This window comes from Salminus brasiliensis, chromosome 1 (genome assembly GCF_030463535.1).
Source record: "Salminus brasiliensis chromosome 1, fSalBra1.hap2, whole genome shotgun sequence".
Taxonomy (NCBI): domain Eukaryota; kingdom Metazoa; phylum Chordata; class Actinopteri; order Characiformes; family Bryconidae; genus Salminus; species Salminus brasiliensis.
This window is the reverse complement of record NC_132878.1, coordinates 20,982,998-21,053,016: the sequence shown is the minus strand read 5'-3', so window position 1 is coordinate 21,053,016 and position 70,019 is coordinate 20,982,998. Positions and strand designations below refer to the sequence as shown.

At 40.5% G+C, this 70,019-nt stretch overlaps 8 protein-coding genes across 10 annotated transcripts in view; 6 read left to right on the top strand and 2 right to left on the bottom strand.

The window, feature by feature from the left end:
* The window catches only part of LOC140550769 (mitochondrial import receptor subunit TOM40B), a 7,902-nt gene extending 6,079 nt beyond the window's left edge, over positions 1–1,823 (top strand). Inside the window, exon 10 of the mRNA XM_072674358.1 lies at positions 175–1,823. Coding sequence (XP_072530459.1) covers positions 175–314 — 140 coding nt within the window. The 3' untranslated portion in view covers positions 315–1,823. The remainder of the gene's footprint in view (positions 1–174) is intronic.
* A 9,116-nt stretch (positions 1,824–10,939) lies between these two features.
* Positions 10,940–20,500, bottom strand: bicdl2 (BICD family like cargo adaptor 2). Of its 3 annotated transcripts, none has more exons than XM_072693747.1 (10): positions 20,448–20,500; positions 18,093–18,527; positions 15,711–15,926; positions 14,729–14,845; positions 13,761–13,907; positions 12,889–13,035; positions 12,096–12,170; positions 11,918–12,000; positions 11,670–11,784; positions 10,940–11,252 (listed from the first exon to the last, which is right to left on the bottom strand). In XM_072693747.1, the coding sequence occupies exons 2-10, from the start codon at positions 18,354–18,356 to the stop codon at positions 11,067–11,069; spliced, it is 1,350 nt and encodes a 449-aa protein (XP_072549848.1). In that variant the 5' UTR covers positions 18,357–18,527; positions 20,448–20,500; the 3' UTR covers positions 10,940–11,066. The 3 variants fall into 3 exon arrangements, with proteins under 3 accessions (XP_072549848.1, XP_072549840.1, XP_072549857.1); XM_072693739.1 differs by lacking the exon at positions 20,448–20,500 and adding an exon at positions 20,391–20,443; XM_072693756.1 differs by lacking the exon at positions 20,448–20,500 and adding an exon at positions 20,391–20,443 and having other exon boundaries at positions 15,711–15,917.
* A 3,597-nt stretch (positions 20,501–24,097) lies between these two features.
* On the top strand, positions 24,098–26,083 carry mia (MIA SH3 domain containing). The gene is made up of 4 exons (XM_072693672.1): positions 24,098–24,274; positions 24,625–24,758; positions 25,634–25,744; positions 25,841–26,083. The coding sequence occupies exons 1-4, from the start codon at positions 24,139–24,141 to the stop codon at positions 25,862–25,864; spliced, it is 405 nt and encodes a 134-aa protein (XP_072549773.1). The 5' UTR covers positions 24,098–24,138; the 3' UTR covers positions 25,865–26,083.
* A 1,348-nt stretch (positions 26,084–27,431) lies between these two features.
* On the top strand, positions 27,432–28,431 carry cfap68 (cilia and flagella associated protein 68). Its single transcript, XM_072693659.1, has 3 exons — positions 27,432–27,822; positions 27,948–28,017; positions 28,187–28,431. The coding sequence occupies exons 1-3, from the start codon at positions 27,592–27,594 to the stop codon at positions 28,393–28,395; spliced, it is 510 nt and encodes a 169-aa protein (XP_072549760.1). The 5' UTR covers positions 27,432–27,591; the 3' UTR covers positions 28,396–28,431.
* Positions 28,432–28,542: 111 nt separating this feature from the next.
* Positions 28,543–33,028, bottom strand: cryabb (crystallin, alpha B, b). Its single transcript, XM_072693647.1, has 3 exons — positions 32,757–33,028; positions 32,029–32,151; positions 28,543–31,690 (listed from the first exon to the last, which is right to left on the bottom strand). The coding sequence occupies exons 1-3, from the start codon at positions 32,946–32,948 to the stop codon at positions 31,487–31,489; spliced, it is 519 nt and encodes a 172-aa protein (XP_072549748.1). The 5' UTR covers positions 32,949–33,028; the 3' UTR covers positions 28,543–31,486.
* A 2,891-nt stretch (positions 33,029–35,919) lies between these two features.
* hspb2 (heat shock protein, alpha-crystallin-related, b2) lies at positions 35,920–38,805 on the top strand. Its single transcript, XM_072693635.1, has 2 exons — positions 35,920–36,013; positions 38,390–38,805. Exons 1-2 carry the CDS (start codon positions 35,920–35,922, stop codon positions 38,803–38,805), a joined length of 510 nt encoding a protein of 169 aa, XP_072549736.1.
* A 3,893-nt stretch (positions 38,806–42,698) lies between these two features.
* Positions 42,699–48,024, top strand: LOC140573969 (uncharacterized). The gene is made up of 4 exons (XM_072693623.1): positions 42,699–42,840; positions 46,276–46,325; positions 47,334–47,368; positions 47,608–48,024. The coding sequence occupies exons 1-4, from the start codon at positions 42,809–42,811 to the stop codon at positions 47,944–47,946; spliced, it is 456 nt and encodes a 151-aa protein (XP_072549724.1). The 5' UTR covers positions 42,699–42,808; the 3' UTR covers positions 47,947–48,024.
* Positions 48,025–49,590: 1,566 nt separating this feature from the next.
* Positions 49,591–57,239, top strand: fkbp6 (FKBP prolyl isomerase 6). The gene is made up of 8 exons (XM_072660400.1): positions 49,591–49,665; positions 51,582–51,699; positions 51,804–51,893; positions 53,059–53,261; positions 53,491–53,610; positions 54,918–55,115; positions 56,970–57,079; positions 57,164–57,239. Exons 1-8 carry the CDS (start codon positions 49,591–49,593, stop codon positions 57,237–57,239), a joined length of 990 nt encoding a protein of 329 aa, XP_072516501.1.
* The last annotated feature ends 12,780 nt before the right edge of the window (positions 57,240–70,019 follow it).

Genomic DNA, 70,019 nt, shown 5'->3' with positions numbered 1-70,019 from the left:
GTGAGTGTCAATTATGCTCTCTTGGGCTCCCGAGACACGTGCAATCTTCCAGTGATAGGGCTAACACTTAGACAGTTGCACCACTCAGGAGACTCCCTTTATTGTTTTTAAGCCACAGCTGCTACAAGCATAGATGGTTCCAGTGAAACTTTCTATATGACCTGTTCCTCCTAGGTATGTTGGACAGCCGGTGTATCATTGGAGGAGTCCTTGAAAAGCGCCTGTGTCCACTTCCTGCTACGTTAATCATGGGCGCCTTTGTCAACCACAGAGGAGACAAGCTGCAGGTGGGACTGGGGGTGAATGTGGGCTAAATATCAGCATATGACCACCCAGACGCTCCCTTCCCATGCCATGCCGAACTGGCTTCCGGAACCCCCCCTCTCAGGTCTGTCCAGAGTCATAGATCCATCACAGATTACGGCTGAATGGCCGGAAGCCCCGTTGGCCCTTCTGGACGTCTATACTTTCCGCAGTATGAAGGGAGAAAGTTACAATTCCACTTCCAATGGAGAACAGCTGTGATCCAAACACTTCCATGTGGGTGCTGTCCATGCCAGATTGAATGACAGTTTTGTCAGTAAGACTGCAAAGACATCCAGTAACCCAACAGTGACTCTGCGAGAAACTCTAAGAACAATTATGGACGTTTGGGGGAACCATATATAACATATGCATATATATCTATATATATTTTTTTTCACAAAGCTTTGGTAAGTTCCATGGATAAAAGAAATGATTGGCATGCGTTGTAACTTCCCTAATACTTGGTTATGCATCAGTCCTGTCAGGAAATAATTACACCAGTCATTTACCAAACTTTTCCATGTAGAACACAACACTGACACCTGACAACTGCAGGATGTCCATGTGTGACACTTTGACTGACCATCGAGATCACCGGGCCACAATTCCAGTCCTCAGTCTGAAACAGCGGGTGAAATGTTCAAATACACTTGTAAAAATAGAGGCTCTTCAAATAGTTCTTTAAGCGATGCCATAGATCCAAAAGTGTTTCAAGGCTCAAGGAACCATTTAAATCACCTCTGTTTTTAAGAGTATAGAGGGCATGTAGACTCAAATGTTTTGTCCAGCTAAATGTTTTTTTTGATCTAGTAAATTTCTTCTGGTAATGGGTCAGGTTTCAAACTGTTCAGTTCTAGTTGGGCATGGTTAGGTTGGCTCTCAGACTCACAGGAACAGGTGGGTTCTAGCTTAAATGTGCCTCCAGTCCCTGAATGATTGGACTAAAATGGACAGGACTTTTCTTTAAGAGACTTTTGTCATTCTTACCTGACCGCACTGACTCTGTTATTAAGGCAGGGGGATACATAACCATGCATTGGAGAAGAAATGATGCTTTTCGAGCATAGGTTTGGACTAGATCTGGACCGAATGAAGATGATTCCACATTGATGTCCTGAACAAGAAGCTTCTGCTGAATCATTCAGTTTATCAATGCTTAGGAACATTTGCTCTGTATATGTTCTGGGGGTTGACTTAGGATAGTTTAGGATAAAAATGACTTAGTTAAATGTAACATGGAGAAATGGCAGCTTTATGGAAACCTTTATATCCAATGAATCATGATAGCCATAGAAATTGGATTTTACATGCACTGATCTATTTATTTATTTATTTATTTATTTATTTGTACTTCATATTTACTAAGCACTTTCTGAAGTGTTGCTCAGCCGGCTAGCATATGGGTCACCTTGAATTTTACAGTAACCAGACTGTCCCGAGGTAAGATGCTACTTTGTGATGTACTCGTTAAACTGGAGTTTTATTTTAAATGAATAAAACTGAAATATGTATTTCTATCCTGATGCAATCTTGCTTTCTGTAATGTATACACATGCTTCTGAGTGTGCTTTTTTTCCATACACTTCAGCACTGAAGCAAAGAATACAACAAGCGGACGATAATTAAGCAGTACGGGTTGGGTGCTTACTGTTAAAAATAAAGATGCCAAAAAGATTTGGAGGGAAGAATGGTGAATATAATAATGATGTATCATAAAAACAAAGGATGCACAGGCTTTTGTAGAACTTTACATCCAGAAATCTTCTAGGATTTTCATTTTCTTCTCATTTTTAGAGGGACAAAAACCTTTCTCATACACACACACACACACACATCTCATTTACAAAACAGGTTCCACTGAATGTGTATTTAGGGAACCACTTTGCTGAGAGAGCATTAGTAAATATTTAAAGAGATATTATAGTAGTATAATGCAATCTCATAGCTTCTTGAATACCCGAGTAAAACCAACTAGGTGTGTAATATATATATATATATATATATATATATATATATACGATACATTGTAATCTCTGTGTAGTACATATTTATAGCTATGTAGAATTGATATATTGGATATATTTGGATATATATTTGGTTAGGCTAATGTTCCTAACAAACTAGACTTAAATTTTTACATCATCTCCTTAAATACATCCCAAAATAGTACTTTATATGCTTAAAAAATGTATGCTATATAAACAATCTGGCTACACTGCACAGATAAACCCTTATTCACATCAGTTTGTCTGCATAAAACCAGTGAAGACCTGGATTGCATTTTGAGCACACCAAGGAACGTCTTTGGGCATGTGTTTACAGAGAATCAACTGGTGACCGTCTAAGTTCATTGTTTGTTAGCAGTGTTAGCCTAGCAGCTATTTTAAACTAAAGAAGAGACCTTCATATTCTGGTTTTGGCATTTGGAAGAAGTTATCAATCATGTTAATTAAAAAGAGAGGGGTCAATCTGCTTGCATTCTTTTGAAATGAGGGTATTATTAATGTTGACATATTCTGGGGGGGAGGGGGGAGATCCTAAATGGTTGTTGGATCGTAAAACTTTAAAAAGGTTTCATGCACACATGTATCGTCATGCTCATGCAAAAACCTTGGTTTTGTCATTTTTCTTTTGTTCCTCTGTTGTTCTTTGTACTGTGTTATTTACATGATGAATGAACCAGTAGAAAGTTAGTAGGGTTTTGCATGGCATTTTTAATATGTTGTACTTTAAAGAGCCATTAACCTCCAAATGTTCTGGAGGGCCTTGTTTGGCGATCCGCTCCTCATGGAGGTTCAAACTATTGTTCGGTCTCTATTTGCAGGGTTAAAGCAAAAATGTAGAATATCTGTGGGTTTCTGAGAACCTGTGTGCTTTAGGGAAAGATCTAGATGTTTTCAGTGCTACTAGTGAACATTGTGGTTAGGCCTTTGTAAGCACCGAACACATAATTCAAGACTGATGTGTTGTTGTGCGGGTACCGATGAAAGACGTTTCATCAAGCTATTTATACGCATCTCGCAGGTGTGTGACAATGCAGCCAGGTGAGCTTGCACCCAGACCAACAGGAACTTCCTGTTTCCATGTTCTCAGCAACAGGTGACAGGTGTGAAGAGGAGAACATACGTACACCAATCTTTTGTCTTTGTGACATGACACAACCTGACTCACTCAGATCCTTGGTGCTCCTGTTATTGGCATCTTAATGAAATTTTTATGTGAATATGAAGTATCTTATATTGTTCTAATAGTGTTTGTTTTGTGTATTACAGCTTTGTGTGCAGCTTTGCAGTCCAGCTTCTAGATACGGGGAGAATGTTGCGCACTTCCCTTTCTAAATAGGTCCGTATTTAATCTGTCACGCCTCCTTCGGATACACTTTCAGTCCAATCTGACAGGCTGCTCATTTCTATGTCATTTGCTCCTGTGCTTACTGAGGCTTGGATGAGAAGAGGACCGTGGACAGTCTGGTGAGTGTGGATTATTCAATAACTCAATATCCATCTTTGTCACTCTTATCCAGGCTAGTGTTTGAAATGACTGCAACTGAGTTTTTCTTTAAGTTTTGTTATGGAATCCTCATCAGCTTCACTTTTCACCCCTGAGAACTTGTCTAAACATGCTGCTGAAATGTGGGAAAGTATGTGTGGTGGGTTTATGCTTTACTTTGGGGTTTGTTAGCAAAACTGCATCGCCAGTAAACCTTCCAGTCTGCCTGGCCATCAAAACCATCCGATCCTTTTTGTACTGCTTATAGCTCAGTTGCAGATTTAAATATGAAATAACTATTTTGCATAAGCTGCTTTTTAAATAAAATACTTTATTAATTATTTTTCTGTATCAAACCAATCTGTGTAGTATAGAATATAATCTACATTTTCAGAATATTATCTGTATTATCTGTGCAATATATAAATATATATTTATAATTGTATATAATTATGCAGTATATAATTATATATCATCTAGCACAATTCTATATAGTCTGTGCCACATATAATTGCATATAATTGTGATATATATATATATGACACGACATGTGTAGTGTCATATTTTATCAATGTTCAGTGTCAACGTAGATATAATCTGTGTAGATATGATCAAATCTGTGTAGTATAAAATAGGATATAATTGTGCAGTAACAAATTGGACATGATATTTAATAGAATCTATGCCATTTTTAATTAGATATTATATAATCTGTGTATCTTAATTTTACTTTAATTTTAATTTAATGTTTTATCTGTGCAATTTATAATGACATTAATTATAGATACAATATAGATCTCTGTATAAGGGCATTTTATATAATGTGTGTAATATTTCATTAGCTCTATATAATTAGACAGTAAATTAAGTTTGGAATAAAAATGTATTATATATGAATATATAAATAAGTAATATAAAAGTAACAAATTAAATTCTAATAAATAAGTATTAATCATTTTCTCCAGAGAAGGAAAATATCTTCCACATTTTAGCAGAATTTGTGCAGGTCATTAGATTTACATTAGGATGGTAGTCTCTTACAGCAGACTAGAAATAATTAAAATGTATTTTGTGTGTGTTTATGTATTACAGTAAAGACCAGGCTAACAGAAACAGCAGACCCCTCTGGCAGCCCTCTTAAAAGGGTCTTCAAAGGCTTAATGGAAGTTCCATGAAATGGCGAGTCAGCCAGTCTCAGTTTTGACACTGCTGCTGATTTATGTGATGCCAATAGAAGGTAATGACAGACAAGAAAAAATGACATTTCAACTCCAGCAGCGTCTACCTGACTTACGGGTTTTAAAACCTTCATGCAAATGAAAACAGTACTGACTAAATTCTGGCTTTGAGATCACTGCTACTATTGTTTTTAGCAATACTACATACTTTTTATAGATTAGTATATGATTTTAAATCATTTGAGATGATTTACCAGCTTGACACAGTCTGTGGTAAGTGTGTAGTTGTAGGCCTCTATTACCTGTTATCTTTAATAGCCTCACAGCTTGTCTCTTATCTTACATGGTTTGGTTTCAACTTTTTTGGTCTCGTTAAGAGGGATATTTCTCTTCATATCTCGCCAGTCCGTCCTCTGTTGTGCCAACAAACAGAGACAGGGAACGTCCTAAGGCAATGAGACTGTATAACACAAAAATGCAAACCAGTACACTGTTCTGATCATACTAGTTGACCTACCTGACTCATCAGTGTGTCACTTTGTGCCATTTAGACAGCTCATCATTTAGGAACTTTCTCCAAAATCATAAACACTTCTTCTTTAGATGAAACCACAAACTGACACTTATTGTTATCATTTGAAATAGAAATGAATTTTCCACTCTTGTTTTCTTTAACGGTAACACTGTTTACTGAAGGATAGAGTCCAGAATGCTACATAACATCTAAATATGCCTTTTTAAGACAAATGACAAATGAAAAACACATCATCGCTGTTGCACAAGTACCCTCCCAGCTAAGTGGGTTCCTGGTGGTCATGGGTTCTGAGTGGGTTTGCACATGTGATGTTACTGGGTTGCCAAACTTCCCAAATGGGCCCTATTTGTATAGATTGCTAGCCCCATCAAGGCCCCATGTGCAATATACAACCCAGATAGGGCTCATGCTTAACCCCTCTTGGTTAGCTGGGTTGCATTTTTATTTTGCTGTTTCAGACATAATATAATTTGGTAGTTGTTCTTTATATTGAGTACAAATATTAGGATGAATGGACCAATAAAAATGCTTCAGTAAAGTAAATGAAAGATACAGATTTTTTGTTGGCATTTTGAAGATGCAAGGTTTTTGCACAACAGTATCGATATGCAAATAAGGTGTTAGGCCCTTATTACTCAGTTTAGGTTAAATAACATCAATCTTGACAATGGCAGCCTTTATGGCCTTCATGACAACTAACGTTTGTTGGAATGAGCATTAATAATTTAACTGAATGAATGCTAACATCTTTTATTTCACACTGACAACCTAACGTCTGCTGTGACAGGTGAACTCAATCCCCCACTCAACCTGAGTGTGGGCTTGTTGGACTTCCAGACCTCCATTTACTGGTTTCCTGGGCCAGGGAACCCTATTGGAACTACATACTCTGTTGAGTTCACAGAGGTGCAGCATTAGTAAGTCAAGTCACTTTTTGTTCTACACTGACAATCTGAAATAGGGGAAGATGTCCTCCTCTTAGACCCTGTTCCAGTTCTGCAACCGAACTTGCAGCAGTATGAGATGGCAGTTTGTTTCTGCTTCGTTTAGCAACTTGAAAAGCTAGATTTCCACTTGATCAGTAAACAGAAAATTAGACACTTTCATTAAATACCTGTTAGAACTAGAGTTAGATACTGAACAAGCACCAGTCTGAACAAGCAATCATCCCTCATCCCCCTTTTCCTGACAAATGGAAAAATGATGTGCATAATTAAATGTAAGTGTAATTCATTACTTTGTAATTATATCAGTATTATATTGTATTATAACATTTTATTTAAATAGTACAGGTAAATGAAAGTGGAAAATGATGTGCATAATTAAATGTGTAATTAATTAATAATTAAGTGTAATTCATTACTTTGTAATTATATCAGTTTGAGAAGAAATGATTTAGCATGTTGTGGCGTTGTGGTTTAGGCAAGCCTATGGTGGGCTGTGAGGTGGAGTCAGCCTCAAAGGAGCTCAGGGCTCAAGGGTGTATAATGGTTAACTGTGTGTGTTAAACAGACATAGTAGTTTTGTTATAAGTGGGCCCATGAGCCACAGGCCGTGGCTGTGCGCACTGGTTTGTGGCCACCATGCCCGAGGCACACAGACGGACAAATAAGAGCTGGGGTTTAATATGGGTGGGCTAGTCTGGGCTTTGGCTCTTCTACTATGTAGACTGCACCCATTCTGAGTTAAATCAAATATTAAACATAAGCAGTTTCTCACAGTTCTTTGATTTTGCCACAACATCTTTAGGAATCTCACTGGGTTCTAATTTAGGGTATATGGAATTGACATTAATTTTGACAGTAATGTATTTTCGAAAGTAAAGAAATGTGAGCTACAGGGTTTGAGGGGTTATTAGGGGTTAATTGGTTGGTATCTTCCCCTTGTCTCTTTTTTTCAAACAAAAAAAGTCTTAGATATGTGTGAACCTGCTGACTAAATATTACAATGACTCATTCAAATAAATGTTCATATGAATGAGCACAAGCTTGAAAGATCCCATCTGACATGCTAATGCTAATCTCATTGTTTGTGTAGCTCGAAGCGAGTGTGGAATAAGATTGCAGGTTGCACAAATATCACCACTACGCAGTGCCGTTTGTTTCTTGACCAGCTTATCAAAGACTACTTTGTGAGGGTCATTGCAGAGTGGAAGGAGGAGAGGTCACATTGGACACCCCTGCAGCACGCATTCCAGCCATATAAAGACAGTTAGTATAAATGTTTTCAGCAACCCTACACTATGTAATGTAAAACAAGGCTGCACAAGGCACGTGGCCACTGGGAAATGTCATGCAAATAAACGTATAGTGATTTGAAATATATTATAAATCACCAGTACAATATTTAATGTTATGTTGATTTTGTTAAATATGGCACAAAATTAAACACCCACAGTGTGAGCTTTGGGATTTAAAAAAGTCAGCTGAAGGCATCAGGCAATTATGAAAAAAATGATGTCTAATATAATAATTTAATATATAATTTAATTTAATATTTAATATAATCTAATATTGTAATTTAAATGAAACTCTTAATGTGACGTACTTTATAGCTGATATTGAAAACAAGTATGACACACTAGATTGTGTAGCCCTAATGGTTGATTTTTCTCTATGACTTGCTTTACAGCTCAGCTCAGTTCGCCAGATATGGAGATCTTCTCTGACCATCATTCTATCCAGATTAACCTCAGACACAAAGTCCAATCAGTCTACCAAGACGTCCCTATTCGATTTAATGTTGACCTCTTTCGGGTGGCTTCTAACCATACAGCCGAGGTGAAACAACATTCACTAATTTCATGTAGAATGATTTATATAAAGTATTCTTACCTCAGTTCAGTATGCATTAGAACAGTACTGGCATGGTCCTATGGTTTTAAAGTAAAGATTTGGCAAAGAAAATGCCAGTGGTGGCTCGGTGGTTAGAGCTCGGCAAGCTGCCACTGTTGGGTCCTTCACACGCTTTCTGTCCCTGGCTGCCTACGACTCTGGGCTTGTGTGCTCATGGTCACTGTGTGTGTTCACTGCATGGATGGGTTAAAGGCCTATCACAAAGGGTGGTGATGGTTGCCTTGAATAAAAAAAAGGTCAACTGCTAAGACAGTTATACTGTGACAGAAATCTCAAGTGCAGTATATTTGAGATTACTAAGCTTTTTTATGTAGTTTAAAGCAAGTGTGTGAGGATCAAGGAATGCTAATTGGTGCACTAAAAGCTTTCACATTTGTTAGCCACAGTGCCTCCAGTGCAAAAGTAAGCAGAAAGCAAACTTCAGACTTTTAAACCATTATTGATTTAGAAAATTTCCCATCCTCAAAGCATTTAGGAAAGATCACAAGTATGGGCAACTCCAATTTTTCCCACCTGCCGTCTGGCTACAGCTACTGCATCAACGCTTCTGCCTTCCACACAGAGATGACCCAGCTCCTGCACCTCAATGCAACTGGATGCATTTTCCTGGGTCAAGGCCATGGAGGTACTAACTATATATATGCTTATTTATATAGTTTATTCATGGTCAACCATTTAAAGAAAGTTTGAGACCTTTTAAATAAACCAGCTATAATAAACCTACACTATCTAGGTTTAGTATGGCACATAACAGGAAACTAAAGATGTTGGGGTTGAAAAAAGGGGGTACCAGTGTACAAATTCCTTTTTTTGTTTCAATTCACCAGGAGGCATCATAGCTGTGGGTGTTCTCATACTTTTGATTGCTCCTGTTGGGGTTGTTCTGTCTGCCAAAAGTTCCCTGCTGAGGACCCTCGGGCGCAGCTACATTCCAAAGGCTCTGGTGTGTTGGCTTCATTTTTTTGCTGAATGACAGATCTGGACATACGTTACTACATAATGAGCCTTTCACCATGATTGAAAATGGCTTAGCTCATATTCAAAATACTATTTATGAGATTGTGAGAGGCACTCTCCATCAGTAGTTCCTTACCGTCAAATCGGCATATCGTTGCTATAACGCAAAAAACTTTGTATTGCCAAAAATTTTACAGGACTTACAGAAGTAAAAAAACATTCTTTCAATAGAAGTCAATGTAAAAAGATTTTTTGGTCCATTGACGATGTAAATATCTTCAGATTCACGTTGTCAAAAGGTAAAATATGGAGATACAAAGTTTTTACATGACTGCGACATTATGAAGCTTATGTACTTTATATTAGCCTGTGGACTCTAAATGATCAACATGTGGTCTGATAAATTTGTCACTTAAAAAAAACCTGAATTCCTTTCTTCCTGTCTGACAGCGTATCATCACAAGAGCAAACGAAGCAGCCCCAATGCTGAAACCAGAGAACGTCCTTTTTCATGCAGTTAAGGAGTACATACATACGGAGACGAATGTGAACGCATTGCAGGATTACTTGGAGAGAGTACAATGCTCGAGAATCATGATCGGGAGCGAGCCTGACGAGGAGCTGGAGAACACCTTTTCTCTCGAAGACTTGAACAAGGTGGATGAAATTCCACCTCACCCACCTACTTTGTATAGCTCAGCTGCACTCATAGAAGAGCCTGAGCAGCATCTTATACAGGAGGACTGTCTCACACATGACTGCTGGGGACAAGAAACCCCCCACCTCTCATTTGAAAATATAGAGTCACATAGAGACTGTGATGATGAAGAAAGTGACTCTTGTACCTACTGTATAGAGTCAATAGAATCTTCTGAAGAAGACACAGATTCCCTGCCAGCTGATGACTTTGCTTTAAAAAGCAATTATGAGCCCAGGCCTGACCCACGTTCCTTTTAACTGGATGTCTAGTTAAGGTCAGAGTGTTATTGAACTATTACAGTGACAGACTACAATAAATGCAGGATCAATTTTGTAAGGAAATGTGAACTCTACAATGTGGTGCAATTAACTAGCAATAAAGATGCTTCTAGGCAGCAGATTAAGGCACTAACACTATGGACTGAGGATCGCAACTTCGCATCCCAGGTCATGCAGGATCATTAGCAGCCAGAGCCTGGGAGAGCACAATTGGCCATGCTCTCTCTGGGTGGGTAGATGCTGTTCAGGCATGTAAGCAAGTATGTATGGAAGTGAATAAATAAATAAATAAATAAATAAATAAATAAATAAATGTGCATCAAATGGGTCTTTGGACGAGGCCACAGAAGAAGAACCTTTTTTTAAACCCTTAAAAAAATCATGTTTGTAATAGAGATGTGTGAGTGTGAGGAACCTTTACATTGGTAAAGAATCTTTGACAATGAAACACATGTATAAAACGTTATGCTGGGTGCTAAGAAGTGTGAAACTGATTGGAAACTGCTACCTCACTTTGAAATAACAGTGTATCGTGTCATAAGAAGATTGAAGGACAATTTACATGTCATCACTGCTGATAATGAACCTTTTACTGGTTGGTTGATAAATAAATAAATAAATGTGGAGAACTGTATGCCAAATCTCATGCCAATATATATTATATTTTGTTCAAGTTCATCATATTTACACTCTTGAACCACAGTAATATTTACAAACTGTATGAAAATGAAAATTTTTTTCAAGGTTTTCAAGGTTTTTGCTTGTCACTCAGCTTTCTCCCCCAAAGAGAGTGGAGAAGAAACTCTTCTTCCCCTCCTCTCTTGGTAAACGAAGGGATTTGCTTGTCCGAGTGCCTCTTTGGAGAGGCGATGGCGTTTTGTCTTTCTCCTTCTCTTTTTGCCTCTCTTGTTCTTGGAGCTGCACCTGCTGACATATCACTAGACGCATGTCCTCCTGGAGAAAGGGAAAGAAAATGAAGAGAAGAGGTAGACAATAGCATGGGCATGAGCTTGAATACATGCATACACTGATTAGCCATAACATTAAAAGTTAAAAACACTGATTATCTTCATCTAGAGTGGCAGCAGTCAAGGGGTGGAATATTTATTAGGTGTCAAGTGGACAGCCTGTTCTCGAAGGCAACAAATGGGCAAGTGTAAGGGTCTGGACAAGGGCGAGATAGTGATTGATGGACAACTGGGTCAGACCTTCTCCAAAACAGCAGGCGGGACTCCTGCCACTGTGTTTGCATGTAAAGACAGACAGACCCCCCTTCTCCTGGAAAGTTTTTGCAAGCCAGCAATGGCATATCTTGGTTTTATTATTCCATATGCCAACTGACAGAACCAAAGACACCAAAAGTTCACCAACCTGCCACGACTCTACTTCCTGAGACAGGGCCACCTTGTGTTTAATGGTGTTCAGGAGCTGCTGGTTAAGCGTGTCACGATCTTGCCGGGCCAAAATGAGCTCCTCCTCCAAGGCACTGTTAGCAACACAAGAAAAACTCTGAGAATTGGGCAACACTCCTTCAGGCAACTCATCCCACCCTGTGGTATAATCTCAACCTGTGCGACAGCATATGCAAGACCACACCCACTAGCACTATTCTCTGTTACCTATACGTTGGCTTGCCAGGAGAGCTGTGGAATGGCTTCAGTTCTTCTCTCAGTGTTTCTATTTCAGCTAGGCTGACCTCCAGCTATTAAAGGAAGGAGAGACAGGCTAAAATGATGAATTGACAGGATTCAACTGATCATTGTTTTAATGTAAATGTAATTGTAAATGTGGACCAACCTTTTTGTTCAGCCTCTGAATCTCTTCCTCTTTCTCTTGGAGGATTGCAGAGTGTGCCACAATGGTTTCTTTGGCCTGTTGGACCACAATATAAAACCCTTAAGTAAGACAAATTAGTTTTGCAGCCTTGTATATCTGTTTTTTTTTACTTTTCATGTAGCCTTAGATTGATTTTTTTTTATTTAAAGTTCCATAGCCTTCAACTGAAGGCTAAAAAGGTGGTTATACTTCTTCTAATTTTATAGCATTTTTCAGTGAAATTAAACTACATTTTTTTTATTTAACAGCATATGTTCCATGACTGTAGGGCTTCATATGCTGCATGGTGAATACAACATTATACTGAAAAGTAGAAAACGACTAAAATGGGTTCTCTCAGTCAGGTGTGTGTTTATATAATTCAACGCAGCCTGTTAAAATCACCAGCGAATACCTCTTGTGCTCTTTATTAGAAACCCTGAGCTCATAGAGTCCAGTTAGAGACTGTAGCCCATCTGCCGATGCATAAATGGTGTTAACCATTCAGCAGTTGTCATTCTGCAGTACAAAGCTGGTGTTTCTAACAAGGTGGCTACAGATAGTGGAAGTACAAGGTAGGTGTTTCTAATAAAGTGGCCAGCGAGTGGAAATACAAGGTAAGAAAGCGGACAGTGAGCAGAAATACAAGGTAGGTGGTTATAAGAAAGCAGTCAGTGAGTGGAAGTTCATGCCAGGCGTTTCTAATATAGTACACGAAGAGCGGCCACTCCAGTTATGAACCTAACAGCTAGATACACCATTGTAAAAGCACTACCTGAGACTGCTGGAGTTCATTTTGGAGGGACAGGGGGAAGCACGTGGTCTCCCCAAGACTGGCCTCCTCCCCCAGAGCCTCCACCTTCTGCTGGAGACTCCGATTCATGGTGCGCAGCTGGAACACCACACTGTGCTCCTGCTCCAGCTGTGAAAAGGCCAGGGACAGTGAGGCTGACACCCAGTGCAAATGTATACACAACCAAGTTTTCTTTTACTCCCCTATGGAGCACTGTCTGTGACCTCTTCTTAATCAAAGTAATAAGTGGGATAGGATGTGAATGTGTGGCCTTAATTTATGAAGGTCTGAACAAGAGATGAAGCTGAAGTCAATTCCTGTAAATAGTCTGATTTCTCAGGGTAAGTTAGACCAACAACTTAGTAAGCCATGGGAACAACCTCATTAAATAGTGATCATTAAAGCAGCAGTATTTGAGAAGGGGTATTGTCGGCTTCAGGGCTCCCCCTACAGTCAGGAAGAGTGATTCATGAAATACAGAACCAGCACTGAGTGAGAGAAGCAAGTGGTCTGATGCGGTGTAATAATATTATAGGACTTTCTCACAAGCGTTCTTGTGCCTGCTTCACCAATGTTAAATAGTGCAGTTAGCAGCATGCCAAGCCTGGAGTAGCAGTGATAGAGACCCTATTCTTCCCATTACAGGTCAGTGGAGAATTAAAAAGATTTTGAAGCGGTTATTTTAAGGTAAATATGTTACATAATGTTGCTTTAAGATGTGGCCATGAGTCAGTAAGATGTGAGGACAAGATAGCTGTGCTGTGGTGTGGTTAGGTAAACAATTAAGCCTGATAAATGAAGTAGAGCATGGCAGACAACTTTCTCTTATTTTCTTTCCCTGGGACTTTCTTTACCTCCGTCTCTTTTTCCTTCAGGTTTGTCTGGAGTTCAATGACTCTCTCTCTGAGTCCATCTCTCTCTGTCCTGAGCCTCTCGTTGTCCTCCTGGGCTGACTTCAGCCGCTGGTCCAGGTTAGAAAAGCGCTCCTGTAGTACTCTATTCTGTTCACCACCAAAACACATGCGAGCAGTCAAAAGCTTTGAAAACACTGGAAGAGTTTTCTCTGTTTCACAGTTTGTTGTGCTTCTATACTTACACAAAACACAAAAAGGAACAAAAAACAAATGCTAACACTAAGGGTTGGGGATATTAAAATGATATCACAGCACATAAATACATGAATACACTAACTTGTAATGGAAGTCAAGGTGAATGATTCTATTCCAAGCCATTTTAGAGCATTTCTTAAAAAGGTCTCCCCCTTTTCTACCCAATTTAGCTAACCCCTTTACTTACTAGGACTCTCCCAATCACTTGCAAAGCTCCTGACACGAAGATACCCCCTCCAATACATGAAGACAGCTACCACCTCTTTTTGAACTGCTGCTAATGTAGCATCATTAGGCAGCCATCACACTCAGAGGAAAGCGCTGGATATCCAGGTCTGACACATCAGCCAAAGGATGTCTGTGCTGGCCAGCATCACAGCAGGAGTGATGAGGGGAGAGAGAGAGCACCATCTACCCACCCACAGAGAACATGGCCAATTGTGCGCTCTCTGGCTCTTGCTGCTGATGGCAAAACAGCACAGCCTGGGATTCAAACTCGAGAACCTCGGGCCATAGTGACAGTGTCTGCTGAGCCACTCAGCTATTTTTGAGTGTTTCTATTGGTTCATTCATCCTGACATTTGGACACAACAAAAAACTACTGCCAGATTTAAATTTGTCAAAAAAATAAAAACAGATGTTTGGTAAAGACCCTTTTTTAGTCCAGAACCAGACTCTGTGTTTATGATTTGGAATTTATACAGTATATGCACCTCTGCTTGCAGGCTGTCCAGACGAGCAGAGCTTATAGATCTACTGAAGCTCGTGTCCTCCATCTCCTCTTTCAGAGAGCGCAGCTCAAGACGCAGTGTGTGCTCCAAAGAGACTGCCTGAGAGACAGAGAGAAAGAGAGTAAGAACTATAAGAAGGAAGCATGACTTGCTGCAGATCTTCTTTTCAGACATTTTTCTTTACACCCTCATTCTTCAGAGGTTTTTCCAAACCTGTATTTCTGCGTTCCAGATCTGCACCTACAGTGATGCGACAGCAAGGTGTTATAAAAACATAACAGGCTTTTAGGCATTACAGTGGAATGTTGTTTTTTTAAGATAATAAATCTGTATGCTCAACTCTTTTCTTGTCCACTATTTTGCTTTAATCTATCTATCTACCTACCTACCAGCATACTTCTATCAGGTTCTTAAAGTGTTCCTAAGGCCATAGTTCAGCAACAAACTCCCCTACATACTGTTCTCTGTTAATGTGGACATAAAGACTACTAAAACTTCCATTACCACTGTTTTAGCTTTGTGACCTACTTTTGTCCATTTTATTAAACAACTAAGCAAACAGGCTTTGGCTTATAACAATGGTGGAACCGCTTCTGGTGCTATACAGAGCTATTTATAAAAAAAGGTTTAATACCATCTACAAAAATATAAAGAAACCATCTAAATGGTTCTTTAAGTTGTCATGGATCTATACAGAACCACTGCCTTTGCTAAACAGTCCTTAAAGAACCCGTTTTTATGAGGGTGCATGTCATACGGTTGAAAAACTAAAAACTGGCATCTCAATATTATACATTGTTAACAAAGGGTTAACTATTCAACAAAGTGGTAACTATACAAATCTTAACAACACAGAAATCATTTTAATGGCTTGATCCAGGTATTTTGGGAGCTTGGATGGAACAAACACATGGCTGGTGGGTCTTAGGAAACTGTCTGGAAAACATTCAGGTCATCTGGTCACCTCTGCTAGCTGCTCCACTAGTTTCTGGTTGTGAGCCGACAGCTGGGATAGCTGCTCGCTCTCTTCGCGGCGCCGATCGCGTCCCTGACTGTGCTTCTGTTCCAGCTGCTCACGTAGCGACATGATGTCAGTCTGTAGCTCTGCCTCCCTCTGCCCCGCCTCCAGCTCCCGCACCTCCAGGTGCCGCTGCAATGTGTGTTTCTCCTGCTGTAAAGCCTGGAAGCATTAACACACACACACACACACACACACACACACACACACACACACACACACACACACACACACACACACACACACACAGCATAAACTGCAGAGCAACAAAGAGCTGATTGGGCATCAACTATTATAGATGTCTTATGTCAGGTCTTTTATTATTTTTTATAACTTGTCCCTCCTGTTTCTTTCTAAACTGTTAATTTTCTTTACAGCTGCAGTCGACTGGTCCAAGTACATGAGCCACTTCGAGCCTTTGGTGGTTCAAGATGCCCCAAGCTTTCTGGCAGTCTGAGGGCCCTGACAGTAATCAATCCTTGATTGTGTACTGCCAGAATGGTAAAGTATCCTAGTGGTTTTGGTAAAAGCCCATGTGTCTTTTCTGGAAAGCTGTTTTAAAAACATGAACGCTCTGAGTGCTGGTTAGTGCTGACAATCATTTTTTTTAATTGTTAAAATGTGTGTGTAAATTTACTACTGGTTTTGGAAAGTAAATAAAATGTCTACATTCACATGGGAACCAGGCATTGGGCTGTTTACAATTAACACCACTCACTGTACTGTAATCCTTGTCTGTATGTTTCTTTACACCAAACCACTCAATGGTTCATTAATCATAGTGAATTAGCAGAATTAACATAACACATATGAGTAAATTAAAGGCTACATAATAAGGTTTAGTTAGAAGATATATGTTTTTTTTAGAAGATAAACATGGTTAATTATGGAAATTATGTTTATTTTGAGAAGAAGTTGTTTGAATTTGTCCAAATTCCCCTTTAATATCCTCTCAAAATGAACATTAAAAAACATATTATGTAGTAATTAACGTGTTAACCTTACACAAACAAGCATTTTCCCTGTTACAAATGCTCATCTGAAATAAAATAAATAAATACATTTGTGTGTGTAGTGTATCTGGCCTGCCTGACTAATTTTCTAAAGCCTAAAAATCTCAGGCGCAAAGCTTGACAGATGAAAGAAAGGTGTCTACCAGTACACATTAAGGATGGGCATTAAGGATGGGTGTAACTGCATGCCATTCTCACCACACTGTTTCAGCAGAGAGACTGGACTGAATTTCCTAACTGCATCACTAGGAAGGGATGATGCTTCTGTTTTTATTTTTTATTTTTGCAACCCTATACCAAGGTGTTATTTCCTAGTTTTCTTGTGTATCCGCATGTAAAAAAAAAAAAAAAAAAAAAAAAAAAAAAGGGGGGGGGGGTGTATCTACATCTGCCCATAATTTAATAATATAAACCTATTATTATAATCTTCTTCAAAATATAATAGCAGTTTCAAATTACAGGTGTCAAGAGGTTATCATAATGTTATATTAAATCCATACAGCAGTGGTTGGCAACTAAGGTCGGAGTTAAGCATAATTTGATGATTTGTGCTCTGCTCTGCCACGTTGACTAAACCTGCCAATTAGAAGGCAAATCCAGAAATCCAGTTCCCCACTTATGCCACAAAACATCAAGATACACTTGGAAGACACACTTGTGTCATGGTTTTCACCTTTTTACGTAATACTGTTTTGGACATCACTACAAAAGCATTTGAAATAAGCGTTTACATTTGGAATCCATTGTGTTGGTGTATCTCAAAAGGAATAATATATATATTTTTTTTTTTGTAAAAAATTTAAATAAATAAATATAAAAAGAAATAATATCATAATTTTTTTTGTCCCACAAAAATATTTTTTCAAATTTATTATTTTTTTTTAATACACAATCTGACACCTGAACCTAGCGCAGGCCAAATTAGGTAATTTTGTTACATTTATTAAAACAATAACAACGTAGGTATATACTTTCATTAATAATTACAATGAAAATGTACAATACTGCATTTAAAAATGAATACATCTTTTACAGCCTTTACTTTTTTTTTTTTTGAGAAAGTTGCATCTCAGCCACATATAACCTTTTACTGGATAAACTGACCCAGCACCCAAACACTAGCTTTGACCACTAGATCTAGTTAAGATCCAGTTAAGCCTGCTTCTGGGAAGTCACTCCCTTGAGATACGTGGGCGAGATGTGGGATGGAACCAGGCCGAATCGACGTAGCTAGTAGGGAAAAAAAAACAAGAAGACAATACAATACTGCCATAATAATCTTGTATCCAATCAGCTAATGTTGCTATGTTTCTACCTCCATGTCTTTCCTTATCTGCTCCAGCTGAGCTTCCAGCTCCTCGTTCCTCTCCAGCAGGGCCTGTCCCACTTCTGCAGCTAGGATCAGGTCTTTTTCCAGCATGGTAGAGCTAGTGTCCCCCTTGGGGGAAGCCAGCAGGTCATCTGGCCCAACCCCTCGGCCCATGATGCGATGCCTGGAAGAGGGAGTTGATGAGGAGAAGGGAAAGAAGGAGTCCTCAAGGCTGGGAGAAGGCAAACTCTCTTTCCTGGCTGAGATCATTGATGCACTTTGTTGGTGTCAAGCTGGTTTGGTTCCCCTGAGGCCTTTCTGGCTGATTTAGGTCATTTGGGTTATTAGAGGTTGCATAATCCAGCCCTCAGCTTTCAACAGCCAACGAGTGAGGTCTTCATCTCAGATCCGGGTCACGTTCATATTTTCCCCTGCTAACATCTGAAAGTGAGTGAACGCCAGAGGTAAGAAGATCAGTCAGTCAAAAGCTCATTTCAACAGCACAAACACGAGTATTTGCCTTAAACATTGGGCTTATTAGGTTAATTATCAGGTCAAAATGATGGGGAGTATAAAGTTCTCTATAATGATCTGGTGGACATACACTACATGGACAGAGGTATTGGGACACTTGCTCATTCATAGTGTTTTCTGAAGTCAATTAATATTTTTAATGGAGGATCTGTCTCTACTGTCCAGGGATGGCTTTCTACTAGATGTGGAGCATTGCTGTGACAATCTAATTGCATTCAGTGACAAGAGCTTTGGTAAGGTCAGAATGTTGGATAATCACTACCCCACCTCATCCCCAACTCATCCAAAACGTACTGGAAGTTTTGGAGCACCATCATCATTCCACAGAACACAGTTCCACTGCTCCACAGTTCAATGCTGGGGGGCTTTATAGCCCTCTAACCCATACCTGGCCAAATACATGGTGCCAATAGGGTCAATATCTGCTCCAGAGGTCTTGGATATTAAATACATTGGTCATTCTCATGTCATAGTTATTGGAACACCTGGTTCTTATTGTCACCACCAGCACCACTGTAAAGAAATCAGACAATATGTGTCTCTACAACTGACCATTTCACACCAAACCCTTAACCTAGTAGTTCTTCTTGACCAATTTTGGTTCTGATTTAGTTGCCACCTACCAGTTAGACACCCTCCCATCACACATGATGCTTTTGAAGTTGTGAGCATATGCTATTTCAGGCTAGTTATTATTATTATTATTATTATTATTATTATTATTATTATTATTATTTATTTATTTAGTTAGTTATTTTTTAATTACCGGATGAGATGCGTTTCCTTTTCCTCGTCTGACTCGAACCTTTTCTGTATTTCCTGCTGACAGCAACCCAATACAGATACCAATCGAGATCAATATGTTTACTATAGGTTAAATAACATCGAGGTTTGTGCCTACAAGGAAGGTCAACAATTCCTCTGTAGACCAAATCCCAGGGTTGAATTTTTTTTATGAAAGGACAATTTCATTTCTGACAGTGGTGTCAAGGTACGCTCCAAATGTGTCCTGGTGTTCGGACAACACAGAGACCTCCAATAAAAAGCACCTGCTACTATTAAGACATGCAAGGCTGAAAGTCAACCAGGACATATGCAACATAATTGCAATATACAGGTCATCCAGCTCAGATTACTCAGATGTCCTCTGTCCAGAACAAGCGAACAAACACATGCCAAGAAAGATAATATGCTTCAGCCTCAGAGCATTTCTATTGTTGTCTGTGAGCTTCTTTTGTGAAGGAGACCAAAATAACAAGAGCTCTAGTGTTTTCCCACATTCCAAGAGTCATTTAAGTCTCCTGAGTGGCCAGCTACACCCCTGCATGTCTGCCAGACTGGTTCTGAGGTGCTGGGACATTGCATGGCTGGGCTTGCTCAAGCTACAGCAAGTCTTAATGAACTTTAAGGTAGAGGCTATCAGCGTAGAGGTGATCAGCGCTTCCACCACCCAGAAGCAGTGCTACGGTAAGTTTCCCTGGAATAGTCGAGGCTGGTTTCCTCTTCTCCACTTGAGCAGGGAAGCGTGTGCTGGCCACGGCAGATATCATGAGCAGCACCTGTTGGCTTTAAAGCGCTGCTGGGTTGATCTAGTGGCTTGTAGTCAAACACTGCGACACACAGCCAGCATTTTAGGCAGAACACAAGACCTACAAGGAACCAATTACAACTAGTACCAAACACTAAAGACACACATTCAGTAGCTATATATGACAAGGTACAGCATATTAACATCCGTAACCACCACATTTACACCACGTAGCTGTGTACCTGAATAAACACCCCTCTTCACAGATCTGCTGCCAACTCTCCTGTTGTTTTTCTTACCTGGGAAGTTCCTGCTTGGCTCCCAGTATGAATGGCAGCAGGGAAGCACTGCTGGTTTCCTTGGAGCCAGTGAGCCAATGTTCTGCAGTTAATGGCCGAGCTACGCCCACGGCTGATGACCTCACCAGATGGGAGGGGCCGAAAGACTTCATGCAAATGTGGCTCCATGCAGGTGAAGAAGATAACACAAAAGCCATACAGGTGAGGTGGCTCGAGAAAGCCCACAGTGTACGTCATGAATAGCACCATTATGCATGTTCCTGCCTGAGATCCTGAGATAAACTGGCAAGGACAGTGTTTTGTTTCTACACACACACACACACACACACACACACACACACACACACACATACATTTATGTATACACATTTTTAACATGGTCATTGTGGAGCATTTCCATTGTTTCACTCATCAATTTTGACACAATGTAAAGAACAACTGCCAGTTTCACACTATGTCAAAAATTGAAAAATGGAAAAAAATGTATATACAAGGTATTCTGTGTGATGGGTGATGGGTAAATTAAAAATTATGTTTTGTCTTTTTTATGTTAAATTATAATTATATGCCCCCAACCCACACACACATATTCATATGTATAAATGAATGAAAGTCAATGTTAAAAGATTGTATTTTAAGTCATTGTGGATCATTTTTGTTGGTTCGTTCATCCAGACATTTTGACACAATGTAACAAATTTGACAAAATTGAGATACAAGGTTTTTGGTGACAGCGACAATTATTTTTTTTACTAATTTTAAATTTTGCCAGTTGTTCTTAACATTGCGTCAAAATTTCTGGATGAATGGACCAATAAAAATGCTCCAAAATGACCTTTTACATTAACTTCCATAGAAAGTTAAGCAGGGTTTTTCTTTTGTCATATATTGTCATTTTGGAGATATGTTGTTGCCTGATGATATACATACACAATATATATATTATATATACATGTATGATTCTATACAGAAATTTGGGCAAGAAACGAACTTAAATGTAGTTGTTTTCTGTACATTTTAGACACAGTTCTTATTTATTTTATGAATTTATATGAACATATTAAAGAAAAACTGAATTTTTTATTTACTGACCGTAGCAGGACAAAAGCATCACGTCTCATGTACAAAAGCATCCAGACCCTTCTTTTAATGAGTGAGTCCAGCTACTTTACAGTGCACCCGTTACTGACACAGGCATTTTGCTTATTCAATCGCCATAGAAAAGCATTTCCAGTATAACAGGACACTCAGGAGCAGTCACGGCTGAGTTACCCTGCCCACTGCCATGCGGTACGTAGAGAGGTCCAAAGCCCCACAGCACTGCACAGTGGAGCAGTGGAACTGACGTCTCTTGCGTGCAGGAACTCCAGCCAATACCTTGAGGACAGGTTTAAGTGGCATTTTTGATCTATAACTAATCATCCTCTCACTAATGCTCTCATGGCCGAATGCCATTAAATCCTCACAGTATCCCTCAATCTAGTGTAAGGCCTTTGCAGGAGTTGCTGTTGCTGCAGCAAAGGGAAAACAAACTCCCAATTATTACCTATAGATTTCAAAAGCAACTATAATGGAGCAGGTGTCTACAAACTTTTGGACATTTAGTGTATGTCATAAAGATATTTAAAAAAGACAAGCTGAATGTAAGATATATGGCCTTTAAAGCAAAAAAGAAAAGCACATTAGTCAGCTGCCACCACCAGAAACATGTAGCTAATGGTATCCAATTTCTGACATAGACTCAAATGGCACTTGTCAGACTAGCAAATCCATATTACATGAAGGAAGAAATGACCTATGATACAAACGCCTACTGAGAAGTCAAACATGCGGCCCGCTTGTAATGAAATCTCTCTCTGTAGGATCCTTCCGCTCTGCTTCTGCTCAAAGATTCAACGGCATTCGGTTGGAAGAGGTGTTGGAGATTAATAAGAGGAGCTGTTTAAAACGTGTCCAGCAAAACCACAGCAGCTCCCTCAGAGAGCTCGGTCTGTTTATTTTCTGCTCTGTGAGAAGATGCCTTGTTCAGCTCCTGGCACGGCCTCCAGGCTCTGCAGCTAGGTGTGGACTCGCCATGTAGCCCTCTATGGAAACAGTGGTGCGAGTGTGTGTTCTGGTGTGGGGTCAAAAAGGGTCAAGCTTGTCCACACAAGGGGAAGTCTATGGAACTCACCTTGCTACTTCCTGTTTTCCGCTTGACATATTTTACCCTCTAGAGTTACTGAATAAGGCTGGTTTGTGGGTTTGTGTGGGGGTTGTGGGTAACAAATTCTTACATGGCTCACAAGAAGATGTAGCCAATCTGATTATTTGCAATACAAACAAATCCAGCACAATAATCAATGTAGCCCTGTTGAAGTTTGCTTACCCGTATAATCATGTGACATAATAAACACCAAAAAATACTTCTTTGGAAGTAGTTAACACAATAATGTTTGTTGTATTAGAAATGATGTTAAATGACGGCCTCCTAGCAATACCACCATAGCCCACTGGAGAGCCTCAGCCAACAAGTATAAAAACCCACTGGCCTACGTCATATTTTTTTTTTTGCTTTTTTGAGTGTGACATGCTATGTAAACATTGTTACAGGTTCAAAATGTAGCATTCACTCCCCAGTCCATAAAAAAGCCCTATTTGGATTGACATAGTTTATCAGGGGGATGTCTGTAACAAAGAAACTGGTGGGTTTTTTGTGGGTTGTATTTTCTCTGAAACCCAAAATTTGCATCAAAACTAAATGATATATGTATATGTGAGTGATAGATTTCATATTCTATATTTGCTCTCCTGGTGTGAAGCGGATGGTTTCTTGATTTGGGAAGTGTTTAATATTGATACACAAGCTTGGAGACTAAACACGACAAATAGCATTTCAAGACAACGGCTAGGCTAAGACTATGGTCAGTCTAGCTGGAAATAATTTTTATGTAGGATTTTTCCTCAATGCTGTTATTGAGGATTTCTTGTACACCCAATGCAAAAAATGTGCATTGCTAGAATTGGTATGGCAACAACTAAGATGTCAAATAGGCCTCTGTACCAGCACCTAGGGTGTTTTCCCTAATAACATGCCCATGTAGGGCCTGTATGGACAATCCAACTGGGAACCTGAATGATCTGTCCACAGGTTCCATGTTGGCCCCATGTATTGATCTCCAGTAGGGTCATTGATGGGACCAGAAGGGGTTAAACATGGGCCCCATCTAGGTTGTACACGGCACATGTCTTGGTTATGATGTCACAACCATTAACAACCATTTCCCTGTGATTGCCCATTCAACCTACAGCAGTTTCAGCTGCTTGATCATGCTGAAGTGATGTGGGCTGTTGTTACTGCAGACAGACACTGGTGTTACCTGAGGTGTTGAGTTATTGGGGTGAAAGATCCCCTCCTTATAACTGCTATCAGTCACAGAAAGAACAACAAACATGTTTAATGTAAAGAATTGGCATTTTAGTACATTATGTGTCATAAATTATGACAAATGAAACATACACACACGTACAATATGGATCGGGCCTCACATTATCCTGCTAGGGAACTTTTTGTCCAAAAGAACTGGGCGTTATTCCACACTATGGGAGTGGTGTGTGTGTGTTGGGGGGGGGTGTAGGGCCCCATCTCAAGCCCCTCCTCTGCCTGCAATCTTAACTCCACCAGACCCTTCCTAGGCTGAGCAGCAGAGCCATGGCAATGAAGAGAGGCTACGCTAACTGGCCCATGATTCTGGTGCTGTGTGGCCTGCTGCCGATAGCCACGCAGGCTGGAAGGCAGATGCCCAAACTTTCCGACAAGAAGCTGTGCGCCGATGCAGAATGCAGCCGTGAGTAACTTCTGTGGATACTGTGGATAATGTTGTTGGTTGCAGTGCTGCATTACATTTATTTAGAGCAGGAATGCATGTTTTTAGACCATCCTACTGTATTAAAGGGTCAGGAATCTCACTGGAAGCTTACATCCCACCAGTTAGCATCATGCAAGCTGCATGTCTGCATGTCATCACAGTTGGATTGTTAAGAAATCTCAAATCCACTTGTTTGTGTGGTTTCTGGTGCTGTATGACACACCGTATGCACACCATATAACTCATTAATCTTTAGCCATTTCTCTGTAGGTTTTGTCTGCATGAGCAAGTTCATTAAGTGCCTAATATGAAGCTCATTGTCCCTTTAGATCCCATCCTCATTGCCAGAGCCCTCCAGGATTATTATCCACAAGATTGCCGCTTCATTCCCATCCGCCAGGGCCAACTTGTCTATGTGTATGCCATGCTAAAGGACAGCGGGAACCTCTTTTGGGCGGGCAGTGTGAGTATCATAACAGCAGCTGTAGGAACTCGTCCCTTTCCCATAGACACTTCTTTACAGCAGTGTTTTGGCTGTAAAGTGACCTGACTTGTGAGTTTTAATCAGGTACACCTACCAAGGAAGTGGACTTTGTAGGTTTATAATGACTGACTGTGGGTCAGCCAGGTACACACGCATGCAGTGTAATGCAATAGGTGTTCAGGTATTCATACATATGAATAAAAGAAGTTGCATACAGTAGGTTTAATTTTACAGGACAAAAGTATCACTCTTACAGTGCACAGTAGCATTGTTATCTATTCTTCAGATTTGGGCTACATTCCTAAGGTCCTTGGTTTAGATGAACCACAGCATTTGTCACTAACTACTTCTTCTTAGTGTTCTTATTCTGCTGGACCTCACAGCTTTGATACAGTGCACCTGCTGTAACGCAATGCACAGTCTTGTAGGTGTTACTGTCATTCCACTTAGTCAGTTACACAGTTAGTCAATGTGAGGCAGTCAGCCCCCACTAATGTTACCTATTGTGTTCTGCAGGGTTCAGTACTTGGGCCCCTTTTGAAGACGAATAAAGATCTTGTCTGGTTAAAGGATGTTATTGGGGGTGTATTTACAGAGATACATTGTATGGACAGAAGTACTGGAACACTTGCTCATTCATTGTTTCTTCATTGTTGGCAAATACTCTTATCTTACTTTTTGGAGTAACTGTCTGGAGTAACTGCCCCCCCGATAAACTGTTAACTGAGGGTATAATTATAATTTTGTGAGAACATCTGAGCACTTTGCTCAGACCACTGATGGCAGACCATTCACATGTGTTCCTAATTAGTCTGAGAAAACACTTTGGTGCCTAATGATATCTGTGGGTACAGGTGCAGGGGACATACTACAGCGAGCAGGAGGCCCGTCTAGGTCATTTCCCTAGCAGCATTGTTGAGGAAACCCATGCTCTAATGCCTGCTGAAGTGACGGTCAAAACTGATGTGAGTGTTTGAAGCTTTTTTCAGTTCTTTTACTGTGTTTGTATTACAGGCAGAAACGTATGTGAAAACCTAAATGAATTGGTTTTATTCCTTCAGAAATGGGATTTCTACTGCCCCTGAGACTCTGCCACCAATCAAGAATTTATTCGAAGTGAAGTGACCATGGCTGCATCCTTCTCCTGCACTTTACGAGGTCTGCTGTAGGTTGTCTAGCAAGCAATGCAACCAGATACCAGCTTTATATTTGATGAGAACACATTTATTCACACAAATGAATGGAAAAAGAATGATTATTAAGAATGACACAATTAAGCAAATTAAACAGCTTAGCACAAAAGTAGTGTTTGTACTGTTTAGTCTACAATAAACCTGAGCTGCTATTAAAAGCTTCCTGATTGTTACTTGCCTCATTTAACTGTTGCTGGGCGATATACTGTATTGCTTATATTGTTGTACTGTGATGTTGACATACCATGATATTGCTTTTATTGATATGCTTTGAAATAAGCATTTTATACATAATGGAGAATGATGAAGATTATAAAAATATAGGTCATTTGTAAGACTCCCTTTGATGTCATTTTAAGAGAAGAAAACCGAACAATCAACAGTCCAATCAAAACAAGATACAAACAAAATCTAAATACTATCTTATATATTAGAATATAATGATATATTCATTTTAATTGATACCATCCAGCACTTTAATATTTTTTTTAAAGGTGCTTCGAGTAATATATCCAATAACAAAATAACCAGCTGTTTCTCAGGCTCCTCCATAATCCAACCCATAGTGTTATCCTCTCTGTTAAACGCTATCCTGTGGGGTAAAGCTAAGTGCTGTGTCCCAAATCATTCACTAATTTACCCACTTGTTTACTTACTCCCTAAAGTTTTACTTAGTAAAGAAGAGGTTTAGTAAAGAAGACAACTTAGTACTTAGTGTGTGGAAAAATGAGGTGACTATTTAAAATAAAATTTGGAGATGCTCTGGCATTAACCTAGCAGCTGGCATCAAAAGCTGAACATTAACAAAACTCATTAGCTAGCTAGAAAGTTAGCTGTGTGAACTGACCTAAATGAGACAATTTACATCCTTCAGATGCTATTTGTGTTGGAAACAGCTGGAATTCGGCCTCTGTCTTTAACCCAATCTGTTCAGTAAAAACACACAGTGACAGTGAACACACACACCCGGAGCAGTGGGCAGCCATCACTACTGATGGCTGGGGAGCGAAGGGCCTTGCTCAAGAGCCCAACAGGGGCAGCTTGTTGAGCCTGGGTAATGAACCCACAACCCTGTCATCAACAGCCTGGTGCTCTAACCGCTGAGCCACCACTGCCCCCATGTTTTAGTAACTTTTGACATTGCTGTATGGTCATTTTTCATTTGGAACAGCAGCGTGGTGCGTAATGCATTCTGGGATATTTGGCTGTTCCAAGTCCACACTTGGTCCTGATGCGTCCTCGATAACACGGGCGGAACAAGAGCACATCCGGGTATTCGGACAGTTCTTTTGAATGGAGCAGTACTCGGGCTGCAGCTGATGACGTTTCTCCAGTTCACAGGAACCCAAGTAAGTGCACTACAAAGGGCTCAGGTTCCCTTTAGGGATCAAGCGCTATTTAGAACACCAACAACAGGCCTCGTCTCCATAGCACTGACAACACAGGCGGCGTCCACGGAGATCTGGGGCTCCAGAGTTTTACACGCTCGCTAAGCAAATTATGCAATGTTAACGTTTAAGTCGTATCGGTGGGTTAAAGTGTAGAATTGTGGCTTTAGTGAGTTACACGGACACCAGAGCAAAGCGAATCTGTCTGTGACCCACTGTTTGGACGTGATTATGGACTTTCCGTGGATGCAGAGTAGCCCACCTTTCCATCACACGCTCCGGGCTTCCGGGCAGGGTGAGGTTTGGCAGGATTTCACCGACGAGGCCAAATTTGGCCAGTATGGCTGGCGCTGCTCTACAAACGAGGACGCCTATTCAGTGGCCACTCTTATTGGAAACTGGTCGGAGAAGAGGTTTGACACTCGTCGTGCCAAAAACTTACAGCGCCCTCTGCCGTCGCAGGTCAGAACTGCTAGCTATACAGAAAGGTTTGGTCAAGGGTGCCAAACTTTTGCATATGAATTTATATGGAAAGAGAATATTGTTATGTTGCTTAAAATTAAAACCTCATTTTTATATTCCCACAGTTCTCTCACTACTTTGAGACCACATACTCCTCCACCTACAACAAAGAGGACAGAAGCCCTGTTTACAGCAGTGAGTTACTCTAACATGGTACACTAGTCATGTTCCCAGTCTCTTATATCTGCTTGAGTGTTGATGATGTGTAGCTACACCAGTTGTCTGGAATATTTTAAGGAGACTGTGTGTGTGTGTGTGTGTGTGTGTGTGTGTGTGTGTGTGTGTGTGTGTGTGTGATTTTCAGCTGTAAAGAGAGAGCCCAGAATCTTTCCTGGTCACCAGCCTGAACTGGACCCTCCCCACACCAAGCTTGTGCCAGACTCTTGCTACAGACTGGACTTCAGCAGGCACGGGTCAAACAGCAGCTCTGCCAAGCCGAGCACTCCAGAGCTGCAGCCGAAGAGAGAGGAAGAGCTGGACAGAGGACAGAATTCTGTCCCTGATTTACAGTAGACTGTGAGTCCATGTAAAATAACACTATTACAAATAAAAATGCTACAAAACCATGTTCAAATGATGATACAGATAACTGTAGTGTCATCTTTTTAATCAAGCTTTTATAACATATTTATTTATTAATATATATATAAAGTATCCACACTTCAGTTACACACCTCTTCTAATGAACGCATTCAGCTACTTTAAACACACACACACACACAAGCCTAGTTCCTGTAGAGGAGCACTTCCAATAGAACAGGGCCCTCTGGAGCAGATAAACATGAACCTATTGGCACCGTGCCTAATGCCAGAAGGATGGGCTGGAGGGGTATAAAGCCCCCCAGCTTTGAACTGTGGAGCTATGTGTTCTCTGGAATGATGGTGCTCCATCCAGTACTTTTAGGATGGGTTGAGGAAGAGGTACGTAGTGATCATCCTGACTTCATTAGCGCTCTTGTTACTGAATACAATCAAATCATCACAGCAGTGCCCCGAAATCTAATAGAAAGCTTTCCTGGACAGTAGAGACAGGTACTCCAGCATAAGCAGGACAAACATTGAAAGACTCTTGATTTCAGAAGATGTATATTGAATTGTACGCACTGTGTGTGTCTGTGTGTGTTCATAAACCTCTAGGATTTGAGCTCCTGCACTTGCATGACTGACTCCCAAGAGCTGCTATTCACTTGATATCTTTGTTTAGTCTGCTGTATCACACTGTGAAAATACTGGTAGCACGCCATGCTTTCAGCCAGGGTGAACTTCGCCCAAGCGTGAATGGCACGGCGGTGTTTGTCTTACACTGACATTTTTATTGTTTTTTTTTTTTTTTTCATTCCTGTGGAGAGGTTGTTTTTGCTTGGTCCAATGCTCAGTGTCTCATCCTCGATAGTTTGGGTGATATACAATGCATGACTGGTGAGAATACTTGCTCATTGCTCATCATCACATAGTTCAAATGTTCATTATTTATAAAGATACAGACAGCCAGCTTGGTTTCCTAGCTAGGTACAGATGTGTACATTGTGGATTTTAAAGAGTAATGTATGGTACATTTCCCATAAGTAAATTCATTCCAATACAGTCTGGGAAGAACTTTGTAATGGATTACTTGTTCTGAGTGACTACCCCAACACTGGATATAACCTATCTTGTCTGCTGGTGTCATGTAGTGTCACATTCCTTACTTAAAACAAGGCTATAAGGTTTTATACAACTGACATGAACCTATAGCATTGGATAGGGTGGTGAAATGTCATCGTAACCCCTTATGCTCCATGACTTTTATTACACCCTAAGGATCACTATTCGATAACTACATTCACACTGGCTGAACTGTTCCTTAGTTATAACAGTGGAGGGGAAAAGCCAGGGACCACCGTTGGTTCCCTTTATGCTAACTGATGCTTTACGAATGCTGCACTCCAGTAAAGTGTTTCAGACTTACGCATGTGGTCAGACAGTGAGTCAGCATTCGTTTATTTTTGACTGATCACAGAATTTATTGAGAGTTTGTAACCATCATTACACACACGTGGAGCTGTGGTGTTTACACATTGTTCAGTGCCGTGAATCACAGGGAATGTTGAAGCAGTGAACTGAAAGAGCAGACGATTGAAGCACTGGGCCTTGGCATTTTACACTGATCTGAGATCTGTTTGTTCTTATTCTACACTCTGAAAAATAAAGATGCTTCATAAGGTTCAAAGAACCAAAAAGGTTGAAGAACCACTTTCGGACGTGAGCGTGAAGAATCTTTACACTGGTAAAGAGCCTTTATGCCAAGCGAAGGTTCTTTAAGTCTTTAAAGGGTTCTTCAGCCTGACCCCGTGAGGTCTTACTCACAGGGCCATTTGTATGACTCTTCATTTCTAAGAGTACAGTTCAATGTGAAGCAGATTCCAGAACAGTGTAAAAGAGTAACCCTAACCCAGAACACATGAAACACCCACTTGTGTGTTCCCCCTCACTTGTGCCTCCTAGTGGTCAGAACGCAGTGGTTCACATTGACAAAAGTGACATAGCAGCTTTGTCAATAGTGCTTTTGTGAGACGTTGCTGTGAAAACGGATGGTGATTATAGATGGTAAACAACATAACCTTTTACCTCCTTTTATATGGTAGGTAAAAAGTAGTGTTATTTATCCTTATACTATATTTATGCCTTTTTTATAGTATACGGCCACATACTTGAATGTTAATTGTTCTTATACTTCTGGAAGCATGTTTAAAATACGGGAAAGTAAGTAGACACATTCCTTAGGATGTCTGAACACCTCTCAATCATCTAATCACAATGCTTCCACCACCAAATTCCCATATCCCCATTTTACGATATCACACCAAACTGCATCGTCTCTGATGAACCCAGTCATAACAAGGTGTCTCCAGACGCTAAGTATGTCAACCACACCAAAGTGATTACCAGTCGTGTCTCCAGAAACCCATAGAAACTACCAACAGAAAGAGGTCACTTTCTCCATAACGTGTCTCCTCATCCCTCTCTACCTGCACCTGATCTCTGTGTATCCTCTGGTCCCAAGTCCATCGTGAACAGGAAATATCGAATCACCAAACAAAATACCCCTCAGACCATACACAGGACATTTCTTACTTCTTTGAGATACAGGATTATGGTTTTGGAAATTCCATCACACTATTCTTCCTCATGGGCTGTTGTTTTTGTACTGCTTCATCACAGAAGAAATGCCCAAACATCCAGTCTTCCTACGCTCAAACCCTCACAATGCTTTGTTCGCCACAGACTGGCTGTGAGAGACAAAGGGCTCTTTTATTTGGCACAGTTTGGGTTTGCAGAAGCGATGTGTTTTGCTACCAGCGGCTGAGGGGCACAAACAATACTCCTGTGGTGTAATGATGTCTCATCTCTGAAGACATGGTTTTGATGTACCAACCAAATTAGACTATGTAGTAATCACTAATTAGCACAGTAATTAGCTCAGTAATTGGCCCTTTGATTGGGATTACCCTCTGGAAAGGCCAAGCCTGTAGAACTGTCAGCTCAATGCGAGGCTAAGTGCAGGGGGAGCACAGCGGAGGGGAGACAGGGGGAGGACCGACTTGTGCGACAGGATCTAGCAGCTTTACTTTTTCTGTGGGCCAGTGACGGCGGGCTTTTCCTCCCGAGTGATGGGAATGGAGCGCTCAGGCTCATCGGAGAGCTTGCGAGGGGCCAACACCATGAGGATGCCATCTGAAGAGAGCGAGGAGGTGATACTAGTTGGGTCGACCCCGACAGGGAGACGGTATTTTCGTAGGAACTCTCGTGAGACAAACCCATGGTCATCCTGGAGGACAGGAGGTACATTTGTAAGCGTTAAACAAAGGCCTATTGACAGAAATGTGTCTTAGCAGACAGCGGTGTTTAGCAGATCTGCTTGTATGGATAGGTCAATGTTTGTAATGTAAGTGGTAAACATACCAACCATGGTCTCAGAATACCCCTGCCCCGCACTGATGTTCTTGCTCAAACATACTTGATTCAATTAAACTGGCCTGACTGAGCTAATTAAGCCTATCTTAAGTCGAACTATAGGCATGTTACTGTAGTATATTCTAAAGAAACTTCAGCAAGGCAGGGGTACTCTTATGACCAGAGTTGGAAACTACTTCTGTTGGGATTTACCTGACGGTCCTCGTGTTTAGCATGGACCTCAATGTAATCGCCATTGACCTTAACCGCCAATTCCTCAGGTGCGAAGTGCTTTACATCCAAATTGATGGTAAAATGGTCCTTTTCCATTTTCATCTATAATGACAGCATAAAACATGAAGGTATAATGTAGCTTGTTTTCCAGTAATCGGTTTGAATCGGTTTTGAATATGAACCCACACATGTCAAGTGCTCACTCTAATTTGCATTGTTTTACATAAAGATGAGATCTTCTGCTGAGACAGATAACTGTAATACTTATTCTAAGCTTATGACTCCATCAAGGTGCAGCTTATTCATTTCACATGGCAGAGCTTGTCTTCTTAACATTTAACATTTGTTCTAACATTTGTTATTTAGGAAATGATTCAGACTTTATTTACAACTTGACTTTAGAACATTGTAGAGGTCCTCAAGCTTCAAGTCTTCTTGGTTTATGGCAGGTGATTTGACAGAGAACATTAAAAAGGTCCTTGAATCCTTGAACTCTGTACAGCATTCTGGACAACTGGCAGGGAACACAGCATCCGGAGAAGCAACTTTCCCAAATTCATTTTCCTTATTAGTCACTGTGTCATTTGGAGATGGAGAACATCACTAGAACGTCTCCACAAAGGAATTGCTGAGGTTAACTCTTGCTGTACAATAGTATGTAAGGAAGAAAAGACAAAGGAAATACAAAACGTGTCAGATCCGCTTACCTCAGAGAGCCCACTTTCCACCCAACTGGGCCAGCGAAGGAAGGAGGGTCGTGGGGCGTACAATGCGGGGTAGGAGGTCAACAGCTCACTCTCTGAGATATGCTCCCCGAAGTGCTGGTCGAAGATCCGGCTGGGGATCAAGTGTGGCCAGAAAGAACGGCGGAACCAGGGATGCTTGATGGCGACATCCATTTTGTCTTCTGACCTGAAGCTAGCACTGTCCTCCTGGAGAAAAACCTGGTGTCTGCCCTGCCTGCCCACTTATATACACCACCAACAGTAGTCACTCAGCCAGGCCCAGCCAGCTGTGGATCTTTCTGGAACAATGATGTAAACTGTTTGACTTCCCCCCCCCTTCGTTGTGTCCCTCCCACTCTCCTCTGCTAGCTGTCTCGTCCCTCTCTTCCAGATAACTCTCTTTCTCTCTGTATTTATCTAAACCGGTGGTGTGATTTCATTCAGTCAGATGCCGGACGGATTACAGTGTTGGCTCTGAATACTTGCCAGGACCCCCCTTTGGAAACTTTGCCATGTGGGATCTGGTGAAGAGTGCTGAGAGTGGCCTTTGGTCTTTTGGCTTTTTTGGCACAAATACTGTGGACCAAGCGGACTAGCTAGATGCCAGGACAGATTAGGATGTCCATGTCCCGACGTGGCCATGTAGTTTGAGGTCTGAACCTCCTTTGAGAGCCTTTTGTCTTCGGCAGAGCACCGGGCACAAGGCCAGTTTGTTCGGGGGGCTGATGGTGAATGGTGCTGGGATCATTCTGCAGGATTAAGCACCATACAGAGTCAATGTGCTTGCAAAGAAGCATTTCCCTGGTGCCCAACAGCCTCAGTGGGCTTAGTCAAACTGGCACAAGTGTCCGGCACAGTGCCACTTACGCAGTCGGCATCGCAGCACAGTCATTAGTCATCTCCTACCCACTTTGGCCTACCCACTCTTTTTGTGAGTGACAACAGAAAGACTACATTCAATAACTGTAAAATGATATTGTAACTTTGTTCTGTGACGTGCCATAACCTAACGTTCCCAATACTGGTCCTGGAGAAGCCCTGCCCTATACAGATTGATATGTTTCCAACTGTAGATTACCCAGCGCTACTAATAAAGTCCAATGAAAAGTCCTAGTATACAAAGAGTATGCATAGAACCACCACATATGGGGGACAGATCTGACCATTCGAGGCATAGACTCTACAAGACCTCTGAAGGTATCCTGTGGTTATCTGGTACCAAAACGATAGCAGCAGATCCTTTAAGTTGTGAGGTGGAGCCTCCATGGATCAAACCAATTAACCTTAGGTGCCCATGACCCTGTCGCCTTTTCACTGATTGTCCTTTCTCTGACAACTCTTGGTAGGTATTTACCACTGCATGCCAGAAAAGCCCCACAAGATTTGCCAGATGTTTTGGAGATGTTCCGACCATCAAACCTTCACAGTTTGGCCCTTGTCAAAGTGGCTCAGATTCACATCACCTTCAAGAACTGACTGTTCGTTTGCTGCCTAATATATCCACCCCTTGACAGATGCCACTGTAGATGAGGAAAATCAATGTTTTTCACGTCACCTGTCAGTGGTACTAATGTTATGGCTGATCAATGTACATGGTAATGCATTCCCAATCATATATTAATACATTGTTTCTACTTATTTAAATAAGATATACATCGGAACACCAATTCGTTCACAAATACACTATATGGACAAAAGTATTGGGACATCTGCTGATTCATTGTTTCTTCATGAATCAAGGGTATTAAAGAGTCTATCTATGCTTTTGTTGGAGCAACTGTCTCTACTTTCCAGGGAAGGCTTTCTACTACATATTGAGGATTCTATTGCATTCAGTTAAAAAGAGTGTTAGTGTGGTCAACTCATCCTAGAAGTATTGGATGGAGCACCATCATTCCAAAGTTCCAGTGGGGCAGTGGTGGCTCAGCGGTTAGAGCTGAGCGGTTAGGCTGTCGATAACAAGGTTGTGGGTTGATTCCCACAACATGCTTGGCAAGCTGCCGCTTGAGCAAGGCCCTTTACCCTGGCTGCCCACCGCTCTGGGTGTGTACTTACTGGCCCTAGTCTCACTGGCCCTAGTTCACTAGTGTGTGTGTGTGTGTGTGTGTGTGTGTTCACTACCTCAGATGGGTTAAATGCAGAGGATACATTTCGCTGTACAGTGACAAATATGTGCACCTTTACCAAAGAACACCGTTCCACAGCTTAAAGGTGGAGGGGGGCTTTATACCCCCTCTGTCTACTGCGTAGCATTTCAGGAGTTTGTAGCAATGAAAAGGTGTTTCATGGTCTTCTGTATCTCTGAATTCTTTTTTGCATTTTCAATAGTTGATTAAAAAAAAGACAATCCAAAAGGGGCCATTACGATGCATAATGCTACTTATGCTCAATGACATTACCCATGAGCTTTAACCAACCCCCTGACCTCTTCACCCTTAGTCATCCTCACCTCACTGCATGAGTGTGCTTCTGACTGTTTATCTGCATGGACTTTATCCTTCTCACTTATGTTTTCAGCTTGTATGGCTTGACGCCACATTTACCATTTTTTCTTAATTCAGTTTTGTTTTATTGTTGTTTTTATTCCTGTTTTGCTTTTTTATTGTTAGCTGGTGTCAAACCAGAGGGGATGGCTTCCCCTTTTGAGTCTTAGTTCCTCTCGAGGTCCCTCTTAACCCGGGGGAGTTTTTCCTTGCCACTGTTGCCACTAGCTTGCTCTGTGACAACATTCATTGTACTGTGTCCATGTCTACATCTGCCTGCCCCAATCTTCTCTCAGGTGACAACTCATCTATTAACTGCAATGAGCCACAGAACAGGTGCTAGTCTACTCTTCTTTAGGAGAAATAGGAGCCCTCTGAATAGAGACCCACTACATTGCTGTAATAAAGCCCAGTATTGTATCACTTAGTGTGTATCCCCCCTTTAGGCCATGCAACACCAGCGTGTGTGTGCCACAAGCTATTTCTGGACCCATTTATCACCCAGGTTCAGGGCACAGGAGCACAGTCCCTCTGCCCCTAACCCCGGTCATTCTCTCTCCCTCGCAATCCTGGCTGTTTGTCGTGCTACTGAAATCTGTCAAGCCTGAAAGGACTGCTAACTCTTCTCTAGCACTGGACACCCACCTGGTCCATGCTTTAGCATGGCTGACCGCACCATTTCCCATGCTTACCCCATGAGTATGAACTATGAGATGTGCACTCCTGCTCGGATTTATGACCAGAACTTTGCGGAAGGTAAGAGAATCTTCAATGGAGGAACAGCATGGCTGCAGTCAAGACCACGGGTAGTCCTTTGGACAGCATTTATTAGTATGTGTGTGTATACACATATAGGGTCATCTTTCAAGTGACCCTGGCATATCAGAATAGCTTTTTCACTCATTCACATGCCATGGGCTATATGATGATGTCTTTAAACCAGCGTGCTGGAGAACAAGATCAAATTCAAAAGATTTAATTATACGGGATGAACTGACTTCAACTACAACAGACCTGCAACATTGAAAGCTCTCTTTAAGCTGTTCCTCTAAACAGCAATGTGAAGTTAACATGAGCTGTTTACTTGCCAATGAACCTGCACAAGATGGGCCAACTGAAGTGATGACTGCCTGCTCCACTATCCCCCATGACAGCATTTTATACTAGAGGGAAATATAAGGCCTAGGCTATGATTTATATTTAGAATACCACACATGACTAAGAGTCCAATGGCTACCACACTAAATTAACTGTCAGCCACTGCTGGACTCAGCATGAACTCATGAGCAAATCCCAGTTTCGGTCAATAGTAGTATAAATACATGAAGATAAAGCTGCAGTATATGATTAAAATAGAAACCTGGCGCTTGACCTGATGCTGCTGACACTACTTGTAATTAGACCTGACGTAGCAGTTTCCGGTGTCTTGTAGAGGAGCGGACATTCTATTTTTATGTTACTGTTGGGCATACGCTATGAGGAAGTCAACACATTTTGTAGTTTAGCAAAAATTACCATTACATCCACAATGCACAATGATATCTGAGTCGGAATCCGCACCAGACAGATGCTTAGATTTCACTGATCATCTCCTAGGACCTAATGAGCATCTAATGATAATGTCTCTGGTGGCCAACATAGCTCAAAGCTATGATGTAGAGACATCGCCAGTCAATTAAATTGTCTAAGCCGCAACGTAGACTCACACTGGAGATGAGCTGCTGAAACATCCGAGCTGCGATGCGGAGACACTTGGGCAGTGGGCCTGGGAAAACATCCGAGCTGGAGCGCAGAGTCCTTTAGGCCAACAGCCTGGGAAGCCATTTAGCTTCAACAATGGCATGGCTTGTCTACAGTCATCCCAATGGTAGCCATGTAAGTTGTGAGGCATTAAAGCGTTCAAGCATTAAAGACAGATGCCTAGACTTTCCTCTGTCCTAGTGAAGAAGGCCAAACAGCTGAGTCACTTATTCTTTTCGAGAGCTGAAGAGCTGACCTCTTTTAAAAGCACTTAGCTGAGGACTAATATTGCACTTAGCAATTGTGTATTGCTATATCTGGATATCAGGTATTATTTATATCTATATCAAGGTATTCAGCACTGACTCTTGCGTCTGCTAGTCACTTAAGATACCCACGAGTATCTTTGGATGCCATCAACCCACCCCTGAGAGAGCAAGGCCAAATGTGCTCTCTTTTAGACTCCGGCCACCGATGGCAAGTAGCATGACCCAGAATCATGACCCAGTGATCATCGGATTATAGGGATAGCGTCTTAGTCCACTGGACCAGCATAACCAGACAATTCTTAAATAAGATTACTGTAAAATCAAGACTAAATCATGACTAAAGTTACACACATCAAACTGGATTATGGTGCTAAATGAATGTGGCTCTGCTTACAATGTTTCTACACTATATGGACAAAAGTGTCGGGACACTTTTTCGTTGTTTCTTCCAAAATCAAGGAAGTCAAAAGGGAGTTGATCCTGCTTTTGTTGGTGTAGCTGTCTCTGCTGTCCAGGGAAGGTTTTCTTGTAGATTTCAAGAGCATTGCTGTGAGAATTGTATTACATTCTGCACCAAGAGCATTAGGAGGTGGGTTGATCACCCCACCTCATCCCCAATTTCCCAATTTTTTCCAAAAGTACTGGATGGAGCACCATCATTTCAGAGAACACAGTTCCACTGACTCCACAGCTCAATGCTGGGAGGGCTTTATACCCCTCTAGCCCACGCCTGGCATTGGGCATGGTGCCAATAGGTTTATGTTTGTCCTACTTTATTGGCAGTACCTCTCCACAGGGACTAGACAAGCTTTGTGTGTGTGCATTTGTACAACTATGTGATCAATGGGTGCAATGAATGTATGTCGCGTTAATGCAGTAACATTCAGCTTTCATTCACTGATTTTCAGTGGAATTTCAGTGAATTTCTAGTCAGACTGGTAAAAGAGCCTGTATTCCAGTAAAGACAGAGAATGGCATTAAGCATATATTAGTGAATATTGTATTTTGTTGTTTCCATATTTTAAAATAATACTGTTGTGATAACTAATCTGCATGTTCTCAATACAATAATACAAACGCATGGCTTTCACTTTCACTGTTGACCCCATCCCTTTTCCCGCAGCACTGTCTCCTCAGGACCTGATGGCCCCGGTTTTATACCACGGCTACTACATCCGACCTCGCATCAACAAGCAGCTGGAGAGGGGCTTCTCCCAAGTGGACAGCGATGATGACTGGTACCGCATTCAGCTGGACGTCTGCCAGTTCACCCCAGATGAGCTGAACGTGCGCACAGTGGACAACCTGCTGGAGGTGACCGGGCACCACGCTCAGAGAATGGACCAGCATGGCTTTGTGAGCCGAGAGTTCACGCGTACCTACATCCTTCCCATGGGCGTGGACCCACTACTGCTCCAGGTCTCCCTCTCGCACGATGGGATACTGTGTATTCAGGCGCCAAGGAAGCTTGAAGATCTGGAGCCCAAGATCAATCAGCTCAAGATCAAAGTGGACAAGAAAGGAGGGAAGAGCAGCTAGAGTGGATTGCCATAGATTTAGATGTTTTTCTCTGCTTCAGTAAGTAACTTTAGCTTTAGGGGTGAAAAAAGGTAATACCAAGCCCTTTACCTGATCTCACATCCCCTGCTCACTTCCTCAGGTTGCTTTGCCTTGGGAAAGTTCATGCAGTGGCCACTTTACAATGATAATATGTGTTGTGCTTTACCAATACCACTGAAAAAGATACCTTAAAAGCACAGAGGGCTGGATCTCTCTCACTGTACTTGATTTAATGCTGTCTTTTGTAGATGTTGCTGCATCTATAAAACAAATGGAGAAATCAGAAAGCACATTCAGTACTGTGCCAAAGTCTTAGACAGTCAGGAAAGTTGTTTTAAGCTATTTACCGCAGCAGTGTGTTTTTGCCTTTAAAACACTAATTATATATAATTAAAAAAAAGTTTTTCTATGTGGACAAAAGTATTGGGACACCTGCTCATTCATTGTCGCTTCCAAAATCAAGGGTATTCAAAAAAGAGTGTATTCTGCTTTTTTTTGGAGTAACTGTCTCTACTGTCCAGCGAAGGCTTTCTACTAGATTTTAGAGCATTGCTGTAAGAATTTCATTGCATTCAGTGACAGGTCAGGATGTTGCATGATCACCATCCCACCTCAGCCACAAAGTACTTTAATGGAGCGCCATCATTCCAGAGAACACAGTTCCACTGCTCTCTAGCTCAGTGCTAGGAGGGGGTGTATACCCCTCTAGCCCAGGCCATTGCCATCTGCTCCACAGAGTCCTATTGTATTGGCGATACATCAATATAAGGACGAGACAAGCTATGTGTATGTGTGTATTAGCACATCTGTGTTAGCTATGGGTACAACTTAAAGTAGCTGTGTGCATTTACTGCAAAGGGTGTCCACACAAACATTTGGACATATAATGTATATATATATCCAAGCCAAGCCAAGCCTTAACCTCAACTGAAAACTTAAGCCTAACCTTTACCTTGGTGCTAGACCTATCCCTGATCCTAATCCCAATCTGTGTTGCATTTTACTAGATAGTTTGTTCACAATGTCAACATCTGTAGATAATCTACAGGAGGCTTTAGTGAAAGTAAAACCTTTATTTCAGCTATACATAAAAATGCACTGGCTCAAGACACATGATAGCCTTGGGCTCATAATTGATTTTATCCCATATCGAGTGTAGAGTGTGGTACATGTGCTACTTTGCATTTCTCATCTTAGAAAGCTAGGGCCAGAGCACAGGGTCAGCCATGCTATAGCATCTATGTGCCTTGCTCAAGGAGCCAGCAGTGGCAGCTTAGTGGAATTGGGTATTAAACCCACAATCCTGTGTTCATTAACCCAGCACTCTAGCCACTGAGCAACCACTGGCCCAATACTGCATCACTGTTACCCACGCAAGGTATTTGAATGGTAAGATTAACTGAAAGGTTTAGTTACAAACCATATTAAAAACCACTTACAGCATAATAAGCTTTCAATGCTATACAAAGAGGATTTTTGCCATTATTAGAGAAAGAAAAACATGTCCTTTATATGTCCAAATTATTAGTAATAACCAATAATCAAAACTAATGTGAATGGATATGCTATACAAGTATTGTATCAAATGTATCATGTATTCATGTATAATTCTAATGTTAGTGCTTTACACTGATAAACACTTACTGCTCAGACAGCTTTGGTAAGTAGCTTTACCTCATTTTCTAAGACTTTTGCACAGTACTGTCACATCATCCCAACTCCTGGACGGTTTTTGAACTCTGGTGGACAAGCATCCAGTGTATTTTTGATATCACTAATAAACTCAGACTTTTCACCTATTCCTGAATCTCTCCTTCTATGCATCACACATCACTGTCGTCCTGATGTCCACTGTCCACTGACTGTACTGATTGAGAATAACCTCTGGACTGATATATGCTGTTAATGTGATCTGCTGTCAGGCTACCACGCCCTGCTTTGCTCTGAAAAGAGAGATTTGGTTAACCCCGCAGTATTGATCCCAGCAGAAGTGGCATAAAGAAAGTGAGTAGCTGAATTGGTAGTTGGGTAACTGAAGCACTGTGTGTTCCTGTAAGGAGGTAAGAAAAGATTACACATTATCTACAAGGCAGACTCCAGATGCGTACGCCACATTTAGAATCAGATCTAGACTGTCAGCTCATTTGTATATGAAATATTAATAGAACGTCACACATCTGACCATGAATCAACAGAGCCTCCTACTGGCCAATTGGGCAATTATGTATAAAAAATGGTTGTGAGTCAGGTCTGGTTCACGTAATACTGATGTAAATACCCTTAAACTAAAGCTAAAATTCTGTTCTGCAGTCCAGCCTCACAGTCGTTCATGTAGGTCATGTAGAGCAGACATTCTCAACCCCATCTCTCTTCCCCCCTTTCTTTTGCCAAATGTGGTGTGCCTACTGAGACACCTCAGAAAACTTTGGGAGACTGGGAAACAGCTGGAAACAACAGCCTTCTATTCATTAAAATAGAAGGCTACCCCCCCCCCCTGTACAATTAGATATTGTGTAAATTACAAGATAAAACTTTACAGACAGAAAAATATGTCCTTTATATGTCCAAATTATTAGTAATAACCAAAACTAATGTGAATGGATATGCTATACAAGTATTGTATCAAATATATATATGTATTTATTCTAATATTAGTGCTTTACACTAGTAAACACTTACTGCTCAGACAGCTTTGGTAAGTAGCTTTACCTCAATTTCTAAGACTTTTGCACAGTACTGTCACATCATCCCGACTCCTTGTGTAATTCTTGTGAAGAGAAACTCTGGTGAACAAGCATCCTGACTTTTCACCTGTATAATCAGATATTGTGTAAATTACAAGATAAAACTTTACAGATTTCAATCTGATTTGTTTAGGTGTACCACCTTGGGGCGACATCGATGAGTATGGGGTCTACACAGCCTTCTCTTCATTCAAATGCTCTATTCATTACTTTTATTACATTTTATTAAGCACTTTACGATCAGACATTCTGTAAAATGACAGGACAGAACTTTACAGAATTCAATCATTTTTTTGAGTGTCCCACCTTGAAGTAACTGTTTTGTTGGGGTAACGGTACAGCACAGTACAATCAGATATTGTGTAAATTACAAGATTTTACAACTTTACAGATTTCAATCTGATTTGTTTAGGTGTACCACCTTGGGGTGGCATATATGAGTATGGGTTCTAAACAGCCTTCTATTCATTGAATGCTCTATTTATTACTTTTATTAATTTTTTTAACACAGTGCAATCAGATATTGTGTAAATTACAAGATTTTACAACTTTACAGATTTCAATCTGATTTGTTTAGATGTACCACCTTAAGGTGCTTCACGCGGGCCACAGTTTCAGACCTGAGACAAACCAGAACTCAAGTGTAACTGTTCTGCTATTTATATGACTACATGACTGATTCTTAATCCTGGTCCTTTTCCTGCTCTGTGCAGTTAGTCTCCCTCAGGAAAGGGCTTGTTCATTGGTCAGATTCAGTATTGATCCACCTATCAACATTACAAAACACTGCTGTAGTTTACAGTGTGACAAGCCCCCACACATAGCATGGTCCTAAACAGTATGTGTGGTTATGGCTGGCTGCATTAATGTATTCAAGTCAAAACAAACAAACAAACAAATAAATAAACAAATACCTAATCCCCACCTCGAGATATCAGACAGTTCAAAGGCATTGCACGATTAGTCCTGAAAAGCAAGGAAGTTCATCCAGCCTTCAACTGTACTAAAGCCTACATGGGCTAAACAAGGGCCGAATACAGGTGGTTAAACGTTCACTAGCCCTTCCTCAAGGTCAGCCAAGGGAACCGCCGCGAACCACAGCGTAGGAGGCGACTGAGAGAAGTACAAAGGTGGCACACATGAGCTGCTGCACCTGCGGAGCTCCAGTTACCTCCCAACAAGGAAGCGAAGCGGGCAGCGAATAAACACTAGCTGCGCGTCTCTCACAACATGCAGTCATGGGGAACGGAGTGACCAAAGCCTTGGACAAGTAAGTAGCCTACACACGTCTTCCTGCTTTCTACAGAATAAAGCCAGCTAGTTAAGAATATGAAAAGTAGGGTAGGTCTACAGCCCACGCCTGAATCTGCTCAGGAAGAGCTGCCCTCACCGGTTGGATAGATGGCGAACATTTAGTTAGCTAACTCTGAGATTCTGCTTGCAGGTGGGAAAACTGCTTCCCTCATTTATAACACCAGCTTCGTACGATTTTGCAGCCTTATAAATGTATCTTTTGAGATCTGTGGTGATAATTGTATTTTATGGGTGATCCGCTATTCTGTAGCACTGTATATAAACGCAACGCGCGAGCTTTAAGGAGAACCAGCCAAACCTAGAAAGCTAGGGGGCGCTGGCGAACGCTGGTGACTGGCATGTTTGTGAGGGGAGCTGTTATGGTAGGGAAGTGGAAAGGGAATGAGGCTCTTTGGTTAGTTAAGTCTAGTCTGTTAGTTTACCAGCTGAGCAAGCCAGATCTTTTCTGTTAACATTATTATTATTATTATTATTATTATTATTATTTTAATGTCTGGACCTGAATAGACCTGTATTTTACACATGCAGTCTTTTTAAAAACTGTGTGTGTATCTTAACAGACACTTTAAATAATTAGTAGGCTGTAAAAACTGCCATTAAGACATTTCCAGACTGAGATACCACATTTTAACAACATTTTGTGTGATATCAAATTGACGTCAGGTTGGATTTCTGAACGTGCGAGTTGGTTTAATCAGTCAGATTTAATGTTGTTGTTTTTTTTTTTGTCATTTGGGTCGTCAGTGGTTCTTGACATCAGAATGGCTGACAAGGTTGGTGAAATAGGTTTAGCATCCGGAATGAATGCCTGACATTTCCGAAAGTTCTTAATCCTGTTATATGTACTCACCGAACATTTAATTAGAAAGACCTGCACACCTCCTTATTCATGCTGTTAACTAATCAATCATGTGGCAGCAGTGCAGTTAAAATAAAATCACACAAATTCTGGCCACCAGCTTCAGGTAATGGTGTGAAAAAGGTTCCAGAAAAATCAGCAGGAATTGCGTTACGCAATCATGTCCGCAGGAACCAGGCTCCTAAAGGAATGTTTCAACATCTTGTGGAATCCATGTCAGAATGGGGGAGAGCAAAGGGAGGCCCTTCCCAGAATTAATATAGTGTTTCTAAGAAAGTACTAGGTGAGTGAAGAATTTCTAATAGAAGAAAACATCTGGAAGTAACTTTTGTTGTCTAGTTTGTAATATTTAAAACAACCATCTATTATTATTATTATGATTATGATGGTGATGATGATGATGATGATTATGTCATATTAATGCCCAGAAGAAATATAGATTTAAGAACAAATTCTGTGTAGCCTTTAAAAAAAGGTTAGAATTGAATCCCAGTGGAGAAATACACCTCAATAGAGACATCTAAAGCAGGGCAGCCCAGTACCAGTCTTGGAGTTCAGTGCAGTTTGGTGATTTTCTTACCATAACACACCTACTAAACCTGTTTATTCAGACTGGGAAATCACCAGGATTTCTGGCCACCATCCATCTTGGCAGGGACGTTTATGAGGTTTAATAAATGACCAGATACAGACAGGCTTTGTTCAGACCAGCTCAGATCCATTTCCCCCCTGATTGGATTCAACTTTTTACAGTTTAATTCAAACAGCATTTTGTATTTGTGATGTCAAATTGACTTCAGGTTGGTCAGATTTCTGAACATGCGAGTCAGATTTCATGTTGTTTTTTTTGCCATTTGGGTCGTCAGTGGTTCTTGACATCAGAGTGTCTGACAGAGTTAGTGGTACACATTCACTTATTAATTCTATGCTCATTAGAACACAATAGAACAGCAAGTTCTATTGCTTGCTTTCATGTTGTAGTTGTACAGAGACTTTCCACAGGAAATTCCACTGATTGTTCTGAAGTTTCTGCATAGTGAAATTGTTAAGGGGTAAACAAGAAGCCATGTCCAGGGGGTATTCCTGCCATGCACCCAATGAGGCTCCAGACCTGCGGCAACCCTGACTAGAAGAAATGCATGCATGCATGGATGGATGTAAACAGAGTGATTCAGATAAGTTTGATATGAAATGCTCCGTTCTAAAGAAACCAGAGTGGTGGTGATAGAAACCAGATGTCTGTAGAGTTTTAATGCCTCCCAAAGTAACATTACAGGACACCATTCCATGAAGATGTTTTGATTCCTGAGGCATTTTTTATGGTGGTTCTAAGATATGAATTGGGTCTAAAATGTCATTTGGATTTACCAGTATTGTAGCATTATCAACTTTACATATACAGTAGAACTCTGTACTTTGGATATCAAGGCCCATGATTCCCATCACCATCATGGCAAAGAAATCAGGGTTGGTTTCTCTCCAGCACACCATTTCATATCAGAGAACTGACTGGCTGTGTTTACATTTTAACATTTGAAATATGTTGAAAATGTGACAAATCAGTGGAAATTTCCTGGATGAGCCTGTTAGCCTGGTAACTACCATTATTCAGCCTACACTAATGGCTGTTCTGTTCATGTACACTCCTAAAAACTCCTAAAAACTCCTAAAAAGCTGATTCAAAATGTTATTTTAGTGATGTCATGGAAGAAACCATAAAGAACTACCTTTGTAATAGAGATGTGTGAGTATAAAGAATGAAGAGTATGAATGCTCTTTACTAATTGAAAGGTTCTTCACACTTTCCCATCTCTACTACAAACATGGGGCCTTATTTGCTATTCTTAAGAAGAAATCTCTTTAAACCTCACTTGCACAGTTTTCCCAAAGATTCTGACATTCACCAATGTTTTCTTATTGGTAATTTCAGTTCAATTTATGAGGACAGTGGGATCCATCATAGTAAGATCAAAAAACATAGGGCTTTTCTAAGGATAAATTTTATGAAAATTCTTAGGAAGATATTGGTGAATGAGGCACATAGTTTTTATTGAACCAAACATGGCTCTTCTTTGGCAGATGCCTTCAAATCTTGACTTTGTAATCCCTGGTAGGTGTGACGCTATGTGACTAAATACATTAACTGTTACATTAACTTCCACCGAGAACAAAATCCAGGACTAGAAACTGGATTCAAGGTCCAGAGTTGAAGACCTGGGCTCTGTGGTATCACTAAATTAAACATTTAAAGCACCTTAATTAAAAAAAAAAAACAGCTGGTGTAACCTAAAATTTAAACACTCAAAATCAGATTTAAGAAATGGATTGCTGTGTGAGTCCTAACGGCATACAGGAGAAACATTGTCTATTTTTTAATATAAATATTTTAAAACACACACAATTGTATGTATATATATATATATATATATATATAATTAAAATAATAAAATACAAACAACTGTTTTTCTGTTCTCAACAAGAAATAGCTCTTGTACTTTACAGACTGTTTAGGTCCTCTTTCATTCTTCTTAGGTGGGGTTTAAATCCAAGGAAGCTCAGTCTGAAGCGGACATCAAAGAGAGGTAGGGGAAACAGTGCTCCTGGGGTGCTCCAGATATGTGTATTATTAATACACATGTGTGCAGTGCTGTGAAAACAAACATTCAACACTTAATTTCCTGGTGTAAAAATGATATTGCCCCTTTTGTTTCAATGTCTGGTTATAACCCCTTCACAGCAACCAAACACTTGATGTAGTTGTTAATTCGTACCTCATAATGCTGGGGAGATATTTTAGCCTTTTTAGGTTGGGACTTTGATTAGACCAATTTAAATAGACTTCCGATTTGTTAACCTTTTGTAAGGTAGACTTGAGTAAATTGGATCATTGTCCTGTTGCATGACCCAACTTAAACCTTAACTCATGGACAGATGGTCTGACATTTCCCAGTTGGGTGGGATTGAGGTCAGATCATGTTCTTACCACAAACAAACCACCCCAGAGTTTGTTTGTGACAAACCACTTCCTCTCTGGGGTCTTGTTGCAGTTGTTTTGGTTCCACCCGAATGTGATTACCAAGAGTAAAAAACAGTCCAATTTAACCAGACTAAAAATCACAGGTGTGAAAACGGCCTTAGAAATGGCTTTGTAAACTTTTACACACTGATAGGACTCAACAACATGTGTGCTGCTGAGTTCAAATCAAGGCTGGTCATTAAGTACTGATTACTGATCACAAAACTATCCAGTTTGGTTGCATTATATGAGGAGTGCAAACACTTTTTCACTCTTCTGCAAGTATATAGATAATATATAATTTCAGAATATAAATATGTGGAAAATGTGTACAAATTCAGACAGGAGCATGCACCTTTGCATATCACTGTAATTCCACTTTCTACATTTAATGAATGTTTATGTTTTGGCATTGGTAGATTTATACATGAAAAATATTGGACATTACCCCTTTTGAAAATGTCTTAAAGCACGATGATTGATTTTTCCACTCTGCCTGTATTACAAGAGGTTGAATCATTATGCTATAATGTAATTAACTCTAATTAGCAATGTTTTTACCTTCTTCTGTCAGCTCCACCTGCACCTGCCCCTGCTCCATCCCATCAGGTATATTTGTTTTTCAAAGCTACTGAAGAAACTCTATTGGGATACAAATCCCTTACTTAAAGTGACAGGAACTGGTGTTTTGCTGGTGAGAATGCGATTGGAATTTCTGTGAGTTTCCTCTTGCTTGCATGTCTCTCTGACCTTTGTCAGAAGTGGTCACTGGATCAACAGTTGAACAGTTGTTTTTTGCATCCGTATTGCATCCTGCTTACTGTGTTTGGGATGTTTTTGTGTGTCAGAGTGCAGATGCACATATATACGACCCTGTGGCGGCTGATCCCGAGTATGCTACAGTGAATAAGAAAAGGAAGACAGATACCGATGGCCTGCACTACGCCGATATCCAGGTACTGCAGTCCGGAGATGCAACCGGACCAGAAAGGCAGAGGGCGGCTCCGGTCAATAACTCCACCACAGAGTACGCAACCATAGACTTTCTGAAAAGTGCTTCTAAGACACAGTCACCTTCCAAACCTGCAGACATACTCATTCCACCTGGAGAGCTCCTGAGACCTATGGCCAGGTCAAAGTCTAACCAGAAGAAGAGCACTTCTTCACATCGGGCTGTTATGGTGTAATTGGAACATGTTTTGAAGACTATTTGTAAAACCAGTGTGCATTTTTTAATGTTTTATTAAAAAAAATAAATCAACTATATATCCTTGTCAGATTTTCATTAACCATGATTTCCATGATTTATCATTTATTGAACTCAGGACAGCAATTGACCGTCTATAATAAAAATAAAGGTGCCAAAACAGGGTTCTCTGGAGCTGTGCTATGGAAGATCCCATCAACTTTCAGTGAATGTGGATGTGAAGCATGTTTGAAGAGCCTGATGAACTGTTTCTGTAAGCAGTGAAGAGATTTTCATAGGGATGTATAGACAAGCCAAGAACCACTTACAAACCTTTATTTATGTAGTTGAAGAAGCAGTTGGGAACCAGTTGAAGAACCACTCACCTGACTGTGGTCATATAACTTATAGAACCTCAACTTATAAAACCTTTTATTAATGTATTCCTCCCACCGTGTCTCGCTTAGTGCAATGTTTAAAAGAAATAAAGACGTTCTATATATGTATATAAGCTTCTAATCTATATTCCTATCCTATATCATTGGATTTTTGATGACACACTGCATTTTGTCATACATGATAAGCAGTACCCGATAGGTGTTAAAGAGGAACATCATTTCTGCATGATTCATTTATTGAGATGGAAACAACCCAGACAGCAAATGAGTCATGGCCCAGTTCTGGTTTACCCTAACACTTTGCAGAACACACATTTCACATGGTAGGTTGTGGGATACACGTGACTGCAGGGTTCCAATACTATCACAGGCCTTAAATGTGGCTGCTAGAGCACACTTTCCATCGCCATACCTGGCCTGTAAATGCCTTAACAGGGTCGTATTAGGCTGCCTAGGGAAGTCATTCAGAGTAGCTTGACGTGAAACTGTTGTATTTGATATCATTTAAATATTTAATCAGTCATATTCAAGTGTGTGTACTTAATATAGCTACATTGGAGGTCATATACATAATGCTTAGTTGTGTAAATAAGGAGAAAAGACCATTATTAAAATCTGATTGCTTAGGGGTTACCCACTACCCCGTTAGAAACCCATCAAATGTGTAGAGCCCATCCCAGCACGCATTAACACTGAGATTTTAACATGTTTCCAACATGATAATGATTGAATCAGGCCACAGAGGACGTTTTGAACTTTGACATACTGGGATGGCCTTAGTGCGACTCCTTCAGTAGGGCCACAGTGCCCTCTTTTGGATATCAGCAGTATCTACCTACCTTCAGAAAGCCCTCTCACCACCATTCCCGTTATTATGCCAGTCGCCTGGTCGCAGACTGCAGACTTAATGGGAGTTTAACGTCTGGTGACTTTCCTAGTTCCCACTATTCGGCACTAAGGTAACAGTTTCTACAAAGGTTTAACAAAAATGAGCCCTGCTCGTGTAGTAAAGATAAAACCTCTGCGGCCTCTGCGTTTCTTCTATGTACTGATTGTAACCTTTTGACCTTTGGGCTTGATGACGGAGCCTGATGGTGGGCACTTGCTAACGACCCTCACAGGCGGCTGCTGGTGAAAGCATGGACTGTGCTAGAAGAGAGCTCAGTAGTTAGTTAGCTAGCTACCTAGCACTAGATCAAATATTTAGTTCCCAGTTCATTAACCAAGGTTAATGTGCCTCCAGAATCATGCAGACAAACGGAGTGTCTTCGAGAATCATGCAGTTCATCGACCCAGAGGAGCTCCACCGCAGTGGAATTCAGGTAGACTGTTTGTAGTGCTTTTATAACAGGGGTGGTAAACTGGGTTTCAGCTTATAAGCTAAAGTTAAACTGTTAAACTGGTGTTGGATCACTTAGCTTGCAAGCTACCATTAGCACTAGCTAACTTTTTTTTTAACAGTTTTGTATCTAAATAGGAGCAAGTAAGTGAAGTTTATCCTAACTAGTGCACCTAGTTAGTTCACTTACGTTTTCCCTAGCTCATAGATTTATGATTAATTTTTTTTAATGTTTGCTCATAAATTAAAAAAAATTCCATCCATAAATACATTATTTTTCTTTTAAACAAATAAATAAAAAATAAATGCAAATAATGTTTATTCCATTGTGTTTTACATTTTACAGTTTTATTTTTTTCACTTCAAAGAAAGCAAGGTTCTCTTCTCGCTAACTGATCAGCCATAATGTTAAAACCACTGACAGGTGAAGTGAATAACATTGATGATCTCACTACAATGACACCTGTCAATAGGGGTGGGATGTACATATAAGGCAGCTAATGAACAGTCAGTTCTTATGGTTGGTGTGTTGGAAGCAGGAAACATGGTCTCAAGGGTAAAATTGCTATGACTAGATGACTGGATTGGAGTGTCTCCAGACCGGCAGGTGAATCTTGTGTCTTTTTGTTAGTTTACCTATCAGAAGTGGTTCAAGGAAGGAATGAAGGTCATTTATGTGCATGGAGGGGAAAGGCTAGCTTGTCTGGTCTGATCCCAAAGACGACCTACTGTACAGGTTGGCTGTGAAAGAATAGGGCTATGTAGCTGCTGACCCCTGTCAATTGGCAGAAGTGCCTACAATGTAAGCACTTGATGTAAGCATCTGAACTGGAAGCAATGAAGGTGACATGGTCTAATGACTCAGCTCATTTGTTTTTTTAATTGATTTATATAAATCATGGGGTCAGGCGACTGCTTGTACGTTTTCTACCTGGAAAAGCGGTAAAAGCAGCATGCACTATAGCCAGGGTGATGTTCTGCTGGGAAACCTACTTTGGCATGTATCACCTATCCAAACATTGTTGCAGACCAAGTACATTCCTTTATGAAAATGATATTCCCTAATGGCAATGGCCTCTTTCAGGGGGACAGTGTGTTCTGCCACAGGTTTCCGGATTGGTTTGAGGAAAATGACAAAGAGTTCAAGGTTTTGACTTGGCCCCTAAATTCCCTGGATCTCAATCTGATTGAGCATCTGTGGGATGTGCTGGACAAACAGGTTTGATCCATGGAGGAACTTGTCATCCAGAATCATGCAGACAAATGGAGTGTCTTCATTTGTCAATCATGCAGCTTATTGACTTGGAGATAATATCAGTAGAGTTTAAAGAAACTAGCTAATGCACTGCTCCTTGTTGGTCAAAGAAGTATAATCCATGGACGTTCCACTGTATAACTTAAATGACTTCAAGGATCTGCTGCTAACATCTTGGTGCCAGATAGCACAGGACACCTCCAGTGGTAATTGTAAAGTCCATGCCTCGATGTGTCAGAGCTGTTTTGGTGGCACAAGTGGGACCCACAGTTTTTAGGATGGTGATTTTAATGTTATGACTGATCGGTGAATGGCACTTTTGGTCATGCTCAAATATATTTAATAGTAACGATAGATTTATTTTAATAGGGAAATTATAATTTTTTTGTACATTCACAGCATTTAGCTGACGCTCTTATTCAGAACGCATTACAAGTTTACTCGTATTACAGAGGTGGGCCAATGCACTGTTAGGAGTCTTGCCCAAGGACTCTTATTGGTGTAGCGCAGCACAGTCGCCCAGACTGGGAAGCAAACCCCAGTCTCCTACATGGTGTAGTAGCTCACTGGCTGGTAGTGGTGTTATCTGTTGCGCCACATCAACCCAGATCAATAAACAGTTTTATTTACGACTTTCTACATAGACTCCGTTTCAGCGTCTTGCTCGGCAGATGCAAGACATTTTAGGAGATGGAGGGATTCTCAAAGAAGTGATACGTGCAGGGGATGGTCCACTAGTACCGAGGGATGCTTCTGTCTCTGGTATGTAGGAAAAGGCTGTATTCCATGACTGATTTAATGACCAGCCTATGTTGTGTTGTGACAGCACTGTCTGCCTGGCATTGTCCTAATGTGTTCATTCACAGTTAATTACTCAGCCTTCTTGGAGTACGCTGATCAGCCGTTTGACTCGACGACTCACCTCAAATTTCCTAGAATGATGAAGTTAGGCAAAGGTAAGACAGGATTGCTGTTCTGAATGATGATTTTTGACGAATCAGCAATGATTAGATGGTATTTTCCATTAGGATGACTTGTATTTTAACACCTGGCATTAACACATGTCTTGAGTGATTGGATCAAAAGGGGCCCAGCGCTAAGCACAGGTAAAACAATGTCTTGGAAATGACCACTCTCAGTGGTCAGAGACACAAAAGACCACATTACAATTTGGATTTGTGGACTTTCTTCATCTCCTTCTCTGTTTATATTTTTCTTGAGTCCCTACATAACATTTGTAACAGTCTGTATATCTGCTCCAACAAGGACTCGCAGGACGTGTTTGTCTGACTACAAATGCAGTGAGAGTCTGATGTTGTAATTCATCGAATGCACGCAAAAACCTTCTCCTCATGTTTCACTTTTTGACATGATGTAAACTTCATGATAAATGGACCAATAGAAATGCTCAAAAAAGGCTTGGAATAACCTCATTTACATTGACTTCCATTTAAAGTTAGGAAGGCATTGTCCCTTTTTTTGAAAAGTTGCCGTTTTGAACATGCAAAACTTTTGCCTGTCTGGGAAAAAGTATAGTTCTGCACCTCACTGCAGATTTCTGATCAGATTGCTTGGGAAGTGTGTTAATGTTAGGGGTGAACAGGGTCTTCGAGAAATACACTGACCTGCCATGTCACGTCATGGGACAGGAACTATCTATCATATCTTGTGACTTCCCATTGAAGCTACAGAATGCAGCGCTGACCACTGCATTGACTGTCAATGTGATTCCCGCAAACAACAGCGCTTCCGGTCATGATCATTACTACTCACTGCACTGTCCAGTGTGGGTGGTAATGCCTTCTATGACGCATTCCCGGTACACACCATCCATCCTGTACCGACCATCGGGTCTTGCTCAAACTCAAATTTACATTACGTTGTCAACTTATACAGGTGTAGGTGTTCCCAGGCTGTCCTCTGAGGTAAAACGTCATGATGAATTTACATGCTGCTGCTATTCCATGAGTTTTGGCACGTCCGTGTAGGTGGAGCCTGATCGGTTTGCATAATTTGCAACATAGTGTTAATATTTTGCTTAAGAAAGACCTTTTTTAAAGGCATTCCAGTTAAAGCTCTGCACGGTCTGTTCATATGTTCATATGACCCCGTCTCTTGCAGATATGACTTTATGTGGTCTTGAGCTGGGACTGCTGACCATGAGGAAAGGAGAGTGCTCTCGTTTTCTCTTCAAGCCCAGTTATGCCTTTGGGGACATGGGCTGCCCCCCACTCATCCCGCCAGTCGCCACGGTGCTATATGAGGTGCAGGTCCTCGACTTCCTTGACACAGCCCAGGTGGACAATTTTTTTGCAATGACACTGGTGAGAAACCCCTGGATCAACATTAAGCTGAGTACTAAATATACACAAGTATACTCCACCCTTCGCAGATGTTTTGTCTCACTTAATTTGCTTAATAAGGAAAAACCAACATTACCTGGTGGCTTTTATAATAAGGCAAGGTGTCCCCATACTTCTGACATTTCTGAATGATTGGCTTTTGCTTGTATTTCTTTTGTGTGAAAGTGTTTCTTCTGAAACTGTTTGGCAGGGAGAGCAGAACTCGGCTCCTCTGTCTACGTTGCTGAACGTGACTGACATAGAGAGAAGCTTTGGTAACCGCTGCTTCAACCAGAGCCGCTATGAAGATGCTAGAGACCGATATAAGCAGGTTCATACACTAATTACACTGGCAAGGGGTTTTCAGGTGTCCTCAGCTGTTTTGGATGTGTTTGAGGGGATTTCTCATGTTTTTGGAGGAGAAGCTTAAAAATGACTTGAAAAATGGCAGGACATGGCAAGATGTTGCACTGCTCATTAGGGCTGTCACGGTGAAAGAATGAACCCCGCAGTGATTTAGGGTGGCTCAACATCGTGATATGCGATTTTACCATCAGTCGTTGTATAGGTACTCAATTCCCCGGTCTCCTCTGCTTGCTCATGTTACCACTCCTGCCAGTTGGGACAAAGGCCGATCGCAGGAGTTTTAGAATGCGCTCCAAAAGCTCTTCAGTTCCGCTAGTTAAGCTCTCCTCACACAATGACTCTTTACACCGCATTGCCGACCTTCCCCTGTTTCTCTCCGGTGTGTTTGTTTGCTCCGTTTTTCTTTGTGTACCAACCTTTTTATGTTTACACTCTTTTGCCACATTTTGTCTCTCTTTAATACCTGACCTTTCTCTTTTCTGATTTTGGATTTTGGCCCTTTCTGGTATAAGTCTCTCGCCTGTTTACTGGTTTGATTTTGGATTGCCACATTTTTACTGAACTTTCATAATCTAATGATCGCACGTATCTGTCTTCACAAACAATGTGAATAAGTTTCATTTTTGTTGTGCACTAAGAAAAACATGTTCGCCTTGTGTAGTTTAGTGAGGACCAGAGTGGGCTACCAATATGCCCAACCACACCAAAACCTCTCTGCTAGGGCTCTGATCTGCTCCGAGTGATCTGCTCGGGCTCTCTAGGGTAAGAGGTTGTTGTCCAAGGACATAATTTTTTAATATATTTTTGGTGGCGCTGACTCATTTGCTCACTCTCTTTCACTACCAGCATCTCTTTGAGTTTGTGGTTTTGTCTACTTACTGACATGATAGCTGACGTCTAAACTGGTGAAGCTGCGTTTGGTTTTGTGACCAGAGCACCTTCCGTTGTTTCCCATTCTGGAAAAAATCACAGTGTGGAAACACCGCAGTGTGGTGGTTGCTTGCCATTCCCTGCCGTTTGCTTATTAATAGCAAGATATTGTGATAGTGCGGTTATCGAGACAGCGATACCTGATGGAGTGGGGAGAACTCCAACCACTCAGTGGACATTAGTGAAGGAGTTAATTTGGATCATTATTTGAAAAGCATGTGGCGCAATCATTAATTCTAGAAGAATTAATGATTTCTGGCTGTGTATAAGTGAATATACACTTTTATCTTTGACTTTGAGTTCACTAAATGTGTTGTGTTATGGTGTGTCGTGGTGCTGCAGGCTGTGACGCTCCTGCGGAACCGCGAGCCGATGTGCGAAGAGGAGAGGTGGCGCATCGAGGAGGCCAAGTTGCCCTTTTTACTCAACCTTTCCCTCACCTACCTGCGCCTGGACAGGCCTCAGAAAGCCTTGCAATATGGCGTGAAAGCGCTGAAGATCAACCCAGATAGCACCAAAGCCCTCTTCCGCTGTGGCCAGGTTGGGGAAAACTCACTTGCATTACTTTAGTGCAGCTGTTAATTATTAGGGCTGTGTATGGGCAAAACTTGGTGATATGGTATGCATCACAATACATGGGTTATGATTTACTATATTGCTATTAGGAAATGTTTTTTTTTGTTTGTTTTTTTAAAATAAAACTGTCATAACATAAACACCATCATCTGCAAACAGATGATACGAAGAAATTTCTACTTTATATGCAACCAGAACCGTGGGATCTGAAGACGTAGTACAACACTGCTGTCTAGCAATCAAGGCTCAACGACACAGAATGAACCAATATTTGCCACGAGTCTTTACGTACAAACTATAAATTAAAAATCCACACTGTTTTTTTTGGCCTACACCCCAGTGCTACACCCCAAAGCAGTCTTGCAATTGGCTTTGTGAGCTTTTTAGTTAAAAATTGTCATTGCATGCTAACGGTCTGAGGCTTGATTATCTATAGAGATAAGAGTGGCTGTATAAAAACAACGCTTTTAATTCCTCTAAAACAAAATGCTGAGAATGCTTAAGCCTGTGCTTAAAACATTGTTATGGGATAAGCTTTTGGCCTAAAATACATTGTTGGAATGCATTTAATAGGGTTCAGTTATGGTGGAGAAGTGAATGCAGGACATGTTAAGGCAAATTAATAAAAAAAAAAAGAAAAAGACTACTTTTAGACCACTGTTATATTACCATCAGCCTTACCTATTAAACTCAGAAGATGTGTTTCAGGTTCACTGGTGTTTTGGATAATAAATTAAATGGCTAAATACCACTGTAAAGATGGTTAAAGTATGCAGGACATTCATAAAAAATCTGTGGAATTCCCAAACAATGAACAGTTGACTAATAGGTGCACCTTATTTCCTTTTAAGTTATTTATGAAGAAACTATCTGTACAGTTTAGGCATTCTTTCTCGTACCATGAATTTCATTTTCCAAAGAAGATTTGTCCAGGAGATGGCAGTGTTAAGTAACTTCTGAAAATTTGGGTTCAGTTGTTTGGGAACTGAATTTGAAAAGGGTACCAATACGTATAATCAGTTGCACAGCACTAGCGTTATATTGCAATAAAAGTTCGATTTTTTTTCTCATTTATATATACTTTCAGACGCCGTGTATGACCCTAGACCAAACCCGCCTCTATTCAGCTGACTTAACATGATAATAATTCAGCTGGCATAAAATATGTGCAACATTGGACTGGCAGTGTAGTTTGCATACCAATCAGTCGTAACTTCAGCACCACCTGCCTTGTATTGAGTAGGCCCCCCTTGTGCCTCCACAACAGATCTGACCATTTGTGGCATGGACTCCACAAGGGCTCTGAAGGTGTCCTGTGGTATCCTGTGGTATCTGGCCCCCCTTGTGCCTCCACAACAGATCTGACCATTCGTGGCATGGACTCCACAAGGGCTCTGAAGGTGTCCTGTGGTATCTGGCACAAAGACGTTGGGAGCAGATCCTTTAAGTCCTGTAAGTTGGGAAGTGGGTCCTCCATAGATCGCATCAATGAGCCTTGCCCTGACCCTGCCCATGACCCTGTTGCCAGTTCATCTGTTGTCCTTTCTTAGGCCACTTTTGGTAACTACTCCTCACTGAACACCAGAAACCCCCCCACAAAACCTGCCTAATGTTTTGGAGATGTTCTGACCCAGTCATCTAGCCTAATCTAGCCATTTGTCTGCTTTAACCAATCACCTTCAAGAACTGACTGTTCGCTTGCTGCCTAATATATCCCACCTCTTGACAGATGCCACTGTAGATTAAGACAATGTGTCTCCCTGCACCTGTCAATGGAATATATTGTATGATTGGTTGTTTTTTGTGTATTTTTATTAGGCTTGTTTGGAAATGGATGACTATGAGGGGGCTCAAGATTACCTCACAAGGGCTCAGGCCAAGAAGCCATTTGATACTGACATTAACAACCTGCTAAGAAAGCTGGCCGTGTAAGTTTTCTTTAAGTGCAATTTTGTGGGGACTCACTCACGTAGATGTTGAAGGGGAGATCTAAAGTTTTTGTGTGCTTGCAGTTGTTACAAGGATTACCTGGATAAAGAAAAAGATATGTGCTCCAAGATGTTTTCCGGTTATAATCCAGAAAAGTGAAGGTAAGCTTTATGAAGAAATAAAGTTTCACGCACTAGAGGGCAGTGTGAGAGCAACTGTAGTAAACTGACCAGGCTACAGCATGTAAAGCACATTCTCCAAAACGTCATCTTGTCAGGTACAGACTCTGAGTGCACTGTAGGCTTATTCCTCATGCATTTGATTGCTTGTCAGCCATAATAGCTGTTGGGCAGTGCTTTTGCCTTTTTAAATAGCTATTTACCAACACAAAAAAAGCTCCCTCTCTATGGACTAAATGAACTGCACACTTGCACATTTGCAGAACTTAATGGGGCCTGAGGTGGCCTTGTCTGCACCCTTGACAATGGGCTGCATGTATTGTGTCCGCTTTTTCGAAAACACACATGAAATTTCACTAATGGAGAATTACATCATTACTGTAATGTTCGACTCTACATACAACTTATGTCAGAGCTATATTATAATTCATACATATTTATTTATTTATTAGTTTTTAGCTTTATTAAATGCTTCCAGTAAATCTTCCAGTAAACCTATTTATATGCATTGTCTTTGTGTTCACATAAAGCTTTAACTGTGCTAGGTAACGTTGTAAAAACATGAGGTAGCAATAAAAATACTGTAACTGACATCCAGTGAATTCCTCTCAGTGTGGAGCATTAACTGTGACCAAATTTTTAGCCATCTGAAACACAACGTACACCTGTTTTAATTCTATGTTTTTATAAATCAGGGCATCATAAAAAAACATCTGGTCATTAGCAGGTCCTTAAATTAGGTAAGTAACAACCTCTTGTGAACAACACATGACAAATTACAATGTGTTATTATTTATTTAACAAAAATGAAGCCAAACTGGAAAAGGCATGTGTGAAAAACTGAAGACACTGCATGAATCAATAGCTTCTAGAACCACCTTTTGCAGCAATAACGTAAGAAAATGTTGAAGCTCAGTTCATTCAGGTTTGTGGGCACTCACTTATCAGATGAACATCTCTCTTAAGGCCCCTTTACAGCATTTTAGTTGGGTTGAGGTCTGGACTTTGATGGGGCCTTTGCAACACTTTGGTTCATTTCGTTTTCAGTCATTCTGGTGTAGATTTGTTGATGTGCTTGGGATCATTGTCCTGTTGTGTGGCCTAGTTTCAGGCCAAGCTTTAGCTGTGGGATAGATGGCCTCACATTTAACGATAGAATACTTTGGTATATTGTGGATTTTGTGGTCAACCTTATGACTGTAAAAAATCACAAATTATCACCCCTCCACCACCATGCTTGACAGTTGGTATGGGGTTTTTATGCTGGAATGCTGTTTGGTTTTCTCCAAAAGTGGTTCTGTGCATTATGGTCAGACATCTCAACCTTGGGCATTTTTCCAGAAGACTTTGCGAACTTAAGCCGTGCTGCAGTTATTATTATTATTTTTTTTTAAAAGAAAAGGCTTTCTCCTGGCAACCCTTCCAAACAAACCATACTTGTTCAGTCTTTTTCTAATTGTTCTGTCATGAACATGCACATTTAACATGCTAACTGAGGGCCTGTAAAGTCTGAGACGTGGCTCTTGGGGTTTTTGCAATTACTCTATTATTATTGCACATGAGTATTAGTATTGCACATCTGGCCTTGGAGTGAATTTTCTGGGATGTTGACTCCTGGGAAGATGGGCAGTTGATTAGCAGCACCTGGCTGTGACTTACCATTTTAATTCCTATGATATATGTAAGGGGATGCTTAATTTTTCAGACACTTCTTCTGCATTTTGGCTTAATGGTGTTCATCTGCTAAGACCCAGATGTTTTTTTTTTTATTTTTTATTATGTCTTGAAATGTAAAACCATAATTCCAAACCAAAGGTTGTACCGTTTAATACATTTATACAGTACTGTGAGTATAAACTGTGAGTTTTGTGCATCACAGTTTTATTGTTTGGCAGAAGGCCTGCCCCTCCCCCAAAAAAACTCCCTTTAAGTTTGCCTCTTTGTTGGGCTGCCCCAAAATATCTAAAAATATATTCATATATATAAAATACATACATATATCAAAACTAGATTGGTTCTGCTGTTCTTCTGCTGACTGTCTGTCAATTTGTGCCTATAGTTCAGTGCCCGTGTAGTTTAAGGAGAGTGGATTTCTTTTAATAAGGGGCTGAATTCAAAGTAGTCATTGGGCTTTATTCACCACCTGTATCTAAGTAGAAAATTATTTTTAAACCCACTCATACAATTTTCAGGTAGGTTCTGAGATTCACTAGTAAACAAGATACATGGATTTCAAATTTATTTAGGTAATCTGAATGTTTGCCATTCCTGAGTTACATCGTAAAATCTGCAAAACCAATCGGACAACATAGAAGTAAATGGACAAATTTAAAAACTCCACTTTTTATGTTTCTTCTCCTGTAAATGACTAGGTTTTGGTTTGACAGTGATGCACTTGAGCCAGAACATTATGACCTCTCACAGATGAAGTGCATAGTGTTGATCATCTCATAATCGGATGTTAGACAGTAACTGAACAAGTTGGTTCATGTAGTCGGCGTGAGATAAACAATCTAAGGGCCAAGTCATTATGGACAGATGCCTAGGTCAGAACATCTCCAAAACGGCTCAGCTTAGCCGACCTAGCCAAATAGACAGACCACTCTGTGGCACACGTCACGGTCCCTGTTTCGATGAGTTTTCTTTTAGATCATGTGGATGGCTAGGAATATGTGCAGTGCTTTGCTATGGGATGCGCTGTTGATATGTGACCTTTGATCTGCTGTAAGATCTTTGCACCTGATATCGCAGGACTGGCACCAGTAATTTGGTGCAACTTGGAAAACCAACATTAGGTTGTTGGTGTAAATTATTTATAGCCCCTCTCTACTCATTTTCATTATTGTTTTCTAACAGTTATTAATGTTTTGTGCTGAATTACCTATTCACTGGCAGAGAATATAAATGGTCCATACTGTCGAGAGACTTTTTTTTTCCTGTAGTTTTTGTTGTTGTATTTAAGTTGGGCAGTAGTAGGTTGGGCCTGTGTGACGTCAGATCAGCCGAAGAACCAATCACAGTTAGCAATATGTTTGTCAACTAACTCATTAAAGAGGTGCAGCTGTGTTAATCAGCATAGTTTAGATACTTATAACACCACACATGTGTTAGTTGTGCTGGTTCAACCTTCTTTTAGCTCCGTGCTCAACACACACTCCTGTGATGTATTTTCTTTGTTATTTGCTAAAACAGCTTGGACACATTCTGAAATGGTGCAGAACTTCCAGGAGGCAGAATGTTACAGCAGTGCCATTTTAAGGTGGAATCTCTGTTTAATGCTTCAGGACAGCAAAGTGTTTGTGTTTATTTCATGAAGTGTCACCACATTCTGAGTTGCCTGCATCTCGCAATGTATTATCTCACTTAACTACGGTTAAACTGCATTAATATAACTGCATATATATATATATATATATATATATATATATATATATATATATATATATATATATATATATATATATTGAACATTGGTAGGTTTTTATTCAGCAACCTATCTTTTAATATTAAAATAAATTCAGTATTTAAGTAGACAGGCTTTCAAGCTGCGTATTCACTTTTAAAATGTCATTGAATTGCATTGCACATTTTGTGTGTGTATTTGAGTTAATGGTTGTGTTTACGTTTTGAAATCCCATTATACCAATTGACCATTTTTGCAGCTATGAATGTCCACAATTGTAATCCTTGCAGTATTTGCTCCAGTAATTGCAATTGACCCATATGTTTTTCACAGCATAATCAAACTACGAACAGGCAATGGGTTTTGAAAGGAGAAAACCCTCCAAGGAACGTGGATGTGTAATTGGATTTCATCATGTGAGGGTCCACCAAACAACTGCCCTCATACCAACATCTAACTTCATGCAAACCTATCAGGAATTTGTAACTGTTGAGGTATTGTTTTTTTTTCTACTTTATGGTTTTTGTCCACATAGATGGCAAATGTTCATTATAAAATGTTTCTGTTAAAAAAACATTTATTAGATATAGAAGCGATTGCATTGTTGTTCTCTTGAATCAATTGTTTTTGAGCTTTTTCGAGTTACATTAATATGTATACACTTCATAATATTGTCATGTTAGTTTGAGTTTCTTATATGAATGACCAGAACCATTTTGTGTCAAACTTTCAATACACATTGTACCCTGGCTAACTTTGCATGAATTGCCTCCTTTTTATAGACCCACACTTACAGTTGCTTTCTCGGGTTCGAATTTAGTGTGGCCTCCTCCTGTTTCCATTCTTTCTGGACTGTTTTCCTGGCAAGATTCGCTGCCCATTTAAGCCTGTTAGTCACCATCCAGTGATGCAAATAATCTGTGAACTCAAGAAAAACACGTCGCTCTGGGCATTCACTGTGGCAATGCATTATCACATCATAGAGCCAATTACCGTCACTGTTTCAGGGCCTGTAAACCAGGCTAATGCATTAGTAATTGCTTCAAGCTGACCCTGTGCTTCTATGGTGCTGTTCTAATGTTATGACTAGTTCGGCTTAGAATGGATTGTTTTGAGAGATTGTTAGGCCAGTTTCTAGCTGTAAGGGAGCAACTTGCTTTAACAGTAAGCTTGTTCTGTATGATGTCCAGTGCCCGAAGGTGGAAAATATGTATTTGTGATTTACTATTCATGATTATTATGTTGAAATATTCAAGCATTCAAGCATTATAAATACTTGTACTTTTACTGAATTAGATGATCAAGTAAAAGAGGTCAGTTATTTTCCCTAGGACTCCTGATCATGGCTGGCTGTGTCATCACCAGGAAATTAACCTGTGATTTCCTGATTAAGGGACAGTTGCTGCCCGGGAGCATTAAGTCATAAGTCAGTTTGTCTATGTTCAATAACTTTCACCTTTAGGGTGCTAGGAGGGTAATGGCTTTCAGGAAGGTGCTGGGAGGGTAATGACTTTGGGGAGGGCACTGAGAGAAGGTATAAACTATGGGGAGGGCACTGGGAGGGTGAAGACTTTGGGGAGGACACTGGTATATGCTATGGGGAGGGCACTGGGAGAAGGTATATGCTATGGGGAGGGCACTGGGAGAAGGCATATGCTATGGGGAGGGCACTGGGAGAAGGCATATGCTATGGGGAGGACACTGGGAGAAGGCATATGCTATGGGGAGGACACTGGGAGGGTGATGGCCATGTCTAAATCACTGAATGTGAAATCTACTTTTCTTCTTTTCAAAGGGTTCAAAGTCCCAGTAGTCTGTGTCTGGGTCATTTGATCTATCTGTTTAACACTTAAACACATTTTTGTTCCTTTCCACCAGTGAACGGCCTCTTGACAGTTACAAGTATCAAGCGCGTTGACGTAATTACACGTGTATGCAGCAAAAGATTTTGTTTTTCTTGACCAGTGCATGTGTGATCTAGCTCAGTGTGGGGCAGTGTGGCTCCAGTTAGTCCGGTAAAAGCCAAAAATGTGTCATCAATCCTATTCATATACTTTAACAAATCAAGCTGCAGTTGTATGCAGAATTTTAGGCACCTACGTAAAGAAGGTACTACATCTGCTGCAAACTGCTGTTCTTGTTTTAGTTTTGTGATTTTGGCCCATTTTGCTTGCAAAGCATGTTTAAGATCGACAGATTTGTGAGTTTAAGGCCCACAGATTTCTGTTGATTTCAGGGTCATTCTAAGTGCATCAGCTTGTGTGGTTTTTGAAATATTGAGGTATGTTTTGAATCATTGTTGACTGATGGTAAATGTTTTCTCCAAGAATTTTGTGGCATCCATTCTTCCACGTGTCTATGGAATGCTTCCTGGCTGTCACACAACACTAAAGCATATTAGATGCCCCCCCATTCTTAGCACTTTGCAAAGGTTCAATCATTGAATCCTGTTTTCTTTCTCCAAACATACCTTTGGTACGTTGTGACTCAAAAATAGGTCTCTTCAAATATGCTTTAGGCTTGTTGTATATATTTCAGATGTGAAATATGCAAGACTATGACAGGGATGCTGGTAAGGTTTCCCTCCTGATGACTCTTTCATCTGACACAGAAACAAGCAGTTCTCTCTGAGATTTCAGACCTTTCATTGACTTCCACACTTCCCCTTAACTGAAAGGACATGTTAAACAGTGAGAAACAGTGCAAGCTGTAAGCAAGCTAACTTTTTATAGTCTTTTCCTGGTTTCTAGGAATAATTACACTATATGTCCAAATGTTTGTGGATGTCCCTTCTAATAAATTATTTACACAGATGTGCAAATGCACACACACACACACAGGTTTTCTAGTCTCTATAGAGGTATTGTCAATAGAATGGGGCCCTCATGAACCTATTGGCACCATGCCTAATGCCAGGTATGGGCTAGAGGGGTATAAAGCTCCCCAGCTCAATGGAACTGTGTTAGAATGATGAAGCGCCATCCAGTACTTTTGGGTTGACTTTGGAATGAGGTGAGGTGGTTAACATCCTAAATCCTGACCTCACTAATGATTTGCTGCTGAATGCAATCAAATCCTCTCAGCAATTAATAAACTTTTTATTATATTTGTTATTATATATTTTTAGAAATAAAATGTACAAAATGACAAACAGAAAACAGTATTATACTACCCCTTTTAACCTCCACCCACACTCATCTTATCCCATCCCACCCAACAACACACACACCCTATATATAAGTATAGACACATAAGTCTAATATTAAGGAGAAACATTGGTACCTTTCCATGGATGGTCCATTATAGATGCTCAGTGATGCTCAACTAACATTCAACTAACATTAAACTGAATATGTGGTAAGTGCAACTAAACTCTGACTCTTGATGGGGTCTAACCCTAACAATTTACCTTAAATGTAATTTAACCCTAAAGCCTAAACCTAATCCTTAAATCTTACCCTAACTCTAAAAGGTTGGGGTTAGGTGTTGTGTTGCATTCAATGGACAGTTGTTTACATTTAACTTGGAGTGCAGTTGCATTTAATGGGCCCATATTAGTTAAGGGAAGGATCTACGTGGATCTAAGGCACCCTCCAAGTAAAGTGTTAACGGAACTTCTTAACATCTTCAATTCCATTTAGCCATATCCTCATGGCAGCTTGATTTACTCTATTAACTCATTTAACTCTATTAAGACGTTTCTCAATAGAGAATAGCCAAAAGGGAGTGCAACTGGTGTGTAATAGAAAGTGCCAACCATAATTTGCGTGCCCTCTTTCCAATAGGAAAAATAGAACTGTAAAATTAAATTTAAAAGTAAAATTTGTAGAGATGGGCTTATTGGAACATTTGTATCAGTTAATGAAGAAATAATTATAATATTCCACAAAAATAAATACCCTTAATTCCAGAAAAAAGTAAATGGGCAGGTGTCACAATACTTTTGGCCACATAGTGTAGCTATGCTAGCCAGCTGCTTAGAGGAGCCCATGGTTGTTGAGTGGTTTGAAGAGTCAGATTTGTTACTACATTCTGAAACTGTCCTCAGCTGCCCAATCCTAATGACTAATCTTGCCTTAACAGTCCTACTGTGTGGCTCGCATTCCTGAGGCATTCTGATCATGTTGAATGATTAGTTCTGGTTCACAAACTCATATTAAAGCTCATCTAAAAGATATTGGCTGGTGCTCCCTGGGAAACTAGGCCAACTCACATGAAGTACATGTATTTCCTTAACACTTATGTAGTTTTGCAAATTAAGATCGTGCTTTGTGATAGGAAAAGACAAGCTCTACCAAGCATGCTAAAGTGGCTAACAGTGACCTGGAGAAACACATTGCTGTGTATTAAAAGCTAAATCTCATTTTGGATTTTGACAGCATTGCGGTGTGTTGGAGCTTCACTTTCAGGTTGTTTTTGGAGATCTCTGTGTTTACACTGGGCAGTGAACCACACACCACACTGGGTAGACACCACATGCTTATTTGTCTACATGAGTTCTGCGTGCAAGCTCAAGGCTGATACCATCTCGGAATGGAGACACAAGATAGCATTGAGCACAATGGGCCTAGCTGTCTTTGCCAGCTCTAGCATGTTCCTAAAGAGGAAGAAGGTGTGCATAGGCCTCATTTTGTGTGTGTGTGTGTGTGTGTGTGTGTGTGTGTGTGTGCTCACATGTTTATCTGATGAGAATTCAGAGGAAAGGTTGAGCTGATAAGATGATGCTGCACTTCACTACACACAGGCAAAATTAGAGAGGCCACCTATCAGTAAAGATGGTATCACAACCAGGATTGCATCAGCCAAGTCTGGATGCCACCTCAGACACGTTTCCACTTGAAGCACAAATATAATTATACTGCATTACTGGAGAGGACAAAATTGGGTGTTCTGTGAAGCATTCAGCAAAGTTTAAAACCAAATATAATAAAAACACCAAAATGCTTTTATCAGATCTCTATGAGACCGGTCTGGGTGTGGTTTTAATATTCTTATGAACGCTAATGACTGACAATCCTCCATCACTGGCCAACAAAATTGGTTGATGTTGCCATGGCACACCCGTAAGACAGAGAGGTTTTTAGGGTGTACTGAGTTTTTGATATCTGTAACCAGGTTACCAGCCCATATATAAATACTAGCTGTTCCGCGTGCCCTTACTGTAGTCTATTTCTATAGTTCTATGTTTTCTCTGCTAAAGAAGTAGAGCTGAAAAACAGCATATCATTGCTGTCATGCAAAAACCTTGTATCTACATCTGTTTTTTTTTGTTTTTGTTTTTTTGTTTTTACTTTTTGACATACTGTATATCTGGCAGATGTTTTTTCTTTGTTTTGTCAATTGACTGAACCAATAGAAATTCTCCAAAATGGAATAAAAAGTTTTTTCTTCTGCTTTGAAAGTTTTCCATTTTAGAGATTATTATGCAATCTGTATTGTGCAAACTACATTTCAGGTATGCAAAGGAAGTCTGTAAACTCCATGTCCAGCTGTAACCGTTGCCTAAAGTGGCAGATTCTTGTTTACTTGTTTTAGTGATGATATTCAGTTGTGCTGAAATCCAAGAAATTGCTCAGATTAGCACATGTAGAGGAATGTTCTGGAGCTCAGTAGTGGCTCTCGGGCGGCTGTTGCCTATAGGTCAATCTAACTGGGGGTGCTGACAGATCCCTCAGTCCCTCAGATGCGGTCATCTGGCCTCACTCGGACAAGGCCGCAGTGTGCCACAGAGAGGGATGGTCTTCAGACTTCAATAGCTGAGCCCTCTAGCCCATGACTGCAGTGTGACTGCCAGCCCAAGTCCAGCAAGGTTTAGTGGATGCAAAGAGGAAGGGGGTGATGAAGAAATAAAGGAGGGGAAGAAAAGGGCCTGAAAATGGTAGACCTTAAATCAGTTCGCTGTGGCAGCAACTATGATTCATGCACCAATAACCCTGGCAAATGCAGCTTTCCATTTACTCCCTCATCTCTGGCCTGGCAGATCAATGTCCTATTCATAACCTCAGTCGTCACCAATGGCAGGAGAATGCAGAAGAAGCCTTATTAAAGATACATTCTGTCTCTCTCTCTTTTTCTCAAGCTGTTTATTTAGTTGTATACTATAAGTGTTTCACTTTTATGACATGTTTTATTAAAGCTTCATTATGATATAGCTGATTATATTTAATGGCTAGATGCTCGATGACAACTTAGAGATTCCATGGAATTGATGCACACCTCAGTTTCCATTCCTAAGAAAAATGGTTAGAAATGCTTAGTAATTACTGACTAAAGCTCTGTTTATAGAAGTATTATATAAATTTATTGTATTTTTATATTATTTAGTTGCTTTATATTCATGATCAAGATCCTCTATCCAGGCGTTCTGTATTATTAGATGTGGGCTTTTATTACATACATTTTATTATACATTCATATTCTAGATTTATATTTATTATAGCATTTTATTATATTTATTATGTAGATTCTAGATGATTTCTTATAAAAAAAGAGATTATATAGAGATTCTTTAGAATTATTGCACACCTTAGTTTCCATTCCTTAGAGAACTGATTAGAAACGATAACCGTTCTCTCTCTCTTTCGCTCTCTTTCTGGCTTCTCCTTACCCCTGACTAAATAGACTCACTGCAGTCTAGAGTAACATGCTGCTAAATTTAGAGAAGGCAGTGTGGGATGAAGGAGGACTTTTTTTTTTTTTTTTTTTTCTTTTTTTTTTTTGTTCCTCATATCCTAGAATGAGTAGAATGAGTTCCTTGTAGGTGTTGTCATAGGGTACCTCTGGGCTCCCCACATGGGCCCCACTCGTTTTGGGGTGGCAGGAAGGAACTTGTACTGATGGATTTTTTTGGGTTAAACCCTTTTTGCATAGTAAGTAGTAGATCCCTGTTTTGTCTGCCCCTTAACTGTCGTATAATTACTTATAACTCTTAGAGAAAGAATCCTAATGGTTAGCTTAAAATATTAAAGCATGTTTAATGTACTGTATGGTTGGCATAGGAAGAACCATTTTTTTTAAACCCATGGGGATGTTTGAAAGGGCGGAGAACTTTGTGGGTTCAGTAGAGGTACCTAGTGCAGTACAGTGCTTCTTTGTTGACGGTAGCCAGGAGCTTTTCCTGGCTGCTGTTTATCCTGGCCTAAGGCATGTGCTAGTGCTAGGATGCTACAAGACTAGTTATGAAACCAATAGGGCTTATGGTTCTTGTGGAGGTGTTGATGGAAAGACAAAGACTCCTACTTAAGATGGATGAGCAACCTGAGCCAGTTCATCTTCTGGAGAGTTATAATTTATATTGGAAAGATCAACAAGCTCTTAGTACTCAAACAGTGTTGTGGTGCTTTGCATCAATGACCGTGTGTGTCGTACTGATGTTTTTAGTTTAGATTCAATAGTTCAGCCTATATTGCTGCATACAGTTAAATACGCGTAACATATACAGTCATATCATAATATTACAACCACCCCTGGTTTGGAATAAACTCTGTCCGGTTGGGGGCCGGCTGCTTGTCCTGGTGTGCTGCATGTATAAATAAGTGAGCAAACCAGTCGTTGTACAGAGTGCAAAGCGATCATCATGGGCATCAAGGCCGTAATTTGACTGATGTCTAAATGGGCATGATGATCTCGGAAAGCGCTGACTTTGTGGGATGTTTTAGAGCTGACATAGTGAAGCTATGTTGAGAATGGACTTCTCGCACTTTGAGTGTCTCCCAACGGTACAACAGCGGTGCCTCACGAGCTGTAGATGCCAGAGGGGAACTGATGCACCACTGTGAAGCAGTTTAGCATTACCTCTGTCACCTGCTACAGTGCAATCCACAACACCTTGTTAATGTCATCCATGCTAAGGGTGATTATTCCCATAAATACATTCCCATTCCCATTAAGTACATATAGACTGTACACACACTGATAGAACTATGGATACGGTGATGGGTGTAAGATCATTATTCCTATCTTAACATCTGTTTGGAAGACTCAAACAGGAATCCCTGACTCTAAGTTTACTTCCTTCTTCCTCTCTAACTTTGACTGTGAAGTGTCAGACAGCAGTTAGGCTTGAGCACTTTCTCTCTCTCACTCATTCTAGCCATTGGTAGTCATTTCTCCATTCCCTTCAGTGCCCCGTCTTAAAAGCCTCAAAAATACATAACTAATCACGTCCAGTGATCTGGAACACATCCTTTAGTTTCCAATTATGGGACAATTCTATATGGGATGCTAGGCAACCCTCTTGGAGAGAAGAGATAAAAGCTGCTTAGCTAGTATTAGCGTTTACCCTGGTGTGGGTAGCTGCTTTCTTCCACAGCTTGTTATATTTCTTAAGCTAGAGCATATTGAACCGCCACAATTTTTGCTCCAGGGCACTTTAGCTGTGAATGTCAGTTCTGAGGTTTGAACTAACGGTCCAAAGCCCGCTTCTTTAACCTTTAGGCCACCGCTGCCACATTGATGGCTGGTCCAACAAAAATGCTTTAAAATGACTTTAAATCACTTTAGCTAAGAGGGCAAAAATGCTCTAAACATTCGATGTATGTTTTTTTGGAATATGTTTTTCTTTGAGACAGCAATGACTTATGCAAAAGTTTGGCTGCCCTTGGTCATATGACTAAATTACCTAGTCCAATTAATACAGTATTAAAGTTATTAAAGTTTTTGCATAGATTAAAAGTAGCAAAAGTGGCCTGTTTTGTTTGCCTGATACAGTGAGGTTGGGAAGTGATCATATAAAAATAAATTATGACTACTTCTGGTACGTATGCAACCCATGCAGATTTTCTTAGTGCACTTCAGGGGAAATAAATAAACAAGAAGAATGTAAATACGGGACCTTTTAAAAAGTCTGACGTGTCTTTCACAACACACACATTCACAAGACTGAGAGGTAAAACAGTCCACGCAGCTACCTCTGGCCACTGTGCCAAGAATACAACTACCCAGCAGAGTTTTAACAGGTCAGTGGAGACCATCTCCTGGCACTGGCGTTGGACACGTCTTTCTGACGAACGCTCATTTACCTAAAGCTGAATTCTGCCTCCAGTGGATTTTCATTGTTTTGCGTTCTTTATCCTGAATAAATACTGTTTGTTGGTCTCCAGCAGATGGGACAGATAGAAAGCCAACTGCTAATAATGCATTTATATGTCCCTAGCAGCATTTAGTGTTTGTACATGTACATATATACGTGTGTGTGTGTTTGGTGTTTTTAAGGATGATACCAATGATTGTCTTTCAGTGTGATCGGCTGAGCGTCAATACAGATCGAGGACTGGGCAGGTTGGGGCAGGAAGGATAGGATATACAGTGTGTATATATATATATATATATATATATATATATATATATATATATATA

Coding starts and splice junctions, on each gene's coding strand:
- bicdl2 (XM_072693747.1), bottom strand. CDS start 18,356: ATGATCTCAGCCAGGAAAGAGAGTTTGCCTTCTCCCAGCCTTGAGGAC. Junction 13,908..14,728: donor TGGACAGCCTGCAAGCAGAG/GTGCATATACTG, acceptor GGTGGTGAACAG/AATAGAGTACTACAGGAGCG. Junction 12,171..12,888: donor ATGAACTCCAGCAGTCTCAG/GTAGTGCTTTTA, acceptor GTGGTCCAACAG/GCCAAAGAAACCATTGTGGC.
- mia (XM_072693672.1), top strand. CDS start 24,139: ATGGCAATGAAGAGAGGCTACGCTAACTGGCCCATGATTCTGGTGCTG. Junction 24,275..24,624: donor CGCCGATGCAGAATGCAGCC/GTGAGTAACTTC, acceptor TTGTCCCTTTAG/ATCCCATCCTCATTGCCAGA. Junction 25,745..25,840: donor AAGTGACGGTCAAAACTGAT/GTGAGTGTTTGA, acceptor TTATTCCTTCAG/AAATGGGATTTCTACTGCCC.
- cfap68 (XM_072693659.1), top strand. CDS start 27,592: ATGGACTTTCCGTGGATGCAGAGTAGCCCACCTTTCCATCACACGCTC. Junction 27,823..27,947: donor AGCGCCCTCTGCCGTCGCAG/GTCAGAACTGCT, acceptor ATATTCCCACAG/TTCTCTCACTACTTTGAGAC. Junction 28,018..28,186: donor CAGAAGCCCTGTTTACAGCA/GTGAGTTACTCT, acceptor TGTGATTTTCAG/CTGTAAAGAGAGAGCCCAGA.
- cryabb (XM_072693647.1), bottom strand. CDS start 32,948: ATGGATGTCGCCATCAAGCATCCCTGGTTCCGCCGTTCTTTCTGGCCA. Junction 32,152..32,756: donor TGGAAAGTGGGCTCTCTGAG/GTAAGCGGATCT, acceptor CTGTCATTATAG/ATGAAAATGGAAAAGGACCA. Junction 31,691..32,028: donor CTAAACACGAGGACCGTCAG/GTAAATCCCAAC, acceptor CCTGTCCTCCAG/GATGACCATGGGTTTGTCTC.
- hspb2 (XM_072693635.1), top strand. CDS start 35,920: ATGGCTGACCGCACCATTTCCCATGCTTACCCCATGAGTATGAACTAT. Junction 36,014..38,389: donor TGACCAGAACTTTGCGGAAG/GTAAGAGAATCT, acceptor CTTTTCCCGCAG/CACTGTCTCCTCAGGACCTG.
- LOC140573969 (XM_072693623.1), top strand. CDS start 42,809: ATGGGGAACGGAGTGACCAAAGCCTTGGACAA. Junction 46,326..47,333: donor GAAGCGGACATCAAAGAGAG/GTAGGGGAAACA, acceptor TTCTTCTGTCAG/CTCCACCTGCACCTGCCCCT. Junction 47,369..47,607: donor CCCCTGCTCCATCCCATCAG/GTATATTTGTTT, acceptor TTTGTGTGTCAG/AGTGCAGATGCACATATATA.
- fkbp6 (XM_072660400.1), top strand. CDS start 49,591: ATGCAGACAAACGGAGTGTCTTCGAGAATCATGCAGTTCATCGACCCA. Junction 51,894..53,058: donor AATGATGAAGTTAGGCAAAG/GTAAGACAGGAT, acceptor CGTCTCTTGCAG/ATATGACTTTATGTGGTCTT. Junction 53,262..53,490: donor ATTTTTTTGCAATGACACTG/GTGAGAAACCCC, acceptor ACTGTTTGGCAG/GGAGAGCAGAACTCGGCTCC.